Source organism: Peromyscus maniculatus, chromosome 19, assembly GCF_049852395.1.
Source record: "Peromyscus maniculatus bairdii isolate BWxNUB_F1_BW_parent chromosome 19, HU_Pman_BW_mat_3.1, whole genome shotgun sequence".
NCBI lineage: Eukaryota > Metazoa > Chordata > Mammalia > Rodentia > Cricetidae > Peromyscus > Peromyscus maniculatus.
Genome location: NC_134870.1, coordinates 36,304,391 through 36,376,479, shown reverse-complemented (window position 1 = coordinate 36,376,479; position 72,089 = coordinate 36,304,391). Strand labels below are relative to the sequence as shown.

Sequence of the window (72,089 nt, the reverse complement as noted above, 5' to 3'; positions counted from 1 at the left end):
AAGGACACAGGAGGCTTGTTTAAAAAAAATTAGCACCCTTATTGTGTAATGTAGTTTTCTAGGAGTGGGATGTCAAGGAGATCAATGTCATCCATATGATGGAGATTAACTGAGTCTTGGGTGATGAACAAGAAGGTTTCTAACCAATAAAATCAGTAGGAGAAAAGAACACAGATGTGAGAGTATGCCACAGCAGCAGATATCTGACAGTTGTTCGTTTCATTTTTCATTAATAACATCCCAACTTCCTTTGACAATCCATTCTTCGCTCTTAGTTTGCCACAGCCTAGGGATCCTGAGAAAGACATTAAACTCCCAGGTTAACAGACAAAACAGTTCCTTACAGCAAGAGGTACTTCACGGAGCACACATTCCCTGTGCCAGTGCTAAGCCCCACTTCCCCAAATGCAACAAACACAGAACCTACTAGTGCATGGTATGTTACGAGAACCAAGTATTTTACAATGGTCAGTGGGCACCGTTGCCAAAAGAGACCTGTATGTGGTTTACACAATCAGTCAGCTAAATGCCATCTGGAACTGCATATACCAAAACAACAATAACCATAAAAAGGTCATCTGGTACTATATAACTATATCTAAGAAAAAAGCATGGACACTTTGCTGAGAAGTTTATCCTAGACAGCAACATCCAGACTTTATACCTGAGAAAGAGCCAGCACTCTGGAAAGTGAGCATCCTTCACTGGAGTGGAACGTACAGTGTCTTCAGCCTGCTGTAAATCGTTTATTTCATGTGTCAGGTCACTTTCAAGCTATCTCATTTATAAGATAAGTGTGCATCACTGTAATCAAAGCATCCTTTCCTTTATTCCCTCTGTCTGATGAAATAGCAAAGGATAGCACTTGCATCTAAAAGAGGTAACTTTAGAATAAATAATACATACTTCTTGTTGGCAATGTGGGCAACAGGTTGAGAGAGCTCATTACCTTCAGGAGATGCATCATTCAAGTGAAGTTTTTTCAAAGTCTTGGACAAATTCATGAATGAGAAATGTCTCATCCAAGGATGCCACACGATAAAATAACCTAAGGCTGGTGGCTTAAATGACTGAAATGTAGCTCTCCCTGTTCTTGACATTGGAAGTCTAAAACAAAAATGCCAGTATGGTTAGGTTCTGACAACAGTCCACTTCCTGGCTTGCAAGTGGCTGACTTCCTTTGTGCCCTTATGTGATAGTGAATCCCTCACTCTTCCCTCAGACAGGCAGACAAAGTATATATACAGATTTTAAAAAGCTGTCTTGCAACTCTTCTGATCCTGTGCATAACATTGTCTTAGTCACTGTTGTATAGCTACAAAGAGACATCATGACCAAGGTAATTCTTATACAGTATGTTACTGTAGAGATGGGCTTTGAGGTCTCATATATGCTCAAGCCACACCCAGTGAAACAGACCACTTCCTGTTTCCGGTGAGTCAAGATGTAAGAACTCTCAGCTCCTTCTCTAGCATCATGTCTGCTGCCTTGCTTCCCACCATGACAATAATGGACTGAATCTCTGAACTATAAATGAGCCACCTCAATTTAATATTTTCCTATATAGGACTTTCCATGGTTATGGGGTCTCTTCACAGCAATAGAAACCTTAAGACAATTTTTACACTTAAAAATTAACAAAAGTAAAAGAGTAAATAAATAAAAGGCCTTTCAGTATAAATCTTCCTTAAATTTTAGGGAATTATGTTGCAGATCTGTAAAACATGAGAAGGAAGTGTAATATTTTTGAAAATTCTCTTATATCCAAAATGATATTGAGACTATGCCTTTCAACTATGGAGCCTTTTCAATTCCTACCAAAAGAGCTAAGAGGTGTATGAAAATGCATGCAACATCACCATCTAGTGAGCAGAAGATGGTAACACAGGCAATGATCAACAAAAGGCAACTGCTAATTAAGTTGACCTTCTTCAAGGTTTTGTAGATTGTGAACTCGCTGGAGAATCCCACCAAAGTTATGGATCCTTTCACCTTCAGAAATGCCAAAGGCACACAAATGATGTTTCTGCACATGATTTAGGAATTTACTGACCTGCACAGCTCACATCAAGCATCTGTGGGCTGATTTAAAACCGTCCATGGAATACATGATTTCAATCACTGGGCAAATGAAAAGGATGCTAGAATCACCTAAATAATGTCTGATGTCTTTTGAAAGAAATCTGGATGGGATCTAAAGCCCCTGTTTCAGGGACATTACTGCATTAGGAAGAGTATCACTTTCCATGGCAGAAAAGCTCCTGCTTTTCTCCCTACCTGGAAATAAGGGTGCCAGCTTGATAGTGCACTTGTTCTCATCAGACTTTGGTTTGTGAGAAAGAGTGGCAAAGGTATATAAAGAAGAAAATGGCTGAAGAGAGGGGAATAGCACTAGCAGAGTCCAGTAGCAGCAGTGATGGAGGAGATGCAGGCCTGAGCTTCCATTAGTTCAAAATCCATCCCCACAAACACTCATCTAGCTCCTATCTGGCTGTTCAGTCTCGTTGATTCTGTGAACTGCTTAAACATCCTTCCAATAGACCCCTTTGCTTAAATCAGAACCTGCCAGTCATAATTAAATGACACCAGAACTCTTGATTGATATGTACACCAAATATCTATCTATCTATCTATCTATCTATCTATCTATCTATCTATCTATCTATCTATCTATCTATCTATCTATCCATTCATCCAACTAACTAACTAACTAACTAACTAACTAAATCTATTTTTGTGACAGGGTTGCCTATGTAGCTCTGGCTGTCCCAGAACTCACTATGTAGACCAGACTAGCCTCCAACTCAGAGATCCACCTGCCTCTGCCTCCTGAGTGCTAGAATTAAAGGCCTGCATCACCATACCTGGCCAATGTTCTCGTTTGCTTGCTGTTGCTAAAGCAACTTGGCGAGGGGGAGGGAAAGGTTTACCTGGTTTACAGGTTACAGTCCTTCATGAAAGATCAAAGCAAGGACCTAAAGGCAGGAAATGAAGCAGAGAGCACAGATAAATGCTGTTTACTCCCTCCACCCCACCCCCATCTTGCTTAGCTTGCTTTCTTTTTTTTTTTTTTTTTTTGGTTTTTCCGAGACAGGGTTTCTCTGTGTAGCTTTGCGCCTTTCCTGGAACTCACTTGGTAGCCCAGGCTGGCCTCGAACTCACAGAGATCCGCCTGCTTCTGCCTCCCGAGTGCTGGGATTAAAGGCGTGCGCCACCACCGCCCGGCTTAGCTTGCTTTCTTATATAGTCCATGCCCACCTGCCCAGGAATGACATCACGCACAGAGGAGTGGGGCCTCCTTCATCAATCAGCAATCAAGAAAATACCCCCATGGACTTGCCCACAGGCTCATCTGATAGAAGCATTTCTTCATTCTAGGTTCCCCGCTTCCAATGCTGTCAAATAGATAACTAAGATTAACCATCACAAGTAGCTCTCTAATTGAATAAAACATACTTTAGAGGTTAGAGAAATGTCTCAAGAGTTAAGAGCAATTGTTGCTCTTGTGGAGGACCTAGGCTCACTTTCCTACATTCACATAGAAGTTCACAACCATCTATAGCATGAATATTAAAAGGTCTTATTAATAAAAACAAACCCAGAGCCAGGTATTGGGGTGAACATTGAGTGATCAGAGAAACAAAACAAGCCACATCCAACCTCACCTTGCCAATTCCTCAGCTGATCTTGTTTCTTTAGGCTTTTAGCAGCAGTTCAGCTGAGATTCATTCTGGATGAGGACTCAGAGGCTTCCAGTTTGAAATGAAATGATTTCCTAGAGAGTCAGTTTTCTCCAGGGAAGTGCCCTTTGATAGGTTTCCAAACTCAAGTGGTTGGCCCTAAGCATATCTACATATAAGCAACAATAAATAGACCCAGCAGGTCATATTTATATGTATATACATACATATTAACAATAATAATTAAAGAAAGGGTCATGAATTTGAGAGGTATGTGGAGGAGTTGAAGTTGGGAGAGGAAGAAATGGAAATGGTGTAAATACAGTACTCATGTACGAGTTCTCAAAAAAAAAAGCATTCAATGAAATGAAAAATAAGTCTTGCTGGGCAGTGGTGGCATGGGCCTTTAATCCATCACTCAGGAGGCAGAAGTAGATGGATTCTTGTGAGGTTGAGGCCAGCCTGGTCTACAAACTGAATTCCAGGACAACCAGTGGATACACAGAGAAACCCTGTCTCAAAAAAACAAAAAAACAAAAAAAAGTAATTAAACTATATATGTAATTTTATGTAGACTTACATGTACTGTAATTTTTTGTTTGGGGGTTGGTTTGTTTTTTGGGGGGTAGTTAATAATATGATTCCTTGTGGCTTTTTCAGAAACTCTTGCTATTATTTTACCCTCCATCTTCTGTATTTATCTCCATGCCTCTCTCTAATTAGAGTCACCCTTTCCCACTTCCCTGATTAGATCACTTGTACTCTGCTATTACCCTATTTATGGCTCCTCCATCCCTTATCTTTAGCAATGATCCTTTTTTACTTTCCTGGTTTCTGCTGTTTCTCGAGGCGATGTATTCACATCTAAAGATTTGGAGTTAGGAGCATCAAATGAGAGAGAACGTGCAATATTGGTCTTTTGGAGTGTGACTTATCTCACTTGATATGACCCTCTCCTAGTTCCATCCATTTACCTGCAAAGTTCATGATTTAATTTTTCTTTACAGCTAAATGTATGCTGTAGTGTGTGTGTACCATATTTTCATTATCCATTCAGTTTAAAGAACATTTAGGTTGATTTCATTTCCTAGCTATTGTGAATAGAGCAGGCTGACCAAGTATCTATGGAGTTGGATGACAAGTTATTTAGGTATATACCAAGGGGTGATAGAGCTGGGTCATGTGTAGATTTATTTTTAGCTTTTTGAGGATTCTCCACACTGATTTCCATAATGGCTCCACCAATTTGCAATCCCACAAATGGTGACTGAATCTCAAAGTTGTTTGGATTTGCATTTTCCTAATTGCTGGAGACAATGAACATTTTGGGGAGATATTCTTAGCCATTTGTTTTCCTTCATTTGGGCAATCTCTGTTCAGTTCCCCAGTCCATTTTTAAGTGGATTTTTTTATTTTTTTTGTTTAATTGTTTTTTATATATTTTGAATATGAAGCTTCAATCCAATGTATAGCTGGCAAAGACTCTCTCTCATTCCCTGGGCTTTCCCTTTATCTGTTTGACAGTTTCTATAGCTATGCAGGAGCATTTTAATTTTATGCAGTCCTACTTGCCAATTGTTGGCCTTCATTCTTGCACAAATGAGTCCTATTCAGAAAGTCCTTTCCTACACCTGTATCAGGTAAGGTACTACCTGTGGTTTTTTTTTAGCAATTTGAGTGTTTCAGGTTTCACATTTAGATCTTTGATATATTTGGAGTCAGTTTGTGAGTAAGGTAATAGACACAGGTCTAATTTCATTCTTCTACGTGTGGATATCCAGTTTTCCAAATCCCATTTGTTGAAGTTGCTTTCTTTTCTCTATCTTATGTTTTTGACATCTTTATGAAATATTAACTAGCTGAAGGTATATGTACTCACATTTAGTTCTTCCACCTTGTTTCATTGGTTTACATATCTGCTTTTGTGCCAGTGCTATATTGTTTTTATGGCTATTGCTCTGTAATATATCTTAGGATGTGGAATAGCAATCCCTCCAGCACTGTTTTTTTCTGTTCAGGAATTTTTTTTTCTATCTGGAGTCTTTTGCATTTCCACATGAATTTTAGGATATTTTTTCTATTTCTGTGAAGAATGAGATGAGTATTTTGATTGGGATTGCATTGAATCTGTAAACAGCTTTTGGTTAAATGGTCATTTTCACAATATTAATTCTGCCAATCCATGAGCATAGAAGGTCTTTCCATTTTCTTGTGTCTTTATCTTCTTCTTCAAAAGTTTATTTTTCATGTTAGAGGCCCTTCACTTCCTTGGTTAGGACTATTCAGATAGATAGATAGATAGATAGATAGATAGATAGATAGATAGATAGATAGATAGATAGACCATTATGAATGAGAGTGTTCATGATCTTTCTCTGCACGTTTTTGTTACTGTATAGAAAAGCTACACATTTATGCAAGTTGATTCTGTACCCTGCCACGTTAATGAATTGGTTTATTGTGTCTAGGAGTTTTTTGGTATAATTTGGGGATCTCTGATATATAGTATCATGTCATCTGCAAATCAAGATAGTTTGACTTCTTTACCTATTTGTATCTCTTTAACTTCCTTCACTTGCCTTGTTGCTTCAGCTAGTACTTCAAGCACAATACTGAAAAAGAGTGAGGATAGTAGACATGCATTCATGTTCCTGACTCCAGTATGATTGATTCAAGTTTTTTCTCCATTTTGGGTGGTGTTGGATGTGGGTTTCTCATATATAGCTTTTTTTATATTTTTATTATGTTGGAGTATGTTTCATTTGTCCTACAATCTCTAGAGCTTTCATCATGAAAGCATGTTAAAATTTATAAAGGGCTTTTTCTGCGTCTACAGAGATAATCATGCCATCTATGTTTTCAAGTCCATTTGTGGAGTTTATTACATTTATTGACTTGTGTATGTTAAACTATCCCTGAATTTCAGGGAGAAAGCCAATTTGGTCATAGTGCATAACATTTTTGGTTTTTGTCTGTATTCTGTTCACAAATATTTTACTGAGATTTGAGTCTATGTTCATCAGCAATATTGTCCTATAGTTTTCTTTTTACCCTTGCATCTATACCTAGTTTTGTTATTAGATGATACTGACTTCATAGAAGGTGTTTGGAAGTGCTCCTTCTTTTTCTATTTTATTTTGAATAGTTTAAGAAGCATTGGCTTCAAATCTTCTTTGAAAGTCTGGCAGAATTCTGCTGTGAATCAATCCATCTGGCCCTGGACTCTTTAGCTAGAAGGCTTTTTATTACTATTTCAATCTCCTCACTTGTATTGGGTCTGTTTAGGTGTTGACTTCTTACTTTAATTTTGGTGGTTTGATTGAATCTAGAAATTCTTTTTTTTTTTTTTTTTTTTTTTTTAGATTTTCCAGCTTAATGGAGTGTAGGTTTTAAAAGTATTTCCTTGTAATAGTTTGAATTTCTTTGGTATCTGTTGTATTGCTTCCCTGTTCATTTCTGACACTGTTAATTTGTGTCCCCTTATTCTTTCTTTTGGTTAGTTAAGCCAGGAGTCTGTCAGCCATGTTTATCTTCTAAAGATCCAACTCTTAGATTCATTGATTCTTTATATTTTTTTGTTTCTATTTCATTGATTTCTGCTCTGATTTTTAGTATATTTTGCTGTCTGCTGTCTTTGTTGCTGTTTTTAGACAAGGCCCCCCCTCATAGTCCTTGCTGTCTTGGAATTCATTATGTAGACCAGGATGGCCTCAACTTCATGGAGATCTACCTGCTTCCGCCTCCTGAGTGCTGGGATTAAAGGCATCCACCACCGCACCTGGCTTCAACTGGGTTTGGATTTAGTTTCTTCTTTTTTGAAATTGTCTAGTAACAACATGAAGTCACTTATTTGTGCTCTTTCTGATTATTTAATGTAGGCGATTCGACCTATAAGCTTCCCTCATAGGACTGCTTACAATGTGTCTTATAAGGTTTTTTCGTGTTGTGTTGTGTTGTGTTTTGTTTTTATTTTCATTTAGCTCTAGAAAATTTTCTGTGTTTCTTTTTTCTTCTTCCTTTGACCCATTTATCACTCAGTAATAAGCTGTTTAATCTCTAAGTTTGTATATATACTAGAGATTTGTTTGCTGTCAATTTAAGTTTTGTTACACAGTGCTCACATAGGACATAAGGAGTTATTTAAATGTTTTTGAATTTGTTAAGATCTGTTTTGAGTCCCAGGATGTGGTCTACTTTTGAAAAGCTTCCATGTGCTGCTTAGAATATGTATTCTTTGGTGTTTGGATAGAATATTCTGTAGGTATCCATTAAGACCATTTAATGTATGATGTCAATTAATTTTGATGGTTTACTGTTGAGGACCTATTGGATAAAATGGGGTATTGAAATTAACTACTACTAATGGATTGATGTTGATCTGTGTCTTTAAACACAGCAGCACACTTTTTATGAAATTAGGTGCCCCAGAGTGTGATGCATGTTTAGGCTAGTAATGTCTTCTTGACTAACTGTTCTCTTGATTAGACTGAAGTGTTCCTCTTTATCTAATTAGTTTTAGTTTGAAGTCTATCTTGTCATATATTAGGGTAGCAATGCCTACTTGCTTCCTGGTCCCTTTTGATTAGAATACTTCTTTCTGTCCTTTTACTTTAAGGTGATGCCTATCTTTAAAACTGCTTCTTGTAGGAAGCAAATAAATGGATTTTTTTTTTTTTTTGGTCCATTAAGTCAGCCTGTGTCTTTTGATTGGAGAACTTAGGCCATTGATATTTAAAGTTATTGTTGAAATGTAGTGATGGTTTCAGTCGTTATGTTGATATTGGTAGCAGTGTTTGTGTTCTCGGTGTGTTTTATATTTTAATACTTAGGGTTTCATATTTCTTTCCCAGTCTCTGCTCTGCTTTATTCCTCTCTTCAACCCAAAATACTGTTTCCTGTGTTTTCTTCATATTTGGCTTGTTAGATATAAAAATTTTTAAGACTGCTTATATCATGAAAAGTTGTTATTTCTCCCTCAATTATGGAGGATAGTTTTGCTGAGTATATTAGTCTAATCTGGCTGCCATGATATTTTAGGACTTAGAAAACATTGTTCTAGGCTCTTCCGGCAGGTTTTTTTTTTAACTTTCTTTTTATTTATGCTTTGTGTCTTTCACATCATGCATCCCCATTCTATTCATTTCCCATCCCTGTGTATCCACCCCTGCCATTACAGAACCCCCCCAATAAAATTTAAGAGAAAAATTAAAAATGGGGGGGGTAATAATTCATCATGGAAGTTGTGGTGTGTCATAGTGAATCATGCAATAAACTCTTTTATCCATACATCTTTATTTGCAAGTGTTCATTGCAGAGTCATTGGTCTGATTCAAAGCCTCTGGTTTCTGTTGTACTGTCAATGCTAAGTCCTCGCTGGAATTCCTTTGATTATCCTGCTGTTGCCCTGTGTTGTAGAAATCCTGCAGCTTTGGGTCTGCAGGACTGGTGCTCCCACAGATCACAGATGGGGTGAATATAGGTGTGGGCCAACACATAACCCACATTCTGGGCCTTGGTTGTTTGCAGGGTTGGTCAGCCCACCAGCTCTCTTTTGTCCTCACCACCAGTGTGAGCTTTCCTGCATAGGAAGTTCACCCTTTAGAGCAATGAGTAAGAAGGAGGTGGGAGCAGTTCTCCTGCTTTTACTACATCTCCAGAGCCAGCTCTACTGTGTTGCCCAGGCATAGTATTGGGGCCACTCTCTCCAATGCTGCAGCATATGAGGAGCAAGATTAGCTCTTCTGCCCTTATGACCTCTGGGCCTACTCTCCCACCTACCTCAGGCATTGATGGGTAGGGGAGAGGGGGGATATCTCTCCCCAGCCCATGCCACCACATGACAGGTGAGTAATGGGGACATCTTTTCCATACTTACAATATCAGGGCTGGCTCTTCCACATCACTGCCAATAGGGTTGGCTCTATTGTCCTGCCCATGTGAGGTGCAGGGCCTGCTCTCTCAAGTTTTGCAGCTGGTGGTGGGCAGGGGCAGCTCTCCTGCCTTTATGACCTCAGGGCCCGCTATCTCACCTTCTGTGGACATCGCTCTGTATACTGTGAATGTGTGTTGCTCTGATTTGTTGATAAATAAAACGCTGATTGGCCAGTAGCCAGGCAGGAAGTATAGTATAGGCAGGATAAGCAGAGAGGAAAATTCTGGGAACAAAAAGGCTGAGTCACAAGTCACCAGAGAGACACGGAGGAAACAAGATGTAAAGACAAAACTGAAAAAAGGTACCAAGCCACGTGACTAAACATAAATAAGAATTATGGGTTAATTTAAGTGTAAGAGCTAGTCAATAGTTAGCCTGAACTAATGGCCGAGCAGTTTTAATTAATATAAGCCTCTGTGTGTTTACTTGGGTCCAAGCAACTGCAGCTATACTCACCTGCCTCAGGCATTGATGGGAGTGGGGGGGGGCATCCCTCTGATGCCCATGCTGCTATATAGCAGATGAGTAATGGGGATAGCTCTCCCATGCTAACAACTTCAGGGCTGGCTTACCCACACCTCTGCCAACAAGATTGGCTCTATTGTGCTACCCAGGTGAGGTACAGGGGCTGCTCTCCCAGGTGTTGCAGCTGGTGGTGGGCAGGGGTGCATCTCCCACCCATGTCTTCTGGCAGCTCTTATTCTGATGGTATTTCCTTTATACAACTTGTGTTTTATCTCTTACAGCTTTCAGCAAATTTTGTTAGTATATTTAGATATGCTATGGAGATTTTTTTCTTTTTTTTGTTTATTTGGTGTTCTGTGTACTTCTTGTATGTGTATGTGTATGCTTCCTGAATTTGAAGAAGTTTACTTCTATGATATTCTTTAAGTTCTGGTTTATGCCATTCACATGGGATTCTTCTCCCTCATCTATTCCTGTAATTCAAAGGTTTATTTTTTTTTTCATGGTATCCTGTAGTAGATACCTGTTCTACCTATGACCTTGAAGTACCAGCTCTTGGGACATGGCCTCAGGACTACCCTAAGACCTGAGAGGTTTGTACATCTTCTCTCTTCTCTCCCTGTGCTTGGATGGTGAGGACTGACTCAGGCAGCAGGAGAAGCATGGGACAGGACCTGACCTCTCCAGGACCCTGCAATGACTCACCTATTCTGTTTAGTGAGCTGTCTTTTCCAGTTTATGTCCTAATAAATTCATTATACCCCTTAAGCAGACTTCCTTGGATTTCTCACTATAGTGTCTCACATTTCTTGTATCATCCTTCCCTGTGGGTTATTTTTCTTTAATTTTTCATTTTATTTGGTTTAGATTCTCTATTTTCAAGCCCTGATAGAATTCTTCTGCTTGTAATCCTTTTCTTTTGAGTTTTCTAGTTGAGTTATTGGATTTTTCAATTCCATCTTCATTTCAGCCTGAGTCCTCTTCAGTGTTTTTTGTATCTCCTTATTGGATTCTGTTCTCAGAAACTTATTTTCCTTAAGTTCTTTCTCCTTAACTTTATCGAGCTGTTTCTTTGTGTGTTGCATGAATCCTAATTGGTCTTCCAATTACAATAAAAATAATAAAACCCAATAACAAAAACCCAGAGCCAGATATTGAGGTAAATGCTGAAAGATCAGAGGAAACAAGCCACAACCACTTCTCACCTCGCCAACTCCTCAGATAAAAAGAGAAGATCCTGTCTCCACAAATCCTCAGACTGAATGCCTGAGTCTTCAGCCAAAAGGGTCTCTAGTTCCTGTCTCCTCACGCCTTATATGTCTTTCTCCACCCAGCCATTTTACTTCCTATCTTAACCTTCCTAATGCTGGGATTAATGGTGTGTGTGCTTCCAAAATACTGAGTTTATAGATGTGAGCTACCACTGCCTGGCTCTGTTTCTCTCCTAGACTGGATCAATCTCACGTAGTGCAGTGTGGCCTTGAACTCACAGAGGTATGTCTGCTAGGATTAAAGGTGTGTGCCACCACTGCCTGACCTCTATGCTTAATCTAGTGGCTGGCTCTATACTCTGTTCTTCAGGTAAATTTTATTAGAGTACAACAAAATATTACCACATTTGTGTCTTCTTTAATTTCTTTGAGCTGTTTCTTTGTCTTTAATTCCTTGAATTCTTTGTTGAAGTTTATGGTTGTTCTTTTACTTCTGTGTCCTGGGGTTCAGATGGTTAGTATCCATTGGCAAATATTTTGACAGGAATGGTGGGTTTTAGAGAAGATACTAGCTCAGTCTTTCGTGTTATTTGTATTTTCGCAATGAGAATTAGACATGTAGACTCTTATTAGTTCTAAGGTTTGTATTAATCAGGCAAGTTGGGGCAGATATGTGAGTGGGTTGGACCTAGAGGTTGGAAATGACTTGAGTGAAATGAAGTCAGGTAGACAGAAGGGACTAGGCTAGTGTATAGGATGTGCCTCCTAATCTAAGCCTGGAATGTGGGGATCAAGTAAACTGGGTGGAGAGGTTGGGTGTAGCACGGGCAGGGATAGAAAGACTAGGCCAAGGCAGGAACACTGGATGTGAGATATGGTTGGTTGGGGAGGGTCAGGGAGACTCACAGGTCTAGACCCTGGAAAAAGATGTGAGAGATCTGGCTAGGTGCAGATGCTGGATGTAGTGTGTGTGTGTGGGGGGGGGGGGGACTTGGGAGCTGTCACAGAGAGGGAAGGTCTTGACAAAAGCCTAGGCTTTTGTTGCAGCACAGGCAGGAATGGCCAAAGAAAGCCAGGACATGGATGTAGGTAGTGAGATCTGTCGGACTTGGGAGAATGCAGGGAGGGTAGTGTCAGGGAAATTCACCAGTCTAGACCCTGGAGAAGAATGTCGGAGATTTGGCTGGGTGGAGAAGTTCTCTTGTACTGTTTTGTTTCAGTGATTTCAGCCTTGAGTTTGATTGTTTTATCCCATCTACTCTTTTATTATTTCTCCTTGTTTTTCTAGGGCGTTCAGGTATGTCAGTAAGTTACTAATATGAGATTTCTCTAGGGTTTTTTGTTTGTTTGTTTTGTTTTTTGTTTTTTCTATGTTGGCACTTAGTGCTATGAACTTGCATCTTATAACTGCCTTCATTGTGTCTCATAGGTTTGGGTATATTTACATTTTCATTGAATTCTGAAATGTTTATAAATTACTTCTTGACCTTTGTCTTGATCCAGTTTTCATTCATGAATGAGTTATTTTTCATGATTTTGTATACTTTCTGCTATTTCTGTTGTTGGTATCAGCCTAAATCCATGGTGGTCAGATAGGATGCAGGGTGTTAATTTTCTTGTATCTGCTGATACTCGCTTTGTGTGCCAATATGTGGTCAATGAGCTGCTGAGAAAGAAGTATAACCTTGAATGTTTGGGTGTAATGTTGTGTAGAAGTCTGCTAGGTCTGTTTGTTACATATTTAACTTTTAGTTTTTGTTTGAATAACCTCTTGGTGGGATAGGGGTACTGAAGTCATCCACCATCACTGAATGAGGGCCAGTATGTTATTTTAGCTGTAGCAGTGTTTATGAATTTGGGTGCCTTTGTGCATGTTTAGAATTATAATATCCTCTTGGTGGATTTTTCCTTTAAGGAGTATGTAATGTCCCCATCTCTTCAGATTAGTTTTGAAGTCTTTGTTGGAAACTAAAATGGCTGTTATGTATTTGCTTCTTGGGTCCATTTTTTTAAAAATACCCTTTTCCATCCTTTTATCCTCAAATTATGTCCGTCTTTGATGATTTCTGTTATTTTCTTTAAGGTATGGGGGTTTCCCATCCCCCATCTTTGATTTACTGTTGATCTTACTTACTCCTTGTGTCCTCTTGGGCGTAGTTAACCTCTTCAGACTAAAGTTTTCTTCCTAGTGCCTTTTGTAAATCAGGATTGGTGGATAGAAATTACATTGGTGTTATTATGTTTTTCTTTCTGTCAATGGTGATTGAGTTTTGCTGTATACAGAAATCTGGGCTGGCATCTGTGGTCTTTCAGAGCTAGAAGAATAATCATCCAGGACCTTCTGGCTTTCAGTCTCCATTGAGAAGTCAGCTGTTATTCTAAAGGGCCTATCTTATATATGACTTCATCTTTTCCCTTGCAGCTTTTAACACTCTCTGTTCTGTACACTTGGTGTTTTGACTATGTATCCTAGAGAATTCCTTTTTGGTCCTGTCTATTTGGTGTTCTGTATGCTTCTTGTACCTTGATAGGCATCCCTTTATTTAGATTCAGAAAGTTTTCTTCTATAGTTTTATTAAAAATACTGTTTGTGCCTTTGACCTGTATTTATTCTGCTTACTCTATTCCTATTATTCATAGGTTGTCTCTTTTAATGATATCTCAGTTTTCTTGGATATTTTGTGCCTAGATTTTCTTTAGATTTACTGTTTTCTTTGACTAAACTATCCATTTCTTCTACTTTTGTCTTCAAGACCTGAAATTCTCCCTTCCAAGTCTTTTAATTGGTTAGTGGGGCTTACCTCTGAGGTTTTTGTTTGATATCCTGAATTATTCAGTTCCATTTTTCTTTTCAGTTTGGGTTTTCCTTAGTGACTTTACTTTGTTCTTAAATTCTACTTTCACGTCTTAAATTGTTTTCATTACTTTGTTCCACTGTTTTCACAGTCTTTATTAAGGCATTTATGCATAGCCTTTTAAGGTCCTTGAACATATTCTTATTTTGCCCTTCTAAAGTCCACCTAAAATTCTTACCTAACATTTTAGCAGGTAGTTATAAACGATAAACTCTCAAAAATACCTTGCTCCTTTCCAACTTATCACAGTTCTAACTATCTTTCCCAATTATTTTACAAAGTCTATCAGTTCTTAAAAGGACTCAAATATAGGGACTAGAGTAATGGCTCAGAGGCCAGGAACACTTCCTGATCTTCCTGAGGACCCAAATTTGGTTCCCACATCCCCACTGGATGCCTCACAACTGTCTATAACTCCAACTCGAAGGAATAAAATACCCTTCTCTAGACTCCAGACAACTGCACTCACATGACATACAATTATACATACACATAAGTTTAAAAATAAAAAGCTTAATAATTAAGTTTTTAGGAACCGTCCTCTTCAAATGCCCCAGCACTTAGTCCACATTGACCTAATTATGCTATACTACACAAAACAAAATTGCCACCTTCAAGCATATAGGATCTTCCTAAGCAGCAAGAACTGTAGCTGATGCATCTTAATAAGCCATTATAAAGTATACTAGCTACTTATTATTAATAAAGGCTCCTGAACTGCTCCCAGTGAATTAGTAATAAAAAATATTAAAATTCTCTCAAAGATGAAAGGACTAATGGAAATCAAGTTTCTCAGCTTACTACTTTTCTACAAAGATACAGGCAAATGATGCCTGGCAAACAGCAAGTGTTTCTATTTGCTAGATGGAAAACTATTAGCATTTGAAGACAAGATACTCTTTGTAATATGCAAAAATGTTTCAATATGGTATAAATCCCCACTTCTGAATAGAAAATTCGTAGTTAACTGATTTTATGCTAAGGTATTTTAAATGTTTTATACTCAACACTTCTTGAGATTTTTGCCATTTGAAAAGGGTTACTGATATATATGAATATTCTTCAAGGTAACTGAAATTCATTAGTATCTCAGAAAGTATTACCAACTTGAGTTTCTTCAGTTTTAGTATTAGAAAAGTGTCTAAAGCAAGTTTTAAACAAAACAATCATGACTATGCTTATAAGAGATTTAAAATGTTACATGGGAAGGAGAAAAGATATCATACACTATGTCTGAAAAATAACTTCATAAAATTTCATTTAATAAGTATATTTAAAATTCATTTCTTCAAAACACAGCATTTTAATTACATTCAAATTATATTTACTCTACCAACAAGTGCATCACTTATTTATAAGGATAGATATTACAAAACAGATGAAAATTTAAACAAGTTTTATTTTTAAAAGTCCTTCCAAATTTAGAATCCTCAAAAGTTCTACATATACACCTAAAAAAAAGTATGTTATCAGGAAAACTGTAAGCTTTTTTAATAGGAAGAGAAATGTAATACACATACAATGAAGCATAATTCACTTTGGTTCAGCTTACAGGTATGTCTCAAAGTGTGTGAGTGGGTGGGTGAGTGTGTGTATGTGTGCACATGTATGCATTCATATATTACATATTTATCGATATAACACAATTTCTAGTGCAGGCGAAAGTCACAGCTTATATCCTAAAGCAATGCACCAGTATGTTTTCTCAGAGAAAGTAGAAGAGTTCTCAAGACTTCATGCCGATCCATGATGTTTCAAGCCTTTGTTCTCAAATATAGAACCAGACATTTGTTTTCATCTTTAAATTCATTTTATAACAATGACTCAAATGCCATGAAAAGCACTGCCAAGCCTTCTCTATTTAGAGCTCAGTAACAGAGACACGCTGTTGTTTTGTCCTGTACTTCTACTCTCTAAAAGTCTCTAAGGAAACTGTTAACCAGTGGTAGGAAAGACAACCAAGTTATTCTGAGATGATAAAGAAACATGACACTTGGCATTCATAGACTTAGAAAAATAAATGCCCCATTTATATAAAACACGGGTGAGAAAAAAACACTGAAAAGTAAATGGAAGAAGACAAAAAACTGTGGTCCTTGTGAACTTTTGTTTCAAAGACATACAGCAACCAAATTATCAATAACCGCTGGGCACTTTTTAAAGACATAAAGAATTATGGTCCTTGTGAACTTTAGTTTCAAAGATATACAGCAACCAAGCTACCAATAACTGCTGAAGCATTTTTTTTTAAAACTTGTATGATTGTCCATATATTTTAGTTTTCTAAACTGGATTTCTGTAGCAAAACAAAGAGGCCGTAATAGTTAATAGTTATGTGAAGGTTGCTTCATTGGAAGAACAAAAGAATGGGTATACTGTACATCAGTTAAAAAAGGCAGGACCAGGAATAAAATTAAGTACTGGGTTGATCAACGGCAGAGAGAAACTTTCTTCAGATTTGATCTCATTCTGTAATCAGAGAAAATAGCATTCCTTCTGTTTTTTTTCACTATACCTCATGTTAAAAATGACAGAATGAATAGCCCTTATAAATAACTAGTTCTATGGAGATAATTTAAATTTTTAGGTTTTTGGTTGTTTAATGACAAACCTAAAGGCCGACTCTTATAGAATGATGTTTAGATGTACTGATATATTCATGCCTTTCCTGAATTAAACAGTCAGCAATAAGAGCTTGGCATAGCTGGACAGCGGTGGCACACGCCTTTAATCCCAGCACTTAGGTGGCAGCAATAGGCAGATCTCTGGGTGTTCGACGCTAACCTGGTCTACATGGTCTACACGGTCTACATATAGAGCTAGTTCCAGGACAGACAAGGCTACACACAGAAATCCTGTCTGAAAAAACCAAAACAAAATAAATAAATTAAAAAAAAGTTTGTCATCATCAACTGAATGTTTTAAAGAAATGTTTACATTCAAATTAAATTAAATTAAGTGCTGTTATACCAAATATCAAAATTGCTGTTTCTTTCATCAGAAACATATAATTAACATTATATAATCATTGCCTAAAATCACTACAAAAATTCAAATGATCTTTTCATCTATATGAAGATGATGATTCTGAAGTAACACTCTAAGCTACAAAACCCACTCATGACACACAACACCTCATCAAGGTTTCAACAAGTCAGTGCATTCAGTAGTTACAACAGGCATAATGCTCTTCCATAGCCAGGAGTTCTGAAAAAGTAAAAAGAAAAAGAAAAAGGTAAATAATCTGAAAGTCGTCCTAACGATAACAAATACTGCAAGTAGTCCCCAAGCCAAATATTGTATAACCTGAATGTTAATGTCAATCAGCTGTAGCTTTTTCTCCCAATGGAAGACGTTCCCATAACTGGAGCAACTGTTCACCAACCTGAGGTTCTAGCTCCTAGATAAGTCAAAAGTTAAAATAAACATTAAAAAATGGGCAGTAAAAAAATATGTTGACAAAAAGACAAAAAAAAAAACTTTAAATTTCATGTTTAAAAAATCAGATCATAAAAAAAGAAAAAAATTAAGTCATGCTAGTATCAAACAGTACATACTATTTCTTATAGAGTTAATAATCAGATTTAAAATTCTACTTAGTGTGAAAATCTTGCACTTTTTTTTGTGATAAACTGGCAACAGATTTCCACGTAATCAACTTGGAATTTTGTCAGATGGAAACAATGAATTTTATTTTAAGTGGAGATTCAACAGAAGCACTCAATTTGAACTTCCAAAAGTTTGAAACCTAGATGTTTTGAGGCTTTCTCCCTAAAAAAGCATCTTAAGTGACTATATATTCCTTAGAAATTATTTAATTTAAATCAAAATTAATACATTAAAACGTTATGATATGAATAAAAAGAATGCCACTTTTCCTCCTACTGTGGCATGGATGATACCTCTAAAGAGTATCTAGAGAGAACCTGACTCTTTCCCCAGGGTGGTTTGAAGTAAGCCACAATGCTTCAAATAATTATTGGATGTAATTTTTGGTAAAAACTAACCCCCGAATCTCCTTTCTCCCATGTAATTGGGACCAAGAGCTCACTGTACTGTTACTAAGAACAGATTACACGAGGCAGCTAGCACAGTATTTTGGCACTATTCATTAATTCTCATCATATTACTAGCTTAAATGCAAAGAGGCAACATTAAAAAAGCAAAGGCGATAGAAATAAAGCAAGCCACTAGAATTAAAAGGCTACAATTTACATAATGTGCTTAAACACCAAGGAAGCTGACAGCACCGTCATCTTGAGACTTCAGTCAAATTACCCAGGATGGGACTCTGCTTTGGTCACATGTGTCACTGACAACAGAAAGCTCCATGAAGTAACTCATGAAAAATTTCAAACAGCAAGAAACAAAACAAAATATTTTAAAGGATCTATAAGACATTTGCTAGCAGATTTTTATGCTCTTTATAAATCAAAACCACTCTTGCTCATGTGTCTATGGTATATGCACTTTATATTTATCCATTTTCTTCTCTGAGCAGTAACAACCAAAGAAAAGAACATCAAAAGAAATCACGTAAGATGTCTGTATATACCTGGCCATCTCTGCTTATCTGGACTTTCTTGTTGTCATTCCAAGGGTTGAGTAAATGGTGTGCAAACTGAAAGGGTAGGCTTTCTTTCCGTATCCACTCCACTTTAAATACTCCGCCTAGTCCAGCTGACCCCCAGTCCTGACTCTTCTCCCTTCCAATCTCAGAAGACATCCTAGAAAATCCCTGTATAAGAAAGGAAGGGAAAAGAAGGAAGCAAAGATGATATTAAAATATATATATTCTTACCTGAAGGGGTAATTATCATTTTTAAAGAATTTTAAAGAAAAGATACAATATTAAAATAATATAAATTTATCAAGAACCAAAAAGACCTTTATCAAATTTTGGAAGATAAACTAATTCTATTCTAATGTAACTTCAAATATTAATAGCTTCTAAATAATGTATCAACCGTTATAAGTCAGCATTTATTATATAAAAAATAATCATCAAATTTGTAATTTTTATTATGAATACCATAATTAAATATGAAATAATTCAACAGTTTGCAAGTTAAGTCAAAGGTGGTTAAGAAACCATCTCAGAGACAGAGATGGCTCAATGGGGAAGAGCACCAGCTGCTCTTCCAGAGGACCTGGGTTCAATTCCCACCACCCATGTAGTGGCTCATAACCATCTATAACTCCAGTTCCAGGGGATCTGACTCCCTCTTCTGGCCTGCAATGCATATGGTGCACAGACATTCAGACAAAACATAATCCATACAATAGAACATAACTTTGAAATTTCTTTTAAAAGGAAGCATGGTCTTTTCATTGTCCACATAAACATTTTACAAAGACAAAGCTTCTCGGCATTTCATCCACTAACAGATCCAAAGCTGCTGTCAGAAGAACTACTCATTTGGAAACACTCTAGTAAGTCAAGGTAAAAGCAGAGTTCTATCGCCCCCTTGCAGAAATTGAAATTCACCTCACTTCCAGTCACAGCACAGACAATTTTATTGTACCCCAATACAATAGAAATCTAGGGTTTGGCTTTGTTTTTCTCTGAATTTGAGAGTGTAATCTACAGGCAAAACAAAGCCCATTTTATTGATTCAGGATGGCTTACCTGGAAATGTCCAGATCCTTGAACAGAAAATACCAAGTAAACCATGCTGCTCTCCCAAAAGGCTCGATTTAACTTCCGCTCATTACTAGGGGTTGTAGACCAGATACCCTTCTGTTGAGAAATTTCAAGGTTTCTCAGATTGCTACTCTTCATTATGAAGTAACGAATAGGCATGTTTGGTCTTGGTGAAGGAGATTTTGAACCCTATGAAAGAATGTATATATGTTCTTGAAAGGTAATTTGACCTTTCAAAGCCAGTCGGCTCTCATAAATAACATCTTTATAAACACATAAACTTTACCAAATATTCAACAAATGTAAATAGTTGTAATGCTTTAAAACCTTTACAAGGCTTAATCAAAATGAGGCTAAAAAGCCAAAAAGAAGCACTTAGGTCCAACCATCTAAAATGCCTTATATCAAGAAAGGAACTTTATTAATTTTGGTTACACTTAGAATGAATTTTCAGAAAATGTTTTTAAAACCTTCCAGTTCTGCAAACAAAACCAAAATTGCTCCAGTTTCTGCCTAGAGGCAGTTTCAAGATGACAAAGCAGACAGTCCAGTACTCTCACTGAAGCTTAGACACCAAAGTGACTGGAATGAGCACAGCAATATAAAAAGGAGCTGCACAAAGAGCTCCAGAGAAACTGAAGAGGGGTCCCCAAAAGTAGATGGCTAGGCACTGACCTGACCAAGAGTTCAAATAAAAGAAATGTGCTGAGAGTAGGCAAAGAATGGAAGGAAAGTAGAACACTAAATAATTCCCACGTCTCCCACATGGTCGGGGATATTTGATATCCTCAGTCAGAGCGGACACCTTGTAATACATAGTGCACTTGCCCACACCTGAGGACTGGAAGAAAACTAATACCAAGACAAAGACTGTTCAGGACTTACTGTAACACTTCTTTTAATCAAACCTCAAAAGGATTATTAAACTGGCAAGATAGCTCAACAAGGTAAAGTGCTTGCCAAGAAAACATCCTGACCTAAGTTTAACCCCTAGAATCCATGGTGGGAAGAGAACTGACTCCTGAAAGTTGTCTTGGTATGTGAATGCACACGTGCACATGCATGTACATGCACACACACAAATAATTTTTTTATAAGTTAAAAAGTATTAAACTTGAGTTGGGAGTGGTGGTGCAGGCTTTTAATCTCAGCACTTGGGAGGCAGAGGCAGGAGGATCTCTGTGAGTTCGAGGCCAGCTGCTCTACAAAGCAAGTTCCAGGAGAGACAGGGATACACAGAGAAACCCTGTCTCAAAAAACAACAAAACAAAACAAAAAAAAGTATTAAACTGATGGTAACTAGCCTAAATAATAGAACAAAATTTAACACTATTTAAAGGAACACAAAAAAAATCTAACAGTCAAACAAATTTATAAGCAATGCATAGAAAATAAAGAATAGGACCCATAACCAGGAAAAAAAATCAATACATGCATGACAGATTTTGGAGACAGTGGACAAGAATGGTAAAGAACCTGTTATAAATTGTGTGAATAAAAATAGGTATTTTTAAATAGCAGAGGATATTAAAGATACATGGGGAACCTTGAGACATAAAATAGTAACTGCAAATAATGACATTACAAAAAAATGAACAGTTTACACTCAAAAATATCAAAGCATGTTAAAACAAATGCCCTAAATATACAGAAAGTTCTTATAACTTAATTAAAAGAAAGATAACCCATAAAGAAGAGCATAAAATGAACAAAAATTTGAATAAATAATTTATCAAAGACTATGTACAGAATGGTATGTGAGCACAAGAGGCTGAACATTACTAGACACTTGGGAAATGCAAATTAAAACAAAAATCAACTATCACTATAGAGCCCACTAGAATGACTAAGTTATAAAATGAAAAGTTTTGTCAATATGGAACAAAGGAAATACTTAGAGATTGTTGCAGAAAATGGAAATAGTTCAGCCATTTTGAAAAGCAGTGGGGGAGTTTCTTGTAAAGCTAAACAAGCATTTACTATACAACCTCCAATCCCACTCCCAGGTATCCAACCCCAAATAAAAACATCTACATACAAAGGCTCCATTCAAATATTACAGCACCTTCAGTAAAAAAAAAGAAAGGAGTAACCCAAACATACACATCAGCTGGTAAATATGTAAACAAACCATGGTACATCCATACAATGGAATTACTACTCAGAGAAAAAAATAACTGTTACACTCAACAGTATAGGTGAACCTCAAAGCATTGCAGTGTTTACCGGGGTACTAAGGTAACAGAAATGTTCTGTATATGACTATGGTATCATTACAGTTATATACACTTGCCAAAATTCACAGAAGTTGTTCAGTTGGAACTGATCATTTTCTATTATATCTCTGTGTGTGTGTGTGTGTGTTTGTGTGTGTGTGTGTGTGTGTGTGTGTGTGTGTGTGTGTGTAGGGTGTTCATGTCACAGCACACTCGTGGAAAGAGGAGGAAACCTGCAGGCCTCCACTCGCTCCTTCCGCCATCTGGGCCCGAGTACCACTCAGGTCGTAGGGCTGGTGGAATGCATTTCACCCACTGGGCCATCTCAGTGGCCCATAAACTAGCAAGTTCTTTGAACAGAGTATACCTTAATAAAGGGGTTTAAAATAAGCCCCCCAAGATAAAATGTAAGCACAGAAATGTACTTTCTTGTTATTTAGCAAGTGTTCAGCTGACATAGTTTACCAAAACACAAGTAACTCACCATCAAATACTTCCTTATCCATGGACTAGTAACACAAGTAAAAATAAACACTTTCTGAACATGTGAAACCACTAACATCACTTTTAAAAGACAGTTTTCAATTCCATATCAAATTTTTCTATCTTCTATATTTTATTTTTTAATTTTTATTTTATATGTTTAAAATAATCACTGAACCACAGAAAACACTTAAAAGAATTATAAACCAAAATTAATATCAAGGTAGTATTTTTGTTCTAACCAAAAAATTCTATAGAAATAAAGAAAAAAAATGAGGTGCATGGCTATAAGACATCAATAAATAAATACACTAAGTGGTAGCAATGAGAACACAGGCCACAGTTACCAAAGTCCAAGCTTTATAATTCTGTATAACTATGTACATGAGATGGGCTGTGAAGCCGCTCTTTCCTACAGCTTGTGGATGCCCTACCTTCCCGGAGGATGGAGGAGAGGGACTAGCACAAGGACTTGGGTAACTGCTGCTGTCTGTAGATTTCACAGATGATTGATCTGATCGGTCATCAGTGCTCCGTTTAGGATGTAAAATTCCTCTGTCTTTGTACTTCTGAGGTGGATGTAAGGCTGGAGATGGAGATTTCATCAGTACTCTTGAGCAAGAAGAAGCACAGGTCAGTTATATATGAGTTTATAATACAAATGGAATGCTATTTCAGTCCAAAATCCCAATGATATATACAATGTTTGGAGTACTTTTAAGGGAATTTTATTTTTCTATTTACATTAATAAAAAAGAAAGACTGGACTAGAATGGACTGGGAGTGTAACACAGTGATATAAAACTTACCCCAAGCCCTGGTTTAATCCCCAGCACCGCAATGAATAAATAAATGAATATGTAAAACAATACATATATAAGAAACAGTTGGGAGGTGGGAAGATGGCTCAGTCAGCGAATTGCTTGCTACATGTTTGACCACTGGTACCCAGCTGGTAGTCAGTCATGTTCAGGTTATGGATGCTTTAGCAGCTGGGCCTTGCTAGAAGAAGCAAGGCACTGAAGAAAAGCTCTGAGGCGTTATAGCCTCACTACCCTTCTTGTTCTTTGGTGAAATACGACCAGACAACTTCCTACTCCTACATCCAAGCCTGCCATGCCTTTCCTCCCTGTTGCCATGTCTTCCACAGCACAATGGACTCTATCCATCATGGAAATGTAAATCAAAATAAACCCTTTCTCCTCTAAGTTGTCTTCGTCAAGTATTTTATCACAGCAATACAAACGAAATGAATCTACATTGCAATCATGAGGACCTGAACTCAATCTCCAGTACCAATATAAAAAGCAGTGTCTGTAATCTCAGAACTGGGGTGCCAAAGAGAGGCAAATCCCTGGGTTTTGCTCCCCAGCTAGCCAAATAAGGGAGGTCTAAGTTCACTGAGACCTTGTCTCAAAAGTGAAGGTGGAAAGCTACTAAGGAAGACATCCAATATTAATTTCTGACACTGGCACACACATACACGTGTGCATGTGCAAACACGCAAACACACACACACACACACACACACACACACACACACACACACACCCCAAAACAACAGCAAAAAACAACCACAGACTACAGTGTACATTTTAAAAAAACGAGGTAAAAACCACATTCTAAGAAATCAGAAATGGTACTGTGCATGTAAAATAAACTTAAAAATGGTAGTATACTAACATGGAAAGAATACTGGACTAGAGTGAAGAGAATGAAATCTATATACTAGAACAACACTAAATGAGCATATAACCCTGTGAATGTGAACTTTCATTTGTTAAATTAAAAAGCTTTCTTAATGAACTCTAAGATTCTTCTAAAATTCTATAAATACCACAAATATCATTTAATATTTTTTTTAGTTTAAAAAAATGCACAGTATGTACTCTGTGGTATAATCTGTGGTATATTCTGGTTTCAGTATAAGGTTTTCAATACCGTCTAAAAATACTCTTGCTAAACCAGAGATATAATCAGACCTTGAAAGCTACCGACTAATTTACACAGAATAAATAGAGTATAAGATTTAATGACGCTAGCTGAAAACAGACAAGTTCAATATGTTGGGCATCTCACAGTAGCACTGACCTAATTTCTTTCAAAAGTAAGAGGAAATACTCCATATGGCCATATACTAAAAAAAAAAAAAAACTTAACACCCTACCTAGTACACACTGTGGATTCAAATAAATCTACAACATATAGCAAGTGGGAAAATTGTAATTTTGATGGAATGAAGAAAAACTACCTGTTTTCTTCACTGCTGTTGCCCTGACATCAAAAGGCATTCAGTGTGTCACTGAACAGGCAGCATGCTCTTCTGTAGGAGTGCTAGCTAGTAGGACTAACAGTAGGTAGTGCTCTAGGAAAACCGCTCCTTAAAGAGCACTGCCAGCATTTCCTAGTCAGTGTGTCTAGACTAAAGTGGGTCATTTCAGAACTTGTTATCTTCCAAAAAGACCTTAAATTTATGGATCCTGGATATGCAACATTTTCAGTTTTTTTCTTGAAAGAACGGCACCAGCTTAGAATCATTCATATCCCCTTAGTACTTACAAGAAATATCTTAAAGTAATGAACTCCATTTTATTGTGATCTTTTACATACACTACATTATGTATGATTAGGAAGCAGTACAAACAGTTCATCGTCCTGGAGAAAGTGTACCCATCTATATAAAGTACTAGATTCACCTTTCTGCAGTAGTGGCTCCATCAGCAAACTCGGTGTCAGCTGAACTTTTCCTGCTGTTATTGGATCTCCAAGAGGAAGCCAAAGGAAGTTCTTCTGAAGACATGGGTCTTGGCCTCTGGCCAATTCCAGATGGTTGCTGTAAACCTGCAGACTGTTCTTCAGTGCTTAAAACAGCTATAATTGCTCGTATGGTAGCTTCATCGACTTGAGACCAAGGTTTAGATGGAGCTCTCATTCGGCGTAAAAACAAGCTATGCCACTTCTGTCTGAGCTGCAGCAATAAACTGGCAGCCTGTAATCAAAGCATCCTCAGTTCAAATACAAGCAAAATGTGTATCATATATGGAAGAAGGTTCTTTACATTAGTTACTGTCTATAGCTGTCTGTATAAGGAACTATCTTTATCTTACATTCAAGATAATTTTCTATTCCTTTCATTCATTCTGTTGTATAAATGAAATTTTTAGCCATCATATTCTAGGCACTAGAGATACAAAAGGAAACAAAACAGCTAATAATGGAGACAGTAAACACTGATGACGGTAGTGTGTGGTTAATACTGAAAAGGCAGCAGTTAGGTAAATAAGGAAAAAATGCAGCACTTAGCCATTCATATCATACTTTAGCATCTATAGAGCATTCGAATGACGATGGCCAGGACACAAACGGATGCATAAGAAGGCCTCATCTAGAGATAGACTTGAGAGACAAAAGTGCCATCAGTTCTAAATCTATAAAGACAAAGTTAGCAGGAATTGTGTAGAGCGAGAGTGAAGAAAACAGCAAGGCACTTAGAAGTAGAAAATTTACTTAAAGCATAAGCACCTGAAATTTAAAGCACAGCACACAGGTAAAAAGAAATGACTACAAAGGAAGAAGAATGTAAAAGGACTGACTTTATTTAAGACAGAGAACTTGGAGCAGGATTCATGAGGAAAAATATAGAGGGGCAGGAGTAAAAGGGGAGGAGATACACAAGAGTGCCAAGTAGAGCAGGTTATCAAAGACAGACTGGCATATAACACGGAAGTAAAGGACTGATGGGAACGAGACTGCAGTACACTCACGTGATAAACACATGAATAAGAGGAGTGATGGTTAAAAGAGAAAAGCTAGCCAGTGCTGCCCACTGACAACGCAGTTGTGTCACCAAATGGACAGAGAACGATCATAAAAAACCGGCCTGGAATAAGAAAAGACTGTATTGAGAAAATCTTAAATTTGAAAAACAAAAATTTATCTCTCCCAATTTAGTTATGAAAACAAAATGAACTCATATCTTTCTCTAAATAAATGGCAAAAATCGGGGTTGGGGGATTTAGTTCAGTGGTAGAGCGCTTGCCTAGCAAGCACAAGGCCCTGGGTTCAGTCCTCAGCTCCGGGGGGGTGGGAGGGAGGCAAAAATCAATGATGTTCTGTACTCAATACTCAATTATTATATATCCAGAAATACTGAAGTATTACTACTATGGCTTAGATGATCTTGGGCCCTCTAAACATATATGCTGAAACTTAATTCCCAATGTAACAGTAATGGAAGATGTGATCTTCAGAAATGACAATGATTAGACATCCTTCTAAAAAGATGACAGAGTCTACGTCTTTTGCCCTTCAGCTTTCCATCATATATGGACACACCATTCTTCCCTGTTGAGGACACAGGGTTTAAGCTGTCACCTGGTTAAACACAGTAACCCTCACCAGCACCCTGATCTTAGACTGAGGAAGTTCTCATTTTTTAAAAACTACTCAGCCCATGGTACTGTGTTATAGCAGCACAAACAAAGCAAGATAATAGTTAAACACAGACTCTGGGCTGCATCTACGTTATTTTGAGTCCTCTGACAGAAGAAAAACTCAGTGTGGCAGAGAATGTATGAGGGCTCTATGAAAACTGAAAAACAAGCCATAGGTATTTTCTAATACTATGGGATCAATATTGAAGATAAAAATTTTAGCATGCTATTTCAATTCATATCAACTAAAAAAAAATTATGTCCTATTAAAAAGCAACTTACCTCTGGCTCTAGTTTGAAATTAAGCCACTCATCAAGTTTCAAAGCAGCCAAATTAGCAGTAGTTCTGTCCTCCATTTCACTGTCACTACTGTCATTGGGAATGCCATCAGCTGTCACAACACACATGGAAAAAATGCATCACTTTACCTTCCTACAAAATGGCAGAGCCACAGAGCAGATATTCTTATATGCAAAACTCCTTTTCACAGTCTAACAATTCATTCAGGAAGTTCATCTAATCAAACAGATTATAAACTTCATCTAAATATATAAAATACGGGCCAACAAGATGGCTCAGTGCTGCACAAGCCTGACATGCCGTTTGATGTCCAGAATCCATGGTGGAAGAAAAGAATAGACTCCAGAAATACGCCCAATCTTTATAAAAGTTACCAGGAATATAGTAGTAAACCTAATATAAAGTACTGTTTAATAAAACATACTCAACTTTCTGAAAGGAAACAAAAATTAAAAGAGTTGTTGCACTAAAAGAAAAAAAAAAAAAGAGTTGTTGCATTCAGAAAGGAGTACAAGACAACAACCGAATTTTAAAAACAGGGATTATTATCAAAGAATACTTGAGCAATATAAAGGCAGCAAAGAGTTATAGATAGGTCCTTCATGAACAGATACTGAATTTGTTGGTAAACAAAAATACTAAATCAGTGTCCGGTGTAAATGTAATTAATAGTTACATTAAAGAAGATAAAAGAATATACATAAAGATTTCAAATTTAATAGGCATCCTTAAGTGTTCTAGAAAATGATACATAAATACTATTTAATAAGTGGTACCGATAAAGGAGAAACACGCCCAAGAGAGGAGGAAGAATACATTAAATCAAATCTACCTCATTGAGAAAAATAAATCTTAAAACTCAAATTACAGAAAATAAAAATATTCATCACAGCAACAGAAAAATTATTTTCTCAACTCTGAGAGTAAATAGTATAAGATCAATCAGTCTGAATATATAGTAATCAAAACAACAAAGTGTCATAGAAAAAGGCTAATACTTTTAAAGCCATAGTCCTAAATTGGTAGGATTAATATTATGAAAATCCCTACACTAGTAAAAGCCATCTACAGATTTCAATGCAATCTCTAGAAATCTCAAGGACATTCTTCATAGAACTAAAGAAAAATACACTAAAATTCCTATGGAAACACAAAAAAACTATGGATAGCAAAGCAGCTTTAAGGAAAAAGAGCACAGCTGAAGATCTCAACATTATTCAACCTCAAAGTATACTATGGAGCCATAGTGATAAAGACAGCATGGTACTCTCACAGACAGACTTGTAATAGATGACCAATGGAATGTAACAGACAACCGAGAGACAAACCCAAACAGTTCTGGATGTCTAACTTTTGACAAAAGTAAAACAGCAACCAAAAACCACTGGAAAATAGAAAGCCTTTGTAACAAATCTTGCTTATCAAAACTTGATATCCACTTGCAGAATGAAATTAGGCATGCATTTCTCATTCTACACAAAAATCAACTTAAAATGGATCAAAGATAAAACAAAAAAACACTTAAAATATTAAAGAAAAATCACAAGGAAAACACTTCCAGACATATGCCAAATTCCTGAACAGAATCCCCACAGCACAGGAAAAAAGCCTCAGCAATTGACAAATATGATTACATAACATTAAAGTTTCTGTATGGCAAAACAAATTATCAGAATTAACAATCTTCAAAAGGAGTTACTTTCTCAAATAAATAAAGAACTGCAAAAATTTAAGAAAAAGAAACTGACAATCAATATTGGCCAATAATCTGAACAAAGATCTCAGAAGAAGCAACACAAACAAGCACTAAGCAATTTAACAGTGTTCAACAGCTAGCTATCAGAGAAATGCAATTTAAGACTACAAGGAAATTCTATCTCACCTTTGTCCAAATGGCCACCATCAGAAAAATAAAGACAATAAATGCTGGCAAGGATGGACGAAAAGAGAAGCCCTTATCTACTAAGGCCACTGTGAAAATTGGTGTACTGGCATCTCAAAAGCTAATATAGAATTAGTATATGTCCAACCATTTGCACATACCCAAATGTTCCTTGTATTCTTCTGTAGAGATGTGTTTATACTATTCTTTTCACAAGAGTAAGGAAGTGGAATCAGCCCCGATGTCCATCAACAGATAATGAAAAATGTGGTACATAAATACAAGGGAAGTTGTTCAACCGTAAAGAAAAAGGAAATTTTCAGAAAAATCTGTGCAACTGGAAAACATTATATTAAGTAAGGCAAACCCAGGCTCAGATATTAGCCTCTAACTATGCAGCTCCTAGCCTGTTATCTAAATGATAGTAAATGGATAAAGATCAGGAAACTAGAAGAGAGCCTGCTAAGGGAAACAAGAAAAGCACCTTGAGGGAGGATATGGGGAAGACAATACAAGAAAATGAAGGGAAACCAAGGCACAGAAGGGTACTGAGAGGAAGTGGGCAGAGAGAAGGGAGGGGACTAGGGCTCAGAGAATCAACTAAGTATTATGTAAACCACCAAAGGAAGCCTATTATTCTGTGAGCTAATTTATAAAATAAAACAGTAATAATTTTAAAAAATTAAAATATAATTCAAGTTTTATAGAAAAATAGTAATATCTAAATAAGCAAATGGGCAAAAGATGAAATAAACAACTGTAAGATTTGTCTCTTGAAAAGAACAGAATCAAAAGTACAAATGAAATCTTTAATGTTTTAAATTATTCTAAACACTAGCACCTAATGATAGCAACCTTAAGAATAGAGCCATTTACTCTGGATGGCCTGGGTATAAGAAAGAACCATAAATAACATTTACATGTATTTATCAAGTAATTACTTGATAAATTTTAAGCCAAAGAAATTATTAAATGAATGAAAAGAATGAAAGATGTCAACTAACCAAAACCCCCACCATAGCAACTCTCTTAGGAGTCACCTGCCATGGTTTGTTTGTTGGAAGTTTTTTGGAATGAATCTCATTGTGTAGCCCTGACTAGAACTCAGTGTAAACCAGATTGGCCTTGAACGTACAACCATCCTGATGCCTCTGCCATGCAAGGACTGGAATTACAAGGGTATATGGCCACACTGGGTTCCTATCATATTAATTCTACTCTACCATGAAATTCAATCTCCTCTGAGCCAATCATGTCATTGAAACTGTTCTTGGCAAGACCATTGATAAATGCCATATTGCCAAACCCAGCTTATAATTTTCAGTCTTTTCATTCAAAGTAGTGGTTAATAGAGTCAAGCATTTCCTTTTTTTTTTTTCCCCGAGACAGGGTTTCTCTGTGTAGTTTTGGTGCCTGTCCTGGATCTCACTCTGTAGATCAGGTTGGCCTCAAACTCACAAAGATCCACCTGGCTCTGCCAGTGCTGGGATTAAAGGCATCCACCACATTTCCTTCTTAACATATATTTACCTTCAGCACTTTCTTCCTCTTCTCTAAAAACATTCTCATCCCTTTAAAATATTTGCAATCTGGTAGCTCTGAAATGTGTCCTTCCCATGCCTCTTTTCTCAACTCCAAAAGATACAGATAGTCATATGCCTTCTAAAAACACTTCACTTAGGGTGTCAGAAACATCTCACCCTTAAACCTATGTAAAAAGACCTTTTGACTGTTAACCTACGTAGTGTCTAGATTTAACCTACTCCTAGTTTTTCAATCTCAAATATGTGGCAGCAGGGGCTGGAGAGACAGCTCTATCTATGGTTAAGAATGTTTGGTGCACAGTCACAATGAGAGTTAGGATCCCAGCACACACATAACAAGCAGGTGTTCTGAGCACAAGAGAATCACAGGGCCTTGATGGCTTCCAGCCTAGCTGATAAAGCATAAGCCTCAGGCTCAGGGAGAGAGCCTGCCTCAAAGGAACAGGCAGAGTGAATGACAAATGAAGTCACCTAATGCCACCTTCTAAAATTGCTAACACTTGCACATTTATCATATTCTTATAGCCCACCAACACACAAAATAAATAAAAATGTGCATCATTATTCAGCAACCTACTATAACCAAAAACCTGGAAAAGTACTAAATAATAGCATTAGAAAAATAATTAAAATATATAAGTAGAAAAACATATTAAAAAGCAGTTGTGTAAAGATGAGAATATTAGTTACTCTTTAAATATTATCCTTATTTATATTATCACTTAAACTCAAGTAGAAAACAAACATCTTTCCATCAGTAAGATTGATAAAAATAAACCAACAATTTGTTAACTGAAAATCAATTTCAACAAAAATGCTATATCTTACTATTTCCTGTCTTAGTATACCAATATGCCTTATAGTATTTCCTGTCTCAGTATATCAACTACATCTTAGTACTCCCTATCTCATTACACTAAATTTATCTTTGTATTTCCTAACTGTCTCACTATATCAAATATAACTCAGTATTTTCTATCAACCACAGAAGTTTGTATTTTTAAGTTACTGATTTATTTCAAATAGACTTTTTACTTCTTCATACTACATTACCTCTAAAGGATGAAGGTTCCTGAAGAGCATTACTTGCCAGCCTCGCTGGTCCACAGAACACCAGGACAGTAACGGGTGTCACTGCTGAACAACACCTGATATTAGCAATTCTATGGGCTCTGGTCATTTCATCATAAATAAGCCAGTCTGTGGGCAATGCCTGAATCGCTGCAGCCTGACCATTGGCTGGAGGAATCTATTGAGACAGTTAAAAACGGTGTTAGTTACTTAATTTCTTGGGAATACTTTTAAGTTCTCTAGTGAAACAGATGGTGTACAATAGCACTCAAACATTACAGCAAGCCATTGTTCTTCTGGTTTATCAGATCTCCTCACTGCTTTCCCAATGCTACCCCTGATATTTCTAAGATTTAATGTTTCATTACACATATTTTATAAATTAATTTGCTAAAGCAGAGGTAGTTAGAGTACTTTTTTTATCTTCAGCTACCTAAATTTGATTCACCACAAGGGAGCATTAAAAATGTTTTACCTTTTTATACTGAGGCTGACTGAGAACTGAAGTAGGATGGAATCGTACTTTCTTTTCCTTTGGCCCTGTCAATACTACATTCTCTCTGTCCACATGGACTAAATTAGGATACATGCCTGCTACCAATGCAGCTTTAACAACAGCCCAGTTCTCGGAGTTTGTGTTAACATCTCGAATGTCACCACCACCTCGTGCTCTAACAAAACCTGCATAGACAAAAAGAGCACACCAATCTTCTCTATCATGCAAAAGGCTCTAACATTTGTGTATATTTGACAGCAATAACTGTAACCTCCTATAAACTTAACAATACTCAACTCCATGATTAATACAATCCATTCTAGTAAGTGTGAAGTATAAAACTAATAAAGCAAAGTTTAGATCTGTTCAGGCTAGATGAAGTACAGTGAATACTGGGACAAGATTTCATGTAATTCCAACTGGCCCTGAATACATCCTCCTGTTTCAACCTCCTGAGCATTTAGGATGTCAGGATATAGCTAATATGCCTGGCTCTATATGCACACTCTTCAGTAAAGTCACTCATTAGTTGTTGTGCTGGTTAGCTTTTCCTCAACCTGACAAAAGCTAGAGTCATCTCAACTGAGAACACGCCCCCATTAGATTGGCCTGTAGGCAAGTTTGTGTGGCATTTTCTTGATTGGTGATGACATGGAAGGGGCCAGCCCACCGCAGGCAGTGCCATCTCTGCAGGTAGTCCTGGACGCTCTAAGAAAACAGGCTGAGCAAGCAATGGAGAGCAAGTCAGTCAGCAACACTCTTCCATAGCTTCTGAAGAGTTCCTGCCCTGACTCCTTTGGTGATGTAACAACTGTAAGTCGAAATAAGCCCTTTCCTCCCCAAGTTGCTTTTGATCATTGTCTTTATCATAGCAAAAGAAACCAAACTAAGATAGCTACTATTAGAAACATTCTCCAAGTTCACAACTTGAAACCCAAACCATTCTTTTTACTTGTATCAAAATGTTTTCATTTTCTCAGACATCAACTGTAGTAGTTAACTACATGCTTAAATTTCAAAAATCCTTCATATTTCCCTATATTTAAAACAAATCTAAATTCTCAATTCTCTGGTTTCCCTGAATACTTCAGCTAACCTATAAATCCAGATTCTGATACTATTGACTACCACTTTAGTTAACTATGTTATTAAAAAAAACAAAGCCAACAACAATAAAAAAACATTCAAAGAAGCAATTATAAAAGAAAAAAATAATATTAGAGTCTTCTCAAAAAGAATTAAGTACCGTCAAGTTATTACCAATCATTTTAGTGTTCTACTACATACACAGTAGCCAGATCAATCTACTTAAATTCTTATAATTGCTATTTTATAGAGTTAAATAACTTCTGGTTGGTAGTGGCAAAAGTAAATATAACAACTTATTAAATCTAAATTGATCTTTAACAAAAAACATAAATTGCTCACTGCCAACATTATCAAAAGGGTATACACACCATGTCCATATAGTTTACTACTACAACCTGTGTAATGTTTTATTTCATCAATAAGGAAAAGTCCAGAAGATAGAGAAGTGTACACATCAGCTCATGAATAGAGACATAATGATATAAAAAACTACAGAAACTGGTCAGGCGGTGGTGGCGCACGCCTTTAATCCCAGCACTCGGGAGGCAGAGCCAGGTGGATCTCTGTGAGTTCGAGGCCAGCCTCAGCTACAAAGCGAGTTCCAGGAAAGGCGCAAAGCTACACAGAGAAACCCTGTCTCAAAAAACCAAAACCAAACAAACAAAAAACCCTACAGAAACTGGCATCACTTTAAGTCTAGAAACATGAAGGACAAGCAGGTGTTCTACATAGGAAACCTTACCTGATGCTCTAAGCTGCCCAAGCAACTGTGTTCTCATGCCTATAATGATTTCCATGGTAGCTTGTGAGAGAAAATTCTTTTCACAAAAGGCTCTCTCCCAGCCATCACTTCGTGCTTTCTGCCATGCCTACAAAAACAGAGTATGTAGAAGTGTTTACCAAACACTCCTCAGTGAGGTAACAAAGTAATGCCACTGTATCAATCACTAAAGGTAAAGTATCATTCTAATAATTTTATAAAAAAATGTAAGATTTTAATCACATTAGACTTGTCCTTTAGTTTATATACAACTGCTATCATGTTAATTGAGTTTACAAAATTCCAATGAGAATTGAACATCAAGTGACTCAAACGACCAACTCTGTAAGAATTTCCCTCATAAATACAGTTTTTGGCTGGTATATAGATATCTAGTTTTATTACACATAAGTGAGAGGCTTTCCACTTATATTGTCCATTAAAATACTTTTATAGCTAGGAATCCTGAAACTCCTAATAATAATAAAAACCACCTCTATGTTACTCTCTCAATTGACTGGAAATAGAAAGTGGGATTTTGAGGGCTGGAGAGTTGGCTCAGTGGTTAAGAGCACTGGCTGCTCTTCCAGAGGTCCTGAGTTCAATTCCCAGCAACTACATGGTGGCTCACAGCCATCTCTAGATGTTCTCTTCTGGCATAATGTCATACATGCAGATAGGGCACTCATATACATAAAATAAATGAATAAGTGAATAAATAAATAAATCTTTAAAAAGCAATAAGTGGGATTTCTAGAAATCATACATACAATATAAAAATCTGGCCTTTGAAAATATGCTATCCTGGCTTGGAACATAACAAAAAGAATGCTGTATCTTATCTCATCAGCTTTCAAGAGAGCTAGAAAGAACACAACACAGGGATTCTACTCTAGATTTCTGATTATTACTTAAGTATCTATAATATATACTATCTAATATCAGAACTCAACAATCCATCATTCAATAATAATCATAAAGGAACTTGTAATTGTTTACATTACATATGCTGGAAAAATATTGAGTCCCTGAAAGTGTTTTCCACATAAACAAAGAGAAATGTAAGAATATATAGAGAGGCATAGCCTGCAGTCAAGAAATTTGAACAATTAAAAAAGATTTTTTAAAGAAATAATGTATTCTTTCCTACATATCTGAATTTCTAAACCACACTGCATTTCTCTCCTCAGAGGTTACTTTTGTACTATCATTTTCTTTACTCAATATCTCACTATTATTTTTAAAAGTTTTAAATTGTCTTTTTTTTTTTTGCTTTATAATATTAAATTATTGGCATAGTGCCTTGAGTGCAGAAGTAAAAGAAATATTGTTAAAAAATAATTTTACAAATACTAAATTGAAGATAATTTTCTTCCAATCTTTGTTCTGTGTCCTCTACATAGCACACAGTCATTCTCAATAATAATTTTAAGAGTATTTCTTGGCCAAGTCATGACTCAACAATAAGCAACTTCCAAACATGAAATATAAATATATATGTGCATATATACAGCCTAATGAAGAGAATATAGGGGTGACAAAATAAAGATAAATTGGTCATGCTAAACTATAAGGAGCAGATTTTTTAAAAAATATTTTTCTTTTTTTGATATTATAATTATATCGTTTCTTTCATCCCTTTCCTCCCTAAAACTCTCCCATACACCCATTCTTGCTCTCTTTCAAATTCATGGCCTCTTTCTTTGTTACATGCATTATATATCCTTAACTATAACCTACTCTGTCTGTACAATGTTACTTGTATGTATGTTTTCAGGGCTGACCATTTCGTACTGTAACCAATTGGTGTGCTCTTCCCTTGGCAAGAATATTTCTCCTACTCTCAGTATTCCTTAGTTGCCTGTAGTTCTTTGTGTAGGGTTGAGGCCTCATGGTCGTTTCCCTATCCACTTCTGCTTTATTGATAAAATGTGACTTCTGAGACTGGAGCATTTGTTGCTCTTGTAGAGGACCCAGGTTCAGTTCTAAGCACTGACATGGTGGCTCACAACTCTCAATAACTCTAGTTCCAGGGAATCAAACTGTTCTTCTGACCTTCTGAAAAACCAGGTCCACACATGTTGCAAATACATACATGCAGGAAAAACACTCATATACATAAAAATAAATAAATAAATCTTAAATAAAAATGAATAAAATGTGGCTTCCTACGTAAAACAAAATTAACAGAATGTTTATAGATTTTTATTTATTTTTTAAATTGCTATACCTGTCCCAGAACGTATTTAACACATCATGCTTAGCAATAAACAAAAGTAACGGTACCTGGAATGCTCTGAGAAGTGCCATGTGGTCACTGAAAGTCCCTGCAGTGAACCGTTTCCTACAAAGCATAGCTGCCCGTTTTTGAGAGGCCTGGGTAGGCAGTACAAAAGGGTCGCGATAAGCAAGTGTGCAGGCAATTGTAAGGATGGGGTCCAGACACTTTAAAACCACAGCACACAGGACCATTTTACCGAGATGTGGTTCTACTGGCAAATCAGCCAAATGATAGCCAAGCTCAGTCAGATCTTCCCACGCATCCATTGCATCTATTGTCTAGGTAAAAGGAAACAAAAAACCAATTTGACATAACCCAAAATGATACTTAAAAACTTATTAAGTATAAATTAATGCAAATAATTCTTTTACTCTCACATTGCATAAAAATATATTTTGTGTTAAATATATACACATATATAAGAACTATTTTAAATTATAAGAGCACTATTTAAAGTACTGATCAACTAAAATCTTTTAAAAGAAATCACTTAAAACATATGCTCATTTAGCTTAAATTTCAATTTGAAAAAATAAAGAAGTAAAATAATTAAAACACCAACCTTCAGCATCTGAACAGCATTTCTTACAATTAAAGTTGGAGGTGGTTCAGGGGCTTTCATAAGGAAGTCAGCAATGGTACAATTAACCGGGGCTAACAGCTTAGTATGTAAACAAAGTTCCTATAAACCACAAGAGCAAAAAAATAAAATAAAATAAAAATAAAAGTAAATATAGAGCATTGACTTTTATTTTAAAGAAACCATGAGAACTGTTTCCCAGTCCCAAACTAGCAAAGTCTCAGAGTCAAAGAATAGAAGAAAGAACATCCTCGATGAAACATACACTCGCACTTGTAACACCATCAATCAACTTACAGCAAGATGACCACTGCCCCCTCTGGTAACATTTTCTCACATAGTTTTTACCCACAAAGCTTAGAGAGTCACTATCCGAACAGTAACTCATTTTTCTCCCATTATGCTCACTCACTCAACCATCTTTTCCATTCAACTCAGGTGCTTTCTGCAGACAGGCACTATGCAACAAGTCAGAGAAGGAGAGGAGAGGACAGTGCCTGCTGTTTTGGAGTTTATAGGAAAGTGAAAAACAGACCTTACACTACTTTACAAAGTCCTTATTTAGTTAATTATAACTGTGTTCACTGCTATGAAGATACTGGGTGGGGATAAACTGTAATCAAGTTCTAGCAAGAGCAGGAGAAGTCACAAATAGTTTCCTAGAAGAAGCAGCACCCACACTAAGATGTAAAGAGAACGATAGAAGTTTACCATAAAAGAAATAAAGACAAGGAATTTAGAAATGGATTAGCATGTTAAAGCAAAAGATGTACACAAAAGAAATAAACGTAACTTGAAAAAAACCCACTAAATCAGGTATGAGTAGGAACATGAGAATGGGGGGATTGGAAACACTTGAAGGTTTTAGCTAGTAACTTAGGCTCTAAGGATTTTTAATTATATATAAAAGGAATAGAAAATCTTGCAAAGACACTGAGACTAGGAAATCATCACAAGGATGTGGATATCAAAAACATGATTCTGTATCCCTTGAATGACAGGAAGCAGGCATCTAGGCTGAGAGACTAAAGAATCAAAGTGGGAGCTGTGGAGATGGCACTGTGGTTAAGAACACTTGATGTAGCCGGGCGTGGTGGCGCACGCCTTTAATCCCAGCACTCGGGAGGCAGAGCCAGGCGGATCTCTGTGAGTTCGAGGCCAGCCTGGGCTACCAAGTGAGCTCCAGGAAAGGCGCAAAGCTACACAGAGAAACCCTGTCTCGAAAAAACCAAAAAAAAAAAAAAAGAACACTTGATGCACCGCAGTGAAGGAGGTTAAGTTCCCAGCACTCACATCAGGTAATAGGCATGCTCATACACAGATGCACGAACATACATGTAAATAAAAATAAAATAAGTACATCTTTTAAAAATGCAGAATTAAACTGATATTCTTCTGGTAGTTTTGCACGAAGGCAGAAAACTCAAAGCAAAGCAATTAATGAAAGTTTGAAAATATCAGTGAATGCAGTTCCAAAATTACAGAGTCTCTGCATCTTACACTATGATGTTGGTATTACCTTTTACAATTTAAATAATGTAGTTTTTAATCCTATCCAGAATTTTCAACATTCATACTATGTATCTGACACTCTTAAAATGATACAATTAAAAATACATAACACACACACACACACACACACACACACACACACACACACACACACACAGGCCCCATAATTTAAATGTATTCTAGTAACTAAATATCTGAGTGTTTGATAAGATTGTATACAGAAAAGTCTTTTTTATGGATATATTCCCAGACTTCATAAAATTTAACTTATCATTTTATTTTGTAAAGTGATTAATTCAAGCCCAATCTGTAGAAACTAAAATGGCAGGTGTCCCCTCACCCACAGACAAAGCCTTAGAGCTGTAGGTTTACCTGCAATGGCATTCTCAAAAGCTCTGGAGTCTGAAATTCTAGCATGTTCTGAAACCGGAGTCTACTAAACAGACGGAAACAAATTCCAGGTCTACACCGTCCGGCTCTTAAAAATAAAACACAAAATTCAGATTCAGATAAGGAATAAGGACAATAATAAAACTATAAATTAATGTAATTTAGGAGACAAAAAAACTAATCAAGATCAAGACATGAGTTCTAGTCCTTATTTATCCTCTATGAATACTTTTAGAAGGTGTTTAGTGCTCTGGGACTCAATATTATCATTTTACTGAGCCAGATTCACGAACAATGTCCTCTACAGTTACAGTTTTAAAAAAATCAAAATTAGTAACATAAATATGAAAAACAAGTGAAATTCAAAGCATTAATGCTTACTAATTTAAAATTAATCAATTCCATTGAGATATTATCAAGCTCTATTTTCAGACCCATTGATTAGAGTTGTACAGATTATGGATTATATAACCACACAGGATTAGATTTATCCCATTACCACAGTGGCATACACTTTCTTGGAAAGCATCAGAAAATATAATCACATAGTTTCCTTTTAGTTCTTCCAATCAGGGAAATAGCTAATGTCCAGGATGAATGACAGAAAAACTTCCAACCTTATGAAGCTCACAACCCAGAAAGGAGAAAAAGAGAGAGGGAGGTTGGGAGGAGGAAGAGAAAGAGACACAGCCACAGAGAGAAAGCACAAAGACTACAAAATCTGAAGTTCTTGAACTACTCCTTTGTTTTTTATTCTTTACGTACACTACATTCCAATGGCAATTTTTAGTTAATTAATTTTTAAAGTGCCAACAGTTTGCTTGGTAAAGAGAGTATAAAATTAAGACTAATGTGAAACTAACATATAAAAGGAAGAATATACAATAAATATGTAATGTATATGACAATATTACTATCACAGGCAATTAAAAGAATATAGATTATGCATGTAATTATAACATAAATGTACATTACCTGCCTTTGCGCTGTATGGCACTAGCTTTGGAAATCCATACCATTTTTAACATTGTAACAAAATTCAGTGCATCAAAGGATTTCTGTAATATTTAAATCATTTTTATGTTAAAATACGATTGGTACTAAAGAGGAAATAGACATTTCAACATATTTTAACATGACAAGTTAAACTTAAAGCCCCCTCTTGATTAATTATAAGAAAGAGATTCTTTTTGTTTTTATTTATTTTCTTGTTTTTAAATCCTAACCAAAGCTTCCCCTCCTTCCCCTCTTCAAAGTCTTCCTCCACCTCCACCTCCCCAACTCTCCTCTACTGAACTAACTAATTCTTAAAAACTCAGATTTGTTGGTTATAAACACTAATGAAAAACAATGAATGGCAAACTAAACTTTGAAGACCTAATCTCTATGCTGTGCTTGTGGAGCCGTTTGCAGTTCTTTCCTGCAGTTTAATAACAACTGATTCTCACAAGACACCAAGACTTCATCATGACATGAATGTGGCTGGTGGACATGACCAGAACAAGGATGACACCAATGGACATCCTAACATGGAAAGGGGAACAAACACTTGCAGGGCCTGTTACAGGCAACTGGGGAATGCTGAGAGCAGGAGAAACAGTCTTTCTTGGGCAAAAACACAGCAATTAGTTATCCAATAGCAAGTGGTCAGTCCTGACATCACATGGGTACAGGTTCAATTATACACACTGAACAGGTTGGATTTATGTATTTAGGACTATATATAAATAAATAACAGAGAAAAAGAGGAAATGAATTTGAAAAGCAAGGGAGAGGCAAGAGATAAACCAGAGGGAGGAAAGGGAAGGAATGATGTGATAACCATGTCAAAAATTAAAAACTATTATAAAAAACAAACAAAACAGTATAAATTGCAAAAATAGGATTCTCTGGTGAGAATCTATCACATTATATCATTTTAAGAAACAGGAATGACTAGAAAAAAAACTTTGCTGAATTACTTCTCAAAGAGTAAATCTCTTGAAGAATGAGAGTAATAATTAACAAACTAAACACCTGAAAGTGAAGTATTTTTAACCCTTGCTATTTAACATCCTGCTGAGTTACCAAAAAATTAATGTTTCCTGAATGTTTCAAAGAGAAGTATGATCATTAGTAACAGCAGACTGCCTCAAGGGTCTAAAGTGAAAGTCGGTGGTAGGAGGGGTTCAGTACATCTCTAAGATGATACAATACTTCAATTCAGTGCTCTTGCTTTCTCTAGGACAAAACTAATTACACAGAGCAAGCACAAATGTATTCTTCAATAAGTTTAGAAACTTTTAGAAAGTATCTGCTTAGCTTATAATATTTGCTTCATTTGTTAGTTTGTATGTATAACTTTTGATACCATCACTGTGTCTACGTCATGATTTGATAACACCTAAAAGAATTAATTTCTAAAATACTCAAAACCTACTTCCTTCAGCTTTAAATAATTTAAGAGCAATAAACCTGTACTTTTTGCTTTTTCCTTTTTGAGACAGTTTCCTGCTATGTAGCCCAGGCTAGCCTTGAACTCTAGATCCTGTCTCAGTCTCCCCAGTGCAGAAAGGGCAGGTATACAGCAATCTAATACATCTTGTATTTATAGGCTCATCACTTAGTTTTATTAATACTATTATAGCAAAAAGTTAATTCTTCCTTTATGATGAATTTTATCAAAACCTACAATAAATTGGCACTGGGAATTATTACTCATGTTGATACTGGAAGGAAACAAATGTTATCACTTATTGATCAGAGAAGAAAAATTTTGCAAAGGGCCCAGTAGTAAATACTTTATGCTTTGAAGTCTTTGTTGCAATGTATGAAAGGCCACAGTTGTATGAAAGCATCGACAGTGTACAAGAGTAAGGGAAAACTCTCTTTTGCACAAAGCAAGGTAATGATTTGCACTGTTGGCTAAATGTTTTAATGTTCACTCTAATTTATGCTGCTGTTGGTTTTGTATGTATGTGTCTGTGCATGTGTGCAGGTAAATATACATCTGGAAGCCCAGGGTTCACAGCATACATCTTTCGCAATTTTTAGGATTTTGTTTTCCTTTGTTAATCAAGGTTCTCTTGATCCAAATACCTTCAGAACACCTACTATACTACTATATACTATATGTGAAGTGTTAGGTTCTTCTATCAGTGGACAAGAGGGATACAACCCATCTCCACATATGAGAAGAAAAGAGAACACATGTAATCAAATTGCCACAATGTGACAAATTTATGTATTCAAACTCTTTACTTCTTACTACTAGTTAGTAAATAAAAGCTAATCTTCTTGTCTAATTTGTTGGAACACCAAAATATACCCCACATACTAAATATAAGGTAGAATAGTTTAGTAAAACAACATTTTTGTGATAAATTCATCTATAAAGAAATTTGCAATTAAAATGAAGTCTTTTATTAAAGTAGTTGTTGGACTGGAACTCAATCTTCTTTATTTGGTACAAATATAGCTTATTCATAACATACCTCTTTTACCTTACCAGAATCAATAACAAAGACAACATCATTGACAGTGATGCTTGTTTCAGCAATATTGGTAGAAAGGATCTGCAATGGAAAATTATTTTATGATTAATATGAAAATAGATCAATGAATAACAAAAATAGAACATAAAAAAAGCTTATGATGCTTACTATTTTTCGGACACCTGCAGGTGGATTTTTTAATACCTTCTTTTGATCAGATGTCTGCATATTTGAATGAAGCATAAAGACTTGATATCTGTTTACAATTGAAAAGAGAAAATACACTATAGAACCTGTCTGTTAGCTTAAGCAACATGTACAAAACTTTATAGTTTACCTATGTGTATTGTCAGCAAACCGCTTGTCATCAAACAGGATGCGATCCCTCAAACCAACAATTTCATCATATCCAGGTAGAAAAATTAATATTGCACCTTGGAGAAGAAGGTTTTCAGTATTTAATCTTGTGAAATCAGACACAATCAACAAAACTAATTATAAAGAATAATATGATGTGATTTCACACATTGGTATATGATTATAAAATAAGTACTATTCACACATTACTATCAATAAAATTACAGAACAATTTTGACAACTAAATACTAATTTTTCAACACAGTTTGCTTCAATTCTTTCAGACAGTACTTACCAGCATCACAACTATGGCAAATATTGTATAGAAGATGCATGATCAGATCCAAGTCTACTTTTTCATCATCAAAACTATGATGGTATGCTTTCAACAGCTCTCTGTCTTCTGCACTGAGGTCATTTCCATTTGTTTGAACCAAAGAACTTTCATCTAGATTTCCAAATTCCAATGAAGCACTAAGAAAAATACCAAATCAGTTTTTATTAAAAAGAAGAATACTTAAAGATCAAGGTTTCCCATTATTTCCTCTGAATTTCCAATAAGCCCTAAGGAAGGTGTCACTTAATGTACAATCTATAGTTAATTTATGTGTTGGTTTGTAAGCATCTTCTTCAAGTTAAATTTGGTAAATGATAAATTTGATAAGAAAAATCACAATTAGAAGACCCTTTATCAAAAAAATGCACTAATGACCTACAAATACATCAAAATGCTTAGCATCATCTGTCACTAAGGAAACACATATCAAAACCAAAATGGTACTATTCCACAATCAAAAGGAAGGCTAAAGAAAAAAGACAGTTAAGTGATGGGGATGGTGCAGAAATAGTCATTTATATTTTTCTTAATAGGTTATTTATAATTGCTCAATATTATAAACTATGATGATGATAATAATATCTCTATGTATAATTCTATACTTAAAAGTAAATTGCTTATGTGGTTTTTCAAAAGTCACAATCAGGATAATTTATTGAAATAAATAATTTGCTTCTTTGGTCTATATATAAAAATATAAAAAAATAGCTATCATTAATAACTATTAATGAGACTTCTAGAAAGTTCAATTCTGCCTAATTTTCCTCAGTTCCACACAATTTCTACTCAAGGGCCCACCAAAGGGAAAAAGCAAACAAATAAGATTGTTTCCAATAGTGGAAATACTAAACTCATGAAAGTTTTTAAGTGAAGTATTTTGAATCTCCAGTTTTGTTTAAAATTGTTTACTGTTTCAAGTCAACAAGCAGATGAACACATCTTTTGTTTAAAGACATAAGATTTAACTAACAGCTTCAATAATCTAGCAAACATAATAAAACTTCAGTATATGTGGCTTTTTTATGAGGGTTCTAGAGCTCGAAGTCAGGCCCTTATTCTTGCCCAGTAAGCACATCACTGAGCCATCTCCCCATTCTCTACATACCATGTTTAAATGGAAATCTCCCTTCCAATTTTTCAAAAATTTTAAATAAAGTAAATATGGTACAATATGTCTTATTCACAATTTGAAGAAAATTCTTTTATAATTACAAAAATAAATTTTTGGGTAAAAGACTATAAGTAGCTTACCTGTTACAGAATCTATGATTTACGTGGCTAAGATTTTTTTAAAGACAAAATTCATTTTACATAGTGTGAGGTTTTACCTGTAAGATTCTAGAAGATCCACAATTTCAGTTTGTCCAAAGTGCTTAGCCCAGTCTAAAGCCATCCTGTAAAATTCAAAGATATCAGACTAAGAAATAATTTATAATTATATAATTTCAAATTTTTCAAATTATAAATTTTTAAAGTTTATATAACTAGTCACCCAAAATTATTTATTTATTCATTAGAAATGTAAGTAATTACTGTACAACAGATTTTAAAATAGGGACACCCATAGGAATTGTTAAAAGGTATGTGCAACTATGTCATGACATACAAAGGATGGATACAATCCAAAGTTACCAGCCGTTTGATGCTTTACTGTGGACATTGGCCCCCATGCTAATTAACTGCTCCACTTGGCTCGTAAAACCCCGTCCTGCAGCCACCATCAAAGCTGTTGCACTGGTCTCACTATGCCTGTAATCAACTAAAAGAAGAAGATAAAATGTTAAATGTCCAAACATTAAAGACCTTCATTGTTTCAGTTAACTAACATAATTAACCTGAGACTTGTTCCTTCATTTTAAATGACAGCAATATTATACAATCTTTAACTATCCTCTTCAAAGAAATTCAAGATGCTCTTGCATAAATAGTATAATAAAGACTATCTTCGGAGGTATAAGATGAAATTATTTAATGTTTTCTTTATAATTAAGAAAAAGAAAGGTATTGTTTTGCAAAACCCTTAAATAATGATTTTTTTTATTTACAGGTTGCCATGTTCACTCAATAACAAAATATATAAAGAATTTAAGAATTAATTTTTCATCATCACTAGCAATAAATGTTTTAAGACTTCAAGGGGTTGGAGAAATGACTCAGCGGTTAAGAACACTGGCTGCTCTTCCAGAGGTTCTGAGTTCAATTCCCAGAAACCACATGATGGCTCACAACCATCTATAGTAGGATCTGATGCCTTCTTCTGGCATAAAGGTGTACATGCAGATAGAGCACTCATAAAATAAATAAATTCTAAAAAAAAAGATAAATTTTTAAAATTCTAAAACTTTTAAAATTCTAAAAAAATAAAAGATATATGTTCTTTAAAAAAGGTTTCAAGTAAAGTTCTTGAAATTTTTCTTCATATGGCTTAAGACACTATAATATTGAACTCAAGGAAATAAAAACTCAGGAAGAAAGGAAAAACACTATACACTTTGATGACCATTATCAAAATAATCTAGAAATCAAGAGTCATAGTTAAGGATTTAAAGTACTTTATCAATATTTTAAAGCAGTATTTCTCAGATTTTAAATCTCTAAACTTTCAAGATTACTAAATTATGCAGAATAAATAGTGAAATAATGGGAAAAACTAGAAAACAGCATGAAAAAAATGTCTGTTTTCAAAACAAAATATTACTTCTCAAAATTTTTAAAAACATGATCAACTTTAAAAATGCCTATCAATAGAGGCCAAATACATTTACAATAAATGAGAAATCCTAAAAGATCATTTTATGAAGAGGTCTGCTGACTAGTAGATATACAGGATTTTAACTTAATAACCAAACCCAAATATTAACCTAAATGCTATTACCACAATAGTTGACCCACAGTCACTAAATTAACATAACAAGAATGCTCATAATATAAGGAACAGAACTTTTTTAAAATTGTTTTTAAAACTGCAGGACAAATCTACCTATAAGGTGAAATCCTTGAGGGATAAAAGGATTTTTTTTTTACACTTAAAATAATTTAAAACAGCAAATACAAAACAGAAGTAAATGTAACAAATTTCCACATTTAAATAATGAACTAGAATTTTCAGAAACAATATGAATTGCAAGACAGTAGAATAGACAAAGTGAAATACCAACAATAGGTTGAATTAATACACGTAAAAGTACTAATTTTAAAAAGAATACTTTTAGGATAAAAGGCCTAATATACCCTAAGGAATTAAGTTCAGAAGCAGAGCAGACGCATTTCCACTGTTTACATTTCCTTCCTTATTTCCTGGGGACACGTGACATCTGTGTGAAAGTCAGAGGATAACATGGGAGAAGGACCAGTTCTCTCCTTCCACCATGTGGACTCTGAGGATCAAACTCACATCTTCAGGGTTGACAGAAAGCCTCTTTATCCACTGAGCCATCTCCCCGGCCCCAGCCATACCTCTTAAAGGGGTTTATAAACTAAAATATACCCAAAAGCGGTACAAATCGGAGAACTAAGGGACTAGATGACGCGTCATGTTAGGAAACAAACAACAAAGAAAAGGGGTTGAAATAAAATAAGCATGTCACTGACAAAAAGCTTAAAAGAAAAACCTGTCTTCACAACCTAGAAAGTCGGTCAGGCATAGACACACACTAAATCTCTCATCAAACCAGAAGCAGAAAGACAGAAGGTATACACGTGAGAAAAGTACGTTGACTCAACATATTAACGGACAGTTTAAAACACCCTCAAGTGAGAATGCTGCAAGGTGCGGTGGTGTCCATATTTAATTCCAGCACTGAGGAGGCTGAGGCAAGAAGATCATGAGTGTAAGGCCAGGCTGGCTTACACAGCCAGATCCTCTCCAACAAGCAAATAAACCCACAAGAAAAAAGGAGAAAGGAAAAGAAAGAGGCACGAAGTTTCCTGTCACCTTCCATATTGGACATGGCCATTTCTCTGGTAAAGTGCCTAAAAGTAGGATTATTGAATGAGTATGTGATCATTTATTATGAACCCTGTGAAGAGTAGAGAAGGTTTCTGTCCTCACAAAGTTTGAATTCCAGTGTCAAATGGGTAGTGAACAACAGCAGCAAATGACAAATGATCAAAGTCAATAAAAAATAACAAAGTGATTAACAAGACAGTAAAAAAAAAAGGTACAGCTTTATTGACAGAAAAAGCCTCTCTGAGCGACAATAACTAACCAGAGACCGTAATGGTAAGGGCCTTTATGTCTATCAGATTCTGTAGTCAGGCTTCCAGGTAAAACTGAATCAACACAAGTAAAGGCTGAAAGACAGGAATGTATCAGCACACAAAAGGAAATCAGGTCCAGCCAAACAGCTTAGGAACTGAGAACTAACTAAGTGCCATCCCTAGAACCCACATGAAAGAAGGAAAGAACCAACTCCTGCAAGTTGTTCTTGACCTTCACACAGAACCCATGGCATGTGTGCACCCAAATACATACATACACAATAATACATACACAAACACACTATATAAAAGGCAATCAAGCCGGGCAGTGGTCCAGGCGGATCTCTGAGTTTGAGGCCAGCCTGGTCTACAGAGCGAGATCCAGGACAGGCACCAAAACTACACAGAGAAACCCTGTCTCAAAGGAAAAAAAAAAAAAAAAGCAATAAAATATTAAAAAGAAAAGCAACTCAGTGGCTAAAGAGCAGTGAAGAAAAAGCAGGCTGGTGGAAAATAAGATGAAGGTAGCAGAAGGCGCTGGATCAGCTACTTTTCTCTCTTGATCCAGTACTTGACAAGAAGCAAGCTAAGGAAACACGTTTATTCTGCTTTATGGTTTGTTGAGTTTACAGTTGTCTTGGAGATGAGGACGGGGCAGCAGCAGTGGCTCCTAGGTGTGGTGGCAGGAGGGGAGATCACGTGCTCACACTTTTCAGATAAGGAAACAGCACAACAGCAGGCAGGCTGGGCTCTAAGAGTCTCGAGGCCCACCCACCGTCCACTTCCTCCAGCAAGTTCTAGCTCCCAAAGCTTCCACAGCTTCCCAAATGGCACCACCAGCAGGAACCAAGTGCTCAAATACACAGGTCTACAGGGAATTTCACATTTAAAGCCACCACAGATCCAGTCATGGAAAGGACTTTTTTCTTTCACAGTATAATCAGAAGCAAGGGGAAAGCAGGCCGGTGGGATTTTTGGAAAGATCAATCTGACCCCTCTAGGGAAAACAGAGTGCACCCAGAAAAGAAATAGTGATGGATTACTAAAACAGTCACGGGACATCATTTAACAATAAATTTTAAAAGTTAGGGGTCATTTAAAATGGATTCTTTTTTTTTTTTTTTTTTTTTTTTGGTTTTTTGAGACAGGGTTTCTCTGTGTAGCTTTGCGCCTTTCCTGGAGCTCACTTGGTAGCCCAGGCTGGCCTCGAACTCACAGAGATCCACCTGCCTCTGCCTCCCAAGTGCTGGGATTAAAGGCGTGCGCCACCACCGCCCGGCTCTTAAAATGGATTCTTAAAGCCATTGTTCTACCTTCATTTCTGTTGCTATGATAAATATACTGACAAAGAGGAATGTAGGGGAGAAAGGGTTTTTATTCCGCTTACAATTCTAGGCTATGGTCCATCAGTTTAAGGAAGTCAAGGCAGGAACTTAGAGATCCAGCAAAGAGTAGGGAGAAATGAATACATAATGTTGCTTGTTTGGTTGTTCGCAATTTGAATTCTCCACTCTTATACAGTTCAGGGAATAGTGCTGCCCACAGTGGGCTGGGTCTTCTCGGATCAATTATGGCAAGCCTCCCACAGACCAACCCACTGTAGACAACCATTCTCTTCCCAGGGGATTTGAAAGCGTGTCAAATTAACAATTAAAGCTAACCACCACAGCCATTAACAGATGAGATCCATCTAAGGAGTAAATGTAGAATTGAGGCCCACGTACTTGAAGATGGTGGAGGTGGGGGTGGGGAGAAAATTTTCTGCCAGGAAAACCAAGAATTAATAATTTTTTAAAAAATGAAAAAAGAAAAAAGCCAATTTGAAACATCAGAAGCTGAAAAAAATGTTAAAAAAAAATGGTCAATAATTACAACAATAACAATGCTAAGGGTTTAGGTAAGGCGATAATACTGAACTTCTAAAGCCTTCCCAGTGCTGATATTCTATGACTATTCTACCTGTTGACTAGAAGCCCATAGAATTATAAAGTTTATTTCTGGTTGTCAATATCCCTGAAAGTCAACTAGTAAAAGAGGACAACTCATTAGTGAAGACCTATCACATGATATAAAGTATATAAGAGTTTGTAGAACAGAACCTGAGCCCATACAATTAAAGGTAACAAAAGTCATCATTTACTAGATGACTCTAAGAATCCCAAAGTTATTACTCATTTTTCATGCATTTTTTTCAATCACAAATCTCTTTGAGACCCTAATTCTTTTCCTGCACCACAGAGTCAAAGACTAGATTACATAAATGCATACAACACAAATATAGAAATGATTACACAGATGATTTACAACATAAACATATAAAAGTATTTTTGTAAATAACTATCATATCTGCGAGGACCTTAGGAAATCACTCTGGAGGTATTAACAAATTTGAAACAATGTAAAGCATCTCAAAATAAAATTAATGATAATAAACCAAACATGTCATGCATACTTTTTAAATTAGACTCTATTTGTATCACAAATAAGGGCAAGAGAAATTATTTAATTTAAATAAACTTACCACTAACATTTTCAGTTAAAATAAGATGAAAGACCTGAGCAAAAGCATCGACATCTTTATGCAGCCATATGTCAGAAAGGCAAGCATCCATTTCCTTAATTAACCATGGTTCAAGGCAATTCACATCCTTTTCTGTCTTTTAAAAACAAAAAAGCAAAGATTACAAATTATCTAATTCCTTAGTATTTATTTACCACAAGCAAAGTAAAATGGTCACAATCATTACAAGAACTGAAAAGCATACAACATACACATACTGTTATAGCAAAAGTCTCTAATTTCTTCTTATAAACATTATCTTTCATAACACTATATTTTGATATTACAGTAGTCTTTTATCTGAAAGTGAGCTTGTCTACAAGGTACTAGCCCCATGATCAAGCCACATGTACTAACTGTGCTTCTGATGGTAGATGTACTATATACCACTGGTTTCTTTTCCAGCTACATCAGAGGAAGCATTACCCTAGACCTTCTCAACACTAATACCAGTCTCTGCTCAATATCCAGTACATCGGAGTCTCTGCTGGCATGTAAGCTCTCACCTGTAAGTCCAGCAACTCAGGAAACTGAGGCAGAAGAATACAAGTTTCAAAGCCACCGTGTGCTATATTCCAGACAATAGGCTGTCTGGAATTCCTTTCCTATCCTAACTCCCCACAAAGAAGCTCTGCTGGCAGGGAGACAGATTATACCAGGCTTTAGAAGCTTTTCCTATGTATAATGTCCAACTCAGTTCTTAAAACCACTAGTTTACACAGTCAAAATGCTAATCATGGACTGGAGAGATTGCTCAGCCATTAAAGGCTAGGCTCACAACTAAAATGTCAAAATGCTGATCACTAACTCAAATGGATCTTCCCTACACTGGACAATTTTAAAGCATCCTTCAGAAGCCTCTTTTAAAATTTTGCAGGTATAATTCTTCTGGATACATCAGAACTTAAACACTAGTGTAGAATGTGAATATCCCCACATCTTTTCATACAAGAAAAATAAAAATTAAAAAAAGAGCTAAATTTGAGGCTGGAGAGAAAGCTCTGGAGTTAAGAGTGCCTTTTGTGCTACGTTTGCAGAGGATCCACAATCGGTTTCCAGGAGCACTTACATGGTGGCTCGTAATCACCAGTAACTCCAGTTCAAAAGGACCCATTCCCTCTTCTAGGCTCTGATGGTATGTATCTGCACTGATGTGCACACACATACATGCAGGCAAAACATTCATGCACATAAAATAAAAATAACAAACCTTTATTCTTCTAAAGTCAAAGTTTGGAACCATGAGTATAGCTCAGGAATAAAGTTCTTATAAGGCCCTATATTTAATGATCAACCTTTCATTCTACCTAATGAAGTAAACCCTTTAAAAAAAAGAGGTACATTATTCCGAAAATATGTTGTAGAGTAAAATAAACTAAGAAAATTACCCTCTACTAACAAAGTAAAAAAGTATTATTACCTCATTAAAGTTGTTTAACCTACAAAATTTTTACTCAAAATATCACTACGAACCAGTATAGTAAAATATCATATTTTACCAGCTGACTGAAGACAGCATCACCTCCATCATCTAATAAATCATACTCTTCAGACACACTTGCAACAGCTCTCTGCCTCTGAGATTCAGGCTTGAAAGTATTCTCTTGAGCTGAGTACCATTCAGTAAGTGTGGTCTGCTGTTTCTCCTCTAAATTACAAAGGGGAAAAAAAAAGCAGATAGGTTTTTTCCTTTTGATAATGTGTTCCTTTGTTTAAAAAATAAGAAACAAAACCAAAAACATAATTCAATCTCCTATCACTTGAAAGCTGATTTTACTTTGGAGTCACTTTTTAAAAATAAACTGGGTCTTTCATAAAGTTATATGCAACATAAAGACATACCAAGCTGCATAAAAACGTTCATCCACTGGTAAGAAGGCTGCTTCTAACCCAGAGTGTCAAGAAGAGCATCTTTCCCCATAATGTACCTACTGTTTAAATCAATGACTAATATTCATATGGTACTTCATAGACAATTATTTATTAAATTTGTACCATCTCAATTGTTTCAGATATAGGAACTCAGAAATTTCAAAAGTTTTAACATCTATGTTTCATAATTTACATGTAAGCAATGATGTACTTTGCAGTGACATAGGAATTGCTAATTATATATTCAAGTGGAGAATCAATAGTTATGTGCCCATGATTATGCATGGTTACATGCATAACCAAGTAGACCATAAAAAGTAAAGGGGGATATAAATTCCAGTTTATACATTGAAACACAGTATGCCACTATAAGAATTTCTTTAAGCAAATATTGATAAAATGGAAGTGAAGATGAACCCCTAAAGTCATACCAGATTTGGAAATCTTGCTGGGAATAGAGAAAATGTTGTAATCCTAGGATTCAGCAGGCAGAGGAAAAAGATTAAGCAAGTTCCAGGCCAAAGTAAGCTAAACAGTGAGATCACATCTCAGAAAATAAATAAAAAATTGGAAAATGACATTTTCAAGAAAGATAAGCCTGTTATCATCAATCAAGACACTCCTACTCCCTCCCATCAACTTACTTCTACCTAATGAAGTAAGAGGTGGGAAGCCAGCACATATCTCACTGCTGTCTTAAGATACTGACTAAGCCTCCAGATTCAGACACACTCATCCTTCTCAATTCCATCGTGTACGTTGATTCCTTTCCACAGATTAGAACTTCTGGGTATAAACCAGAATGCACAAGTATATCCCAGGAACTAGAAAGACGGCCCCGCAGTTAAGAACACTGCTGTCCTTCCAGAGGACCTGGGTTCTGTTCTCAGGACCCACAGGGTGGCTCATAGTCACTTTCAACTCCTGTTCCAGGGGATCCTATGATCTCTTCTGGCCTCTGCAGGCACAGCATGCATACAGTGCAGATATACAAGCACGTAAAACACCCATGCACATTTAGTAAAAATAAATTTTCCTTTTAAAAGAATATTTAGGATAATATTATCACATAATTTTATCTAGTTACATGCAAGAGAAAAATGTTTTCAAGTGTCCTTGTTCTTCTGTATGCTAAGACTACAGCATCATAAGAAATAATTTTCAACAGTAATTTCTTTGTTAAAAACCTTACCACGTTGCTTTTCCTTTTTGTACTTTAACATTTCTTTGTTGGTATATCCAGTAGTTCTTAAAATATCTTCCAGAAACATTTCTTTTACTTCAAATGGTCTTCCCTGTACTAAAGAATAAGAATGTTTAAATATCAAGTTTGCATTCTATAGATAATTCACAAAAAGTAAGAATGCCCACATTTAATGAAGCATCTGATAATATGCAAAGACTGTTCCAAAGCTCCAGTGACTCTCCTGACCCTTCCCATTAGCTATAACTCTGCTCCACAGACATCTGACTAGAGTGGATACCTGACTTCATATTCTAGACAAGTGCGCATGTTTTCCTCCTAGTGTTTACTACCTACTTGCCACATGCCTGGCATCACATTAGGGGCCAGGAATACTACATGGTAAATACAAACAGTGCTACTTCCTTCTTCCATAAGGCACATGAAGCAGGAGAAACTAGTAATACAAAAAAGAATGTAAACAGGAAGTTGTGCAAAGTCCAATGAGAAAGTCCTACAAGAAAAAAGTATGGGGTGGCTGGAGAGATGGCTCAGAGGTTAAGAGCAGTGGCTGCTCTTCCGGAGGGCCTGGGTTCAATTTCTAGCACTCACATGACAGCTCACAGCTGTCTATGGCTCCAGTTCCAGGAGATCTGTCACCTTCACACCAGTGCACATAAAACAAAGTGAAATAAATTATTTAAAAAAGAAAGAGGTATGGGATATCATGGCAGTGTACCACAGGGAAGTGACTACTTCAAGAAAATATTTTTACTAAGACACCAGAGAACAAGGACACTCCACACAAAACAAGACACTCCACACAAAGTACATAGTATGTGAAGATAACACAACATGCACAAAGTCACTGTGGCAGAACCAGAATGAGGCTGTTCCAGAAACTAAAAGGAAAGTAGAAGAAGAGAGGCGAGAGAAATTAAAGAGAGAAATAAATTAAGTCATATTGAGGGTCTTTGTCTTGAAATAAAGGTCATTCATGACTTAAAACAGTAGTCAGCATCATCAGAATTTGACTTCCGAAAGGACCACCCTGGAAACAACATGGAGAATGGATTTTAAAGACAGAACAGTAAAACCAGACCAGGCAGTAACATGTAAAATAGTTCAGGAATAGAGGAAAACAGGTTAAATAAGAATAGTGAGAGTAAAGATTAAAAAACAAAACAAAAAACCTAGATGGATTATTGAAACAGAAAGTAAAATAAAGAAAAATCATAATTTGTTATGAAAATAGTTTAAATCCACTATAATACCTGGCTATCTGGCTTGCCCAACAAGAAGAATGTTTCTGAGCAACAAGGAAAGCTAAAGAGAAATATGCTGGCCAATGAGAGTTGAGGTTCCTGTCATGCTTATCAAAGGTGACAAGCAAACTTTCAATTAGCACAGGTATCAATTTTATGTGTCTAATCATCAGAAATATTATTAATATTATCAGATGAATGTACAATTTTGAGACTTAGGTGACTGTGGATATCATCCAAGATACACAAGATGAAAAGAAAAACATAATTTATAGATTAAGTATTCAGTTTAGGACATATTAGAAGTGATGTACCTATAAAATCTCTACATTAAAAACTCTGGAGAACAATCATCAGTATACAATAGAAAGTAGGAACAAGCATTTAAGATAAAAAAAAAAAAAGCTTCCAGGCAAAGTAATGTACATCTACAATAGTGACTAGAGTTGCAAAAAAGGGGAGGAAGAGAGAAGGAAAGAATGAACAGAAACAGAAAGGAAAGAAATCAGAGAACAAAGGTAAAAAAAATACCAACTTATCAATACATGCATATGAAGAGAAGCCCAGAGAGAGAACACTATAATGCAGAACAAGACTCAAGAAGCAATGATCCCAAACAAACTGAGATCTAAGAATTACACACACACACACACACACACACACACACACACACACAGAGAGAGAGAGAGAGAGAAAGAGAGAGAGAGAGAGAGAGAGAGAGAGAAATAAAATGTAATTTCAACTAAAAATGCTAAGTAAACAGCTCCTAACATTTCAAAAATGTAAATCAATCATCCTTTAGAAAAACATATACAGTGAATCTATTAATAAAATAATGCTGGAGAGAACCTCAGGATATTATGGCAGACTAGAAGATGCCTTCCTGTGACCCAGTGGAGAAGTACCAAGATAAGAAAATCAAATGAGGAAGAGCTTGGGAAACATACAAAGGGAGTCATAGTGTGGCTGAAAAGTGCAGGGAAATAAAACAGAAAATAAGCAAAAAGGATGTATAGTTCTCCAGCACATGGAAGGGAAGTAGAAGCCTCATCCAGAAGGTAAACTAGGCAGCCAGGAGAAAAGAGGCTACAGTGTCTATCTGGAGAACTCAAATCCAGCTGTAGGTATTGTTGAGACAACTGACTTCTCAAGCAGGACAGGTCAGGAGTGGACAGAGGTCCCCAAGCTTAGAGGTGGAGGGTCATACTAAGAGAAAATCTATTGTTTAAAACTTACATACATGGGGTCCTGAGACCAAAAGTACTCACAAGTCAGGGAACCTAAATTCAAACTGCCACAGTCTCAGGGTTAAAGACAATGTAAGGGGGTAGCTGGCCCTGACATTGACAAGCCAAAAAGTGAAGGTAATAAAAGGTACAGCTCAAGCAGCAATGTGTGCAGAGAAAGGAAACCTGAAGTACCAACATGAGAATTCACCTCATCAATCAAGAATAAGTTCAGAGTTTGACTGCCTTGAGCCTAGGGCCAGCAAGTGGATAAACATGACAGTACAGATGACTAACCCAGGGATCAGACAACAAAGTGCAGAAGCTACAGAACAGGGTTTGAAGAGAAACACAGGACAAAAAGCAGCTCATTTCTTTTTAAGGTTAGATAATTGGATTTTCTCCACAGCATCAGAGAACTACAGATGCAAAAGAGGTCAAAGTTGAGACCGAGAAGCCTGTCTCATGGGAAACATAAACGAATACCCTCTACTTCAGAGTATCTCCCAATGTCCGTTTAAATAAGTAAATAAAACATCATCACACTTCAAAATTTTACTTTAAAGAAATTATAGAAAATAATTGATAGTCTTACTATATATTACTGGACAACTTCCAAAATATCTTATGAAGAGATTCACATCCAAGGCAGCACTAGAAAGGATTAGTTTCAAAGTTGGGTGTTTTTGCAACAAATCTCTTAACTTCGTAAGTAAAAAATCACTGAATCGATCCCTTTCATGCACCTCATCCTACAATGAATAGAAACAGAAATAAAACCATGGATCAGGTAAAACACTGGATGACTCGGTCTTTAAAAGAAAAACACTGCTCAAATTAAATAAGGAAAGGCCAATCAATACCACAGGACATTTGTAGTATGTACAGTTCAGAAATCATCATACATTAACAACTTATTGTAGATGACAAAGTATTGTCCTTTTACATATAGAATATAAAACTACAAAAACTATAAAAAACTCTAAATTATCTCAGTCTATTAAATGCAATCTTAATATAAACAAAATCAATGTGTATATATAGTAGGACACCCTTGTAATCTCAGCTACTCAGGAGGCTGAAGTAAGAAGGTGGCAAGTTGAAGGCCATCCTAAGTAATACAGCAAGATCCTTCTCTAATGAAGGCAAAAACAAACCCGAACGCATGGATGTGAACCTGTTAGCACTAGGGAGCAGGTGACTGGTTAGGCAAGGTTTCTAAAAGACACTTATTAAAGGCTAAAACAACTTAAATCTATTTTTTTTTTCTGATGGAAACTAGAAAAAAGCTTAGAATACTTTAATAAATGGGTAGCTCTTACTTTACAAGCAGCTAACTAATTCAGAAACTTAACCACAAAGTTAAATGACTATAAAGTAGATAGCTGCAATTAGGAAATCTGTGACACTAAAGGAGTAATTAGAAAACTAAGTATAGTGACTAAAAAAAGCTTTTACCATTTCTAGAAAATTCTAAATACATGCATCATATTCATAGATGAAAAGCACATTTTTAAAAAACTTCCTACTTGTTTATTTCTCCCCTGACACAAAATGGTAACAGCACCTTTATGAAATTAAGATATATTATAATAATTATACCACCAAATTACCTTGAACAGAACCTACTAAAGACAGTACATTTTCATCTTACCCTATTCTAAAAATATTATTATGTAATTAAATATTAAGCTGTCTCAGCAATACTTGGCAAATTCAACAACAGTCTTACCACAATGACATGGGTCACTGTTGACAATGTGCTATCGCCTGCCATCAATGTACGAAGCAATACCCCATTAGTACAAAATGTCAGAAGTGTCTTTGGAGAAACCCTTTTTAAAAATCAAAATAAAGTACACAGTTACAAATCTTTTACACATAATTAAAATACAATTACTTTAAATGTTCACCATACTTTAGCAAATAACACCAATATAATGTGTATATTTTTATGAATATAATTAATGTACTATTATATGTGGCTTGTTAGGAAAGTTATATAAAATATACATAAGGCCTGACAATCACAAATTCATCAATAATAGCTTCTAATTAAGTAAGTTATATACTTTGTTAAAGAACTTAAGTAAAAAAAAAAAAAAAAACTTTAAAAATTTTAGTTCAGTTAAAAAGATAACACTACAAGTGAAAAAAACTTTCTCAGTCATTGCTACAAACCAAGAAACACTAACACCTGTCAAGAAGGTATTACTAGTATTACAGCAGGCTAAGCATCCTTGGTCTGGAAATTCAACTCTCAAGTGTCTAACTTCAGATTTCAGAACACTCCATATGCCCAACCGGTGAAGTTTATACGGCTATCCAAATCCAAACAATTCTGAAATCTGATACACAGGATCCCAAGCATTCTGGATAAGGACACTCAGTTGTACACTATCTCTAACACCGAGTCACTCTCATTTCTGAGCTGCTATCTAAACTTCTCCGTAGAGCAATGTTCTAGACTTTAGATGGTGTAGTAACTCATTTTATAAAACAAAGTCTCCGCAGAGTGAAACAGCTTGTACTTGATCATAACACTGTAACAGGATTTGTACCCATGGCTCAGCTGTTCAAAACCTTACTAAGTTTAGATATGATGATCAATATCTGAATATACTTACCGGTATCAAAATTATCACTTAATTTTTTGTTTGTGATTTAGTTTTTTTTATTTTTAAATAAAATAACTCAATCACTTCCCCCAGCCTTTCCTCCTTCCACCAGTCCATCCAATGTTCCCTCCATTCTCAAATGACCCCTTTTCTTTATTATTGTTACATATATGTGCACAAATAGCTCAATACAACCTGCTAAGTCCAGTTTTGTTGTTCATGTGTTCTGTTTTTAGAGCTGACCACTTAATCCTCCCTCTCTCCACAGTCATTCACTGCCTGTGCTTTTGTCTGGGGTGGGACCCTTGAGACTTTCTCCCTTCCACTGACTATGATCATTTACTCCCCTATTTTTAGTCAAATGGATATATTTAGCCAGCTTTAAGCATGGTGAACGGTAGGAAGACTGCCTTTACCTGCTTTCTAATCGGATCTGATAACCGATTGTTTGACCAATTCTTTCCCTTCTCTCTGCAGCAACTCTTTCAGCCACAGCAATAGCAGCCAATCGTCTTGGTTGAGTACAAAATATTCGGCAGGGGATGCCATTTTTAAAGCAATCATCTAATAGGAACTGAGGAATCTAAAACAAAAATTTTCAAACATTATAAGACGGCATTGACTTTGCATACCCAGAAACATCAAAACAAATCAAATGTCAAAGTCCTATAACATGCCAAGACATCAAATAGTCTTCAAAGCACTAAGTTTCATATAACTGCCAACAATCAATGAGAAAGTATGATTTTAAGAGATTTTGTTTACAAGGAGAACTAAAACTAAATATTTTAAATCAAATCTAACAAGAAATATTCAAGGCAAAAAAGACCTTCAAATACTTCTGAAAATCAAAAATGATGAGACTATACTGAGAAATGTAATCCTGGATGGTAACAATCACTACCGTAATGTTAATTATCCCTCAAATTATCCTATAAAGACAATGAAATGACAAGGTTCCACTGTGATCATCAAGAAAACAATCCTAGAATTACAAATATTTTCCCATAATAAAATTCAGGAGGGTCATAAATTTTTAAAATAAGAAGTCTTATTGGGGCTAGGAGATGGCTCAGTAGTTTAGAGCACTCATTGTTCTTCCAAAGAACCTGGGTTCATTCAATTCCCAGCACCCACCCATATGGCAGCTCACAACTGTCTGCAACTCCAGTCCCAGGGGATCTGAGAGCTTCTTCTGGTCTCTGTGAGCACTGCAATCATGTGGTACATAATGATACTGAGATAACCCAAACCCAGAAAGACAAGTGCTGTAAATGCTCTCTCAGACATGTATGCTGGCTAAAGTGTGTTTAAACTGGAACAGCAACAGAGGGGAGGTACCTACGGGCAATGAGGGAGGGTAATTCAAGGGGCAGGAGGCAGAATACAGGGCAAGGGGAATAAAGGAATAGGAAGAGCTCAACTGGTGTAGGGGAGCAGAGGGAAAGGCAGAAAAAAGTGTGGGAAGAAATAACTAGAGACCTCTAAAAATGCCACATGGAAACCTACTATTGTAAGCTTCTTAAATTACATACACATTACATAAAAGGAGTTTAAATGGATTCGCCCTGTAACGGAGACAATGCTTCTCCCAGACACAAATAAAAAGACCAGTAGGGTTACATCTTTTTGAGTTGTTGGTCAGTGGGGTCCCATAGACCCACCCAAGCATTACACATTATTGTCACTGTTCTTGGTTTCCCTCCAGAACTAGGCAGGAGCCTACTGCTGAAGACTGCACATACTTGAGTCACAGGACATCAAAAGTCAAGTTGGTACTAACCTGGAAGCATCCTCCCTATTGACTAGCTTACAGAACGCTGAAGGCACTATGCATACTACTAGGGAAGAAAAATAATTAACAGTCTTAATCAGATGTGAGCCTTGTGAGCTATAGTAGCTAATGGCCTTTCAAGATATGCCCACTTGAACAACAGTGACATGAATATATGGGAGTAAACCATCAATTTTTGACTGGATTTAAAGCCTGCTTCACAAGACAGAATTTATACCTGGTACTGTTAACTAGGTCAAAACCCTGAAGCTGGCTAGGTCACAGACCCTGGCGAATAATACAGAATAGTACTATTCCATTAAATAGATATATTCCCCATTCTTATCTTTATACTCATAGATCAGTACATCTCTAAACCCTCATCAGAGAAGTTTCTTTACACAGTAGAGGGTGACTAATAGAGACCTACAACTGGCCAATGTGCGGAGAATAAGAGACTATGGAGTGTTCAGCTCTAAATGGGACAGCAATAGCACACTCCTTCCCCCATGGCTCAGGAATCATAAACAGAACAGAAAGATGTTAAGAGTTACAGGCAGTAGATGTCTGTAGCAAAACAGTATTTGTAAACATGTCAGTGTCACTGTACACGTGAACTCACAGTAGCTGTGACTGTTTGCACAGGATCTGCACAAGATCAAGCCAGTCAAAATCCCAGCACGGATAAGAAGCTCATGAAGTTCCACCACTCGCTGAGGAACTATCAGCAACTGAAGGCTACTGGTGAAGGGAAAGTCAGTTTTCCTCAGGGATGCAGCCCCTGGGAGGCATACTAAGTAAACCGAGTGGGTTTTTTTTTTTTTTTTTTTGGTTTTTCGAGACAGGGTTTCTCTGTGTAGCTTTGCGCCTTTCCTGGAGCTCACTTGGTAGCCCAGGCTGGCCTCGAACTCACAGAGATCCGCCTGCCTCTGCCTCCCGAGTGCTGGGATTAAAGGCGTGCGCCACCAACGCCCGGCCCGAGTGGGTTTTTTAAGAGTACATGAAGTTGGGAAGAAATCATAGCAAGGGACAGGGGAGAAATTGAAGGGGAGGAAAAGAGAGATTTGATGAAAATGCATTATATGCATGCATGAAATTCTGAAACAAAATAATGAAAAAAATTCTTTCACTTTCTACAAAATAGTTTCCATTTCATTTACATTATGAACATAAATAAGGGGAAATGTTCAAAAAATATCTTAGTTCCAGAAACTGGTTAATGGACTTCTTTAAATTCTGTCTAGCTTTGCGGTCCACAGAACAGAAACATCAAGAATCTTAGCATTAAAGTAAATCTTACCACTAGGTGTTAGTTAATATTATGTGGTATTTTGTAGACATTATTCTAAACCTCACCCTAAAATGAACCAATTATTAGTCCCATTTTATAAATGAAAACAGGCTCACAATGTTTACAAAGCCAGATGAAGTCTTCACATCTAATAGATAAAATAAGAGGAATTTGAACTCCAGACCTAGGCCCTCTCCTTCCAAGACTAAATGCACTAGTTTAAAAATAAGAAGGCAAGGTGTGGTAGCACACTCTTTAATCCCAGCACTAGAGAGTTAGAGACAGATCTCTGTGAGTTTAGAGCCAGCCTATTCTAGAGAGTGAGCTTCACCGACAGCCAGGCTACACAGACCCTGTCTCAAAATAATAATAATAATTAATTAATTAACTTAAATTAATAAATAAAAAGTGGTAATTTGAAAGATTTCCTTCCTATAGATTTTCAGTATGTACTCAGTAACAATTTGTGTATGAAATAACTATTAATAATCAGATTTGTTGTTAAAAACACAGTATAAATTTGACATAAAACTATAAAATGGAATAAATTATATTTTCTTTTATAAACAACAAAGGAAAGACAAACCTGTGTGGTCTTTCCAGACCCAGTTTCTCCTACAATCAAAACTACTTTATTTTCCTTTATTATTTTAACAATTTCTTCTTGTTTCTCAAAAACTGGTAAAGACTGCCTGAATGAGTCAAATTCCGATTCTCCCCTTTTCACAGGAACTTGAGGTATGCCATTGTTGAGTCGTCCACTTGTCTTGCTCATTTCTCGGTTTTCTTCAAAAACAAATAAATAAACAGAAAGTTATAATCTACACAGAAAGGACACATTGACAATGAAGCTACATAACTTCATACGCTTCTTTTGGATGTTTCTTCTCTACCAAGTGCCTCAACTACTGACCTCTGTATGTGTCATTTTGTAGGCTACAAGTTTGGTATCAATTGCACATTAAGTCTTTTTCAAAACTATTTCCAATGCATAACAATTAAAAGCCAATAAAAGCCGGGCGGTGGTGGCGCACGCCTTTAATCCCAGCACTCGGGAGGCAGAGCCAGGCAGATCTCTGTGAGTTCGAGGCCAGCCTGGTTTACAGAGGGAGTTCCAGAACAGCCAAGGCTACACAGAGAAACCCTGTCTCAAAAAAAAAAAAAAAAAAAAAAAGAAAAAAAAAAAAAAAGAAAAGCCAATAAAAATTAATTATTACATAATCACTAAAATAAAACATAATCTTAATCACATAAATTATTTTGAGGTTTATCATAGGTTTCTGAATAATGTCAAAGAAAATTAAAATTTTAAGCAGGAAATAATGTACATTATGAAACCTGTTACAGATAATGTAACATTACAAAAAAGGAAACTAGTCCACATGTTTAAAATGATATACATACAATTAAATCATCCACAGAATAATAATTATAAATTCAAGGTTCTATAAGCAGTGTAATAAAGAATGTACTCTCCAAATAGCTCAAACTATTTCTGTGTATCCACACTTAAGATACTTTCTTTAGGGTTTGGGTTATAATTTAATGGTAGTGTGCTTGCCTCACAGCATGAGTTCCACAGCATGGCAAAACAATCAAAACTTTAAAAATAAATAAAACAAGTTCTTTGATATCTGGGATCATGTGTGTTCTGTGAGCTGTAGACCTACTCCTTAGAAAAGAGTAAGTATGCAAAGTCTACCCTAGGCAGTTAGATAATTTTCTCACCTTGAAAACTATTTTCCCAAATAAAATTATGACTTCACTTTATAATCTATATACCAACTGTCTTTGAATAATTTAACATACTGAAGATTCTCCCCAGCCCTTAACAGAAGCTAAAGCCCCAGTTTAAAATCTTGCTCGTTAACACATCAAGGCAGTGATAGAGAAAAGTCCCAGCCTTCAATGTGAAATCTCAGTAGTGTTACTGGCCAGCTGAGAACCATAAAGGAATCACTTCACCCTTCTGAGCTCCAGTTTCACCATCGTTCAGTCTTACCACTTGAAGGCTGTGAGGCTATAAGAAGTGAGGATACCACCAAGCGCATGGTAATTACTCAGTGAACAGTAGCTATTACTACAATCTTTAAAAATGTTGGTTTCAATTGCATGATATGCCTTAATACTTTATTTTATTCAAAAATTTTCATAATTCTTAATCATCTCTAATACATTTATTAAAACTGAAAAAAAACTTGCAACATATTAGTTCTAAAAAATAAATTTGAGGTGGAAAAAAAGTAATCATCAAATAATAGGGTAAATAAGGATGCTCCCCAGAAAATACATACCAGCTTCAACTGCAAACACATTTCCTCTTTCTGTTTTAGGCAGAAGTTCAGTGCGCTCTTTATTGGTGACAGGAAATCTCTGAATTAGGCTCCTAACAGCATGTTTTGTATTATGAGTCAAATTACAGGTCATCATTGCATGAGCTGTTTCTGATCCATCTTTCTTCTTCACAGTTAGGTATCTATTTGCTCCCTTTCTGAATATTAATAGAAATCATTTATTTACTATATATAGTTAGCTTGTTCACATATATGACATATGCCTACTTAGAAAATAAATCTCAAACAAAACAATGAAAAAGTAAAAATTCTTTGAGATATTAAAAGTCCCCCCCCAAAAAAAACAACAAAGATAAATTAAGCAGCCACAAGCATCTTCAATTAAACTATCAAAATGCTACAAATCCAATTTTAAATAAATAATACCAATGGAAAAAGCCTAATTTATCCATAAATGTTAAAATTTGAATTTAGCAGACTCTGTGGTAGATAAACCATCACCAGTTAATACATACTGGGAAGAATATAAAGATGGTGGAAATCTGAACAAAAGATCCTAAATGATACTGAAAAGGTGATGGCTGACTGTTCATGTTAGCACGTCCCACAGCATGCTTTGAGGATGTGTTAGTTATGTTTCATTCCCAGGAGAGCCTGTTAAAAGAACCACTTTTAATAGCTGAACCAATCTGTATAACACAGCATTGCCAACAATTACTTCAAGCACATACTTTATAACTGAAAAGATTTTCCCCAAAACTTATGATATAGTCTTCAAGTCTGTAACAGCTCAAGTTCCAGGCTCTAAGCCCACAATAACAATACCTACTTTAAGGACTATTATAGCACCTATCACAGAGCAGGCTTTAAATAAGCAAAAGCTATTACAATAAGAAAAACAATCACTTCTTAAAGTCACCCAAATATTTCAAACAATATTTTCATTTGCATTTATAACTATCATATAAAAATGAGCAAGAGAACCACAATACGGCGAAATGACATCATTTTATAATTTTCCCCATTTTCATTACATTTAAATTCTATCAACAATAACTTCTCCATACTAACACTAAACTGGGCCCAGACTCGTTGTCAACCGACACCTGAGTTCAACCCTGGGGATCCACATGATAGACGGAGAACCAACTCTGCATGTTTTCACCTGACCACATGTGCTGCAGCACATGTGCATGCTTATGCTCTCACATGCACAAATGATTCTATAAATGTAAAGAACACTAAAATGTAGTTTTAGCTGTGTCTTCTAAGTGCAACTCTTACTTTACCAACATTTAAATTTCTGTATTTCCTGTTGTCCAGTCTCTAAGTGCTTAGTAATGCCTTAAATAATGGGATAAAGAACAGTCCAGATTAGCTGGTGAGACACCTGTAGTGCCAGAACTTTCACCTTTAACTAATTTTTCTCTGAAATCACTCATAATTCATAAATATATGCCAGACACTATGGTATAAACTGTGATTACAAAGTTGAGTAAAACATACTACTCTTTCCTGAAGCCCAGAGCCAAACTGATGGATCAAACTGAAACTTCCCAACACAGGCTACCTCTGTGTGCAAAAATTATTCAAATTAAGCAGGTCCAAGTTTAAATTGCCACTGAAAATTTAGTTTCAGCAATATAACAGAAAGATAATAACTTGATAAAGATTTTATCCTCGACAGTTACCATTCATCCCTATACACTAGGCACCACAAAGATAATGACACTACATGATATTTGGGGGAAAATATTCACATCTCTTTGTGGGAATGAAAATATGAAGTAGAGATTTGTATTAATATGGAAACTAAAACACTGAGATCCCCTCATCATGTATCTATTCCAAAGCTATGGCTTTGATAAAACACAGAAGTCCCCTTTCCCAAACAAAATTAGAAACTACCTGTACAGGTAGAGTGCTGCTAGATAAGTGAATTTCCTGAGTAAGTTTTAAATAAGATATAATCCCACCTGCAATTATTAAACATAAAAGTAAGTGTTGGGGACTAGCAAGATGCCTCAGTGAGTAAAACGCAGCCATGTTGTCCAAGTCTGACAACCTGAATTCAATCCCAGGATCCTACAGTAGAAGGAAAGACCTGAAAATAGACTCCTGAAAGTTGTCCTCTGACCTCCACATTCACAAGTCATGGTATGTACACGTGAATATGAATGCACATATGATATAATTTAATTAAATTAAAAGTCAATGTTATGGGAGAAGGGAAGAGAAGACATTTATCAATATACAAAAATTACTTAGATAGGAGAAGTAATCCTGGTGTTCTGGTGTTCAATACCAACTACTTAATAATTGAGTAGTTAACAATAAGGTATACATCTTTAAATAGCTATAAAAGGATCCTAAATGTTCTCATCATAAAGAAGTAATATCTATGTGAGGCAACAGATGTGCTAATTACGCTGATATCCCTAATGTACACACATAATTAAGAACCCCATTATACTGTGCAGTTAAAAATTAAAGTTAAAAAGGCTGGAGAGATGGCTCCACGGTTAAGAACATTTGTTGCTCTTGCAGAGGACTGGGATTCAGTTGCCATATGGTACTTCATATCCACCTCTAACTCCAGCACGAAAGGATCCAACACCCTCTCTGGCCTCTGCAGATACTACATGCACAGGGTGCACAGATATACAGACAGGCAAAACACTCATAACCATAAAATAAAAATAAATAACTCTTAAAAGAAAAAAATGTCATTGGCTCACCAAGCTGGACTTCAGTGCAATCTTTAGTCTGTCCTAGATTCTTTTTCTGAGTGAATAAATGTGTGTGTGTTGCATCACCCCAGGAAAAATCTGTCACTCAACACTCATTACCAGAAACACCAACATAACTCAATTGCAGACACCACTCTAGACTTAACCTAGAAAGAGACCATAGAAGCCTACATAACGAAACTTGCTTAAAAAAAAAAACCAAAAAACCTCTATCTTCTCACAGTTAGATCCTAAGTTCCCTTCCCCTAATTTGCAGCTTTTAGTTCAAGTTCTTTTCCTTTGTCATGTCTTCATGAAGTTCTCTCTGCATATGTGCAATGCAGCTTTTACTAAATTAATCCCTTTCTCATGCCTTTAATCCCAACACTTGGGAGGCAAAGACAGATCTGAGTTTGACACCAGCCTGATCTACAGAGTCCCAGGACAGCCAGGGCTACAAGGAGAAACTCTGTCTCAAAATAAATGAATAAATAAATAAATGGCAAGAAAGATAAATAGATAGATAAAATACAATAAACTTGTTCATTTTTCTCATTAATCTGCCATTTACTAGTCTAATGATAAAACACCTAAGATGAACAACAGAAGCTTTATTCACTTTTTAAATTTTTTTAAACTTATTTTATGAGTATATACAAATTCAGGGGTTCACTTGGAGGTCACTGGACAACCATTTGGAATTCAATTCTCCTTTCACCTAGTTGAGGTTGGTTCCCACTTGTTATTTCTACCACTGTGCAAACTTCTGGCCCATTCTGCATTCTCCTGCCCCATTTCACCATGAGGGCATACAGTTGTCATGGTAACCAGAGTCAGCTTTGCTTTACTTTCTCTTTTCAAGGTGGGTTCTGAGGATGGAATTCAGGCTGTCAGGCTTACAGAGCAGAAGCTGCTTTCACCAGAGGAGCCATCTCCCTGGCCCTCACTTATTTTCTACACCTGAGAGGTAAGGCGGGTTGGAGGGAGAAAAGCTGACCTTGGTACAGACTTAAAAATGAGCTATCTACATATACTATAATTAAAAATGTGGAAGTTAAAACAGAAATAATGATTAAAATGTAGCCAGACACATTTAGCCCTTTTTGTAGGAAATAACTTTGTAAAAATTAAGAAAAACTGTAAACTTACCCTTTACTTTTAGAAACTAAACCAAGGGACTGACTCAGTCGGTGGATAAAGGCTCTTTCCGTACTGGTCAAAGAAGAAGGAAATTCCATTTCTACACAGGGAAAAAAGGTTCCACTTATAGACAATTATAGGTATCAAATATGAAAAATAAATGTAAGTATACAATCAAATTATACATTCAGATGAAAGTATATTAATTCAGTAACTCATGTTAAATAGGATTCTGACACTAATTTTTAATATTTACTATTTAATCGTGTGTGTGTGTGTGTGTGTGTGTGTGTGTGTGTGTGTGTGCGCATGCGTGACATATGTGTACAGTGCCCACAGGTCAGAAGAGGCATCAGATCCCCTAGAACTGAGTTATGGATGGTTTTGAGCCACCATGTGGGTGCTGGAAATCAAACCTGGGTCCTCTGCAAGAGCAGCCAGTGCTCTTAACCACTGAGCCAACTCTCCAGCCCAGAGTTCTGATATTAATTTTTAAGCTACATATAAATATGATAAAGGACTCTGAAATTCACCAAAGATTATTCATCTATGCTGAAATCTTGAATTGGCATAATAATTATGGACATATTTTACTAATTTAACTTATTCCTGTTTTATTTGACCAAATTGTATTTCCTTCAATAATGAGGTATACTCAAGCATCATGAATTCCAAACTGACACTCTTCCGTCTCTATTTAATATTCACTATTTCAGACTGGATTTGTTGTGACATTTTGCGAAGGCGTTGCTTCTGTCAAACATATGTTCAAAATAATTTCGTTTACGCTTTTGAACCGTTAAGCCTCATCAGCAAGGGGTCTCCTAGTTAAGCCAGCAAATCGGAATGAGCTAGGCAGACACTACAGGTCATTCCAGTACTGTATTATGAGGACCGTGGCAAACAGGTCTCTAGCCTGATGAGGTGGGAAACACACTTGGAATGCCAAAACGAGTTTAATTTGTGTTTGATAAGATACTTCTCCAATTTCAAAAAAAAAAAAGCCACATATAGTGTCAAGTGTTTTTACTTATGTATTCCATTTCCTTCCGCTCCTTTGAAGATTTTGCAGCTTAAAGTAAGGCTATAACCTTTTCAATAATAATGAGGAGGAGAAGGACGTTGACCATGACGGTGATGGTCGGGGCTTACCAACTCCTTAAAAAAATCATGGTGACAGCCGCCTAGGTCTGCAGAAAAGTACCCAGGAGGAGAAAAAAAAAAAAAAATCCCACCTGGGGGCAACCTAAGCTCTTCACCTTCTGATGTCCGGCCACTGCTCCATAACCACCACCATCACCCCAACCCACAAGGCACCCCACTCCACGACCGACAGTCACGCGACAGGCGCGGGCTTCACCTCTGCGGCCCATCCCGGGGGGCGGGCCTGGGGAGGGGGCGGGTGTCAGCCGGCCAGGTTCCCCCTCCACACACACCCCCCACCCCCCACCCCGTCAGGAGCCTCACCTCGCTGGTCCCCATATCGGAAGCGCTCCAGAGCGATGTTGACGGCGATCTTCACCTCCTCATCGATGCGAATGTCTTTGAGCCCCTTGGCCCGGCCACCGCCTCCAGGGCCACACGAAGCCGGGACGCCGCCGCCGCCGCCGCCACTGCCACCGCCGCCACCACCGCCACCGCCGCCGCCGCCGCCTCCTCCGGTGCCGCCTCCACCGGGAGCCGGAGGACGCGGCGAGACGCTGCTCGGCCTGGACATGGCCCTGAGGAGAAGCTCGCTCCGCGTGGGAGCGGCCAGGCCTGCTGCCAGCGAGCAGTGAGCGAGACGGAGAGCCTGTGGGAAGCACGGCCGGCCGGCCGGCCGACCGACCTACCGCTCGGCGGGCAGCAGCGCGGGCGAGGAGCCCGCCGGAGAGCGCCGCTCACACAGGCGGCGAGCGGAAAGCGAAAGCGCCGCCGGCACCGCTGCTGCTCAGGGGAGCCGTGGGCGCGCGCGTGATGACGTCACCGGGGGCGCGCCGCGCGTGCCCCCCACCACCACCACCGCGACCACGCCCCTTACCCAGGACGCCGGGTCGATGGCTGCTAAGCCGGTGCTGGGTTCCTGGTGCTGCTGCGGTCCTCGCGCCCCTGAGGCTTTGGTTCTCGGGACAGTATCATTTCTTTGCAGGACACATCATGCAGTGGCCCACTCGTTCGCTTAATGCTTCGCTCCTTTCTTCCGGAGCGGGCTGCCTGCCTCACGAAGGCATTGGAAACAAGGGTTTGTTTTCCCGCCTTTCTGGGGTTCATGGTCTAGTGGGAGCAGAGTAAGTACATCGAGTACACCAATTGGTTTAATTGTGAAGAACGGATAACGTCTTGGTAGCTTTCATTCTGAGACACATGCAAACTTGGTTATCTGAAATAAAGATTTAACCGTGTTTTACCTGGCAACGCTAAATGGGAGTGACAGCCCCCAAGAGGGAAAAAAAAAATGGTTACGTGGAAGTTATTAAGCGTTCACACTTTGAAGGAACAGCCCGTCGTGGAGGCAGAATGAGAACAGCAATGTTTTTTGTGGCAAGATTATTATAGAGACAGGACCTTCTCAAGAGTTGGGAAGATTATGAGAACTCTCATTGGCTCAACATAAATCTAATTCCAATGATCTAAATTGCTTCCACGCTGGTATTGCCATTGCCGTTCTCCGGAGAACAACCAAAGTGATGGTGATTTCCTTTTCTCCAAATAAGAGGCATAGAGGAGTAACGTGAGTTGCTCTCCACCGCAGCTAGAACAAACCATCAGTTTCTCACTATAGTCCTCAAAACCCTCAGTGATACAGCCTGTGCCAACGGTTTCCTCTCATTTTCCTCAGAAGCACTTAAGTTGGTTCTGTTTGGTTTTGCTTTTCTTTGATGGCTTCTGTCTTGGGAGGCGGTCTTCCTCTGAGAATTTCACAAGGATGCCTCTGTGCGGTAATTTAAAACAGGATTCTGTCCCTTACATGGACATGCTTTCGAATCTTGTGTATCATTTGCAACGTTTGAAAGTATTTTATTTGCTCTTGCCAAAAGTCCTCAGCTCCCAAGAACACGGATGTTACCTTGTTTGTCCCATTGGCACACACAGAAGTATTTTTTGAATCTGGAGTCGGAAATGACATCTCTGCTCTCAGAAAATAGTCACTGTTGTCCTTCAGATACCTGTTTATTTGATTGACTGCTAGGAACTGCTTTAGACAGTGAGGGGCGGGCCTATAACGAGTCTGTCCCCATCCAAAACAAGTAGCTAGCTTTGACGTAGACTAAGCTAATTTTCAGAAGCTATATTAAAAACTTTGTTTTGGAAAATCAGAAAATAACCACAGAGAACAATTCTCTCCTTCACCAACAAAGAAAAGACCATGATAACCCTGTACGTCTATATAGAATTTGAGAGAGAGATCCCTTCAGAGTCACTCCAAGTTTAAGTTCTCTCAAGTGAGTCTGCATTTTCACAATTGAATCTTTTGATGGATGGGATCTTGCCCTAAGGACACCTTTCTTTATATCCCTGTATAACATGCTAGGTTTCTCTCTAAAGCTGTAGCTCTGTAACAATTACAGCTGTTTTCTCCACATCTACCTTATTTGCAACTTGAAACTGGCTTACACGCCTTTCCTCACCAAACTTGACATCTCTCCTATCTTTTTGTTCGGCCTCACTCTCTCACACACGCTGTAGGTCCAGATAAGAGCAGTAAGCAATAACTCTACCACAGCCTGAATGCTGTCCTAGCATTAAATTTCCTCCTCCAAACAAATCAGTCCATTGCTTTTTTATTCAGTCTCACTCAATTTCTTATAGCGTGGGCAACATGAAGCCAGGTTCTTTGCCAGAATATAATACAAATGGTCTTTAGCCCAGTCTTGACCAAATCCTTGCTCTCCTCAGGCGTCAGGCCTCTGCTGTTCACATTTCTCTTAACATTCTGATGTCTAGGCTCCTGCCAGCATGACCCATTAAGCTCTGTTTGCAGCGTTCTAGCACTTCTCTAGCCTAGAGCTCCAAACTTTTCCACACTCCTCCCTTCAAAGGCCTAAGAACTGAATGATCATGTTTACTATAGCAGCCGCCTCACCCAGCTGCAAACCACTGTATTGCTTTTCTCATTGCTGTGATAACATTAGTGGCAAAAGCCACTTAAGGAAGTAAGAGGGTATTTCAGCTCAAAGTTTGAGGGAACAGCCCATGGTGCCAGAGGGAGCCATAGTGGTGAGAACAGCCCTGCTTTTGTGACAGGGGTGTGAAGCAGCTGCTCACATGCGCATCCACACTCAGGAAGGAAAGAGGGATGAGTGCTGCTGCTAGACTCACGTTCTCCTTCTGTATTAGTCTAGGGCCGAAGGCCATGGCGATGCTGCCCAAGATTAACGATTGCACCACAGGAAAAGGCCTCTTGCATGTGTGTACAGGAGTATTGCACAAGTCTATGGACCACTGAGTACTTACTGTGTCTTAAGATCCTCCCCTTTTTAAATAGAAATTTTTAATACAGGTATTCTAGCCGTACTTATCATTTTACATACAGCATGTGGGTGGGGACATACAGTGCACATATTTACACATTACACAACTTACCTGCCCACGAGGTATGACATTTGGACCTGATTAGCGGACTGTGACTCAACGACAGATCCTGGTTGCAGTGACTAAGAACTTTGGATTTCTCAGTCAGGAGACAGGTGGTTTTATGTGGGGCAAGAGGAAAAGATTGTAACAATTTTGTTTCAAGATTTTAATTTTCTTTATGACTAGAATCAGGCAAAAGCGTGGTTCACAAAATAGAGGCTGTCAGCTCTGTGAAAACTAGGGAACTGAATGAAGCAGAAGTGGATTGGTCCGTTTAAAATTACTTCCCTGGAGGCAGAAAAGGAGGCGCAACAATGGAAAAGTGACTGGTCCGCACGAGGCCACGTCAGCTTATTTTTGTTGTTATTCATTCTGTTGAAACGGGGTCTTA

The 72,089-nt window shown here is 36.9% G+C and overlaps 1 protein-coding gene across 1 annotated transcript; it reads right to left on the bottom strand.

Moving 5' to 3' along the window:
- Positions 1–15,384: 15,384 nt before the first annotated feature.
- Positions 15,385–68,983, bottom strand: Ythdc2 (YTH N6-methyladenosine RNA binding protein C2). Its single transcript, XM_006977667.4, has 30 exons — positions 68,612–68,983; positions 67,154–67,244; positions 63,276–63,472; positions 61,568–61,767; positions 58,333–58,499; positions 57,031–57,133; positions 55,894–56,050; positions 52,817–52,924; positions 51,252–51,400; positions 49,714–49,849; positions 44,625–44,751; positions 44,321–44,386; positions 42,951–43,129; positions 42,636–42,732; positions 42,467–42,554; positions 42,299–42,379; positions 39,801–39,883; positions 38,808–38,913; positions 36,906–37,025; positions 36,349–36,621; positions 34,045–34,171; positions 32,193–32,398; positions 31,700–31,895; positions 27,202–27,311; positions 25,183–25,475; positions 22,921–23,098; positions 19,773–19,976; positions 18,699–18,881; positions 17,450–17,543; positions 15,385–17,350 (listed from the first exon to the last, which is right to left on the bottom strand). The coding sequence occupies exons 1-29, from the start codon at positions 68,859–68,861 to the stop codon at positions 17,463–17,465; spliced, it is 4,356 nt and encodes a 1,451-aa protein (XP_006977729.2). The 5' UTR covers positions 68,862–68,983; the 3' UTR covers positions 15,385–17,350; positions 17,450–17,462.
- Between the last annotated feature and the right edge of the window lie 3,106 nt (positions 68,984–72,089).

Bases quoted from the DNA above. Each gene is read 5' to 3' on its own strand.
- Ythdc2 (XM_006977667.4), bottom strand. From the start codon at position 68,861: ATGTCCAGGCCGAGCAGCGTCTCGCCGCGTCCTCCGGCTCCCGGTGGA. The intron at 42,555-42,635 runs GTAAACTATAAA...AATTGTAAACAG, and splicing joins TTTGCTGACAATACACATAG to ATATCAAGTCTTTATGCTTC. The intron at 31,896-32,192 runs GTAAAACATTTT...CTGTCTCAATAG, and splicing joins GTCAGCCTCAGTATAAAAAG to ATTCCTCCAGCCAATGGTCA.